The sequence below is a fragment of the Temnothorax nylanderi genome, unplaced genomic scaffold (genome assembly GCF_030848795.1).
Source record: "Temnothorax nylanderi isolate EJ_2023f unplaced genomic scaffold, tnyl_v1.0 TNYL_tig0328_pilon, whole genome shotgun sequence".
Taxonomy (NCBI): domain Eukaryota; kingdom Metazoa; phylum Arthropoda; class Insecta; order Hymenoptera; family Formicidae; genus Temnothorax; species Temnothorax nylanderi.
In genome coordinates, this window is record NW_027249390.1 from 12,098 (window position 1) to 84,186 (window position 72,089).

A 72,089-nucleotide genomic window follows, 5' to 3' on the forward strand; every position below is an offset into this window, starting at 1 on the left:
AACTAGGATTAGAGAAACTAAAAATCTGTTGGGGTATAAGAGCCATGAGGTACGAGAAAAGGAGCAGAGAGAAAAAAGACGGAAGTTTAGTAAAGGCATGTTGGGATGAAAAGGACATAATGGATAAAAAAAAAGATATATATAATTTGGAACGAGAAAGATTTTATAATAACAATGGATAGAGCTCTGAAGTGATAAAAGAGTTAAATAATGAAGGTAAAAATACTGAAGGCTTAGTAAGAATAAGGGAACAGGACATTCAAGGGCAAATAATAAACAGTAAAATAGTAGAGGCAAGGTATAATACAAGGTACAAAGAGATAGAGGCGAGGAACAAAACACCGAGTTATTTATTAAAAGCGAACTTGGATAAAGTAAAAACAGGAGATGAGATTAGAGCGATGGTAAAATTAAGGTGCGGCAATTTAGAGGACACATATAAATACTAGCTTGACGAAGAAGATACGAAGTGTAGATTCTGCAAGTCAGGTAGGGACAACTTAGAGCATTATATAAGCGAGTGCAACATCACAAGTACGTGGTTTGAGAATTTAGGTAGGAATAACGGAGAACGATTAGAGAAGATATGCGATGACAAATTTAGAATGGAAAAAGGAAGGGTGCTAAATAGATTATGGAAAAGGAGAGAGGAATGCTATAAAAAAGATAACGGTTGTAAATAATAATAATGTAAATAATAATGTATTGCGGCTTGTTTGTAAAGAAGAATGATGTTTGATGTGTGGATGGATGTGTGTGTTAAGTAGAATTGTAAACCAAGTCCTTTCTTGGCGTATAACTGAAATAAAGACATATATATATATATATATATATATAATTACGTTAAAGTACACGGAAAGTGAAAATATCGTAAATCATCTTCTCGAGTTTGATAAGACAGTACGTGAGTTGAAATCTATTGGTGCAAAACTCGAGGACTTAGACATAATTTGTCATTTGCTACTGACGTTGCCGAAATCGTTTGATTCGCTCGTTACGGCTTTAGAGACATTAAATCCTGAACATTTAACAATGGAATTTGTGAAAAGCCGGTTACTTGACGAGTATAGCAAGCGGAACAGTGAAGCTGGAAAACTTGGTGACAGCCCGGGAAAAAATGATTAGATATAATCATATATAATTATATCTGGTATATATATAATTATATATAATTATATATGTTTTTATATGGGGTCATATCTAATTATACATGGCCACATGTGCAATCAGTGGTCCCATATACAACCAGATATAGCACCATATCTACTTGTATATAAATGTATATAATTTTATGTGAAGCCAGATATAATGATATGTGAGTAGTGCACTCTACATATAATTAGATATAGTATTATATACAACTATATATGCAGTCATATATTGCCAGATATATTAATATGACTAATCTGGCGCTATATACAACCAGATATAGCACCATATCTAATCGTATATAAATGTATGTGAAGCCAGATATGTTGATATGTGAGTACTGCACCCGACATATAACTAGATATAGTATTATATACAACTATATATGCAGTCATATATAGCCGGATATATTAATATGACTAATCTTGTCCTATGTACAACCAGATATAGCACCATATCTAATCGTATATAAATGTATGTGAAGCCAGATAAAATGATATATGAGTAGTGCACCCTACATAACTAGATATAGCATTATATACAACTATATATGCAGTCCTATATAGCCAGATATATTAATGTGACTAATTTGGCGCTATATTCAACCAGATATAGCACCATATCTAATCGTATATAAATGTATGTGAAGCCAGATATAATGATATATAATGATATATGAGTAGTGCACCCTACATATAACTAGATATAGCATTATATACAACTATATATGAAGTCATATATAGCCAGATATATTAATGTGACTAATCTTGTCCTATGTACAACTAGATATAGCACTATATCTGTATAGATATAGATTCGCAAGTCATCATATATGCTGCAGATATTTAATCCTAAATTTAAAAATTTATTTGAATCGTTTTTATATATATTATAGATATTAAATTCAAAAATTCGTTACATAATATTATATAATTCAGTATTATAAAATAATATTGCAGGTCATGTGTGCGTATGGAACTTGCCCGGGAAAAAAAAATTATATATAATTATATATAAATATATATGATTATATATAATGCAATTATATATGAATTTTGTCTCTATATGATTATATATAATTATATATAATCATATATAATCATATATGACCATATATAGTCAATATATATTGGAAAAGAACTGTTAACTTCGATAATAAAGCATTGATAAATTAAGATGTATATTTTTTCAAAGGCTATAGAATCAAAAGTAAAATAATTTATTCCATATATTACAACTTGGCACTGCTTGACATGAGACAGTGCCGTGTCTCTTGATACCGTTTTTATACCACTGTCCGTCAAATTTTAAATACGAGAAACGAATCCTATCGAATATATATATTATATAAAAAGTTTCACATACATTTTGACATGATTATATATAAGTTCATATAATTTATATATAAAGTATATATATGAGAATTAAGCATTTATCCATGTAGATTATATATGATTATATATAACCATATATAAACTTAAATTCGGATTATCCGATAGATGGCATCCGATAGGATTTATTTCTCGTATTTAAAATTTGACAAACAATGGTATAAGAATGATATCAAGAGACACGGCAGTATCTCACGCCAAGCAGCGCCAAGTTATATGTAAATCATTTCACTTTTGATTCTAGCTTTTGAAAAAATATACACTAAATTTATCAATGCTTTATTCCTTAATCGAAGTTAACAAAATTCTTTTTTAATATATATAAAATATTTATTATGTTAGATATAATCACATCTGATTATATATAAAATCGACATTAGATATAATTAGATATAAAAAATGGCCCGATATAATTGTATATAATTACATATAACCACATACAATTATATATAACCATATATGGTTATATAATTATATGTGCTTATATATAATTATATACAATTATATACAATTATATCGGGCCATTTTTTATATCTAATTATATCTAATGTCGATTTTATATAATCATATGTGATTATATCTAATCATTTTTTCTCGGGAGTGTGGCAATAAACGCGGATAAATTCAAGTTCAAGTGCTTTAAGTGTGGAAAGCTTGGACATAAGCGATCGGAATGCCGTTTCAAGAACAAAAGTGGCGGAAAAAGTGACGGAAAAAGTAAGAAGAAAGCGGTAAACATAGCATCTCAGGACAAAGAGAATGAAGTTGCTTTCAGCGCCGTTACATCGATTAGTGCCACAAATGATGTGTCGATAACAAGTGAGTCGGTAACAGCACACTATGGTAATAGTAGGGCTGGCGACGCGTTACTCGGCGGGACAGATAAACAATTCGAGTGCGTAAAATTCTACTTGGATTCGGGCGCTACTGATCACATGGTGAACGACAGAAACATTTTCGACCGAATCAAAAAATAAACTGTGCCGGTAAACATCGCCGTCGCGAAAAAAAATGTAACTCTGAACGGTGAGTGCATCGGAAAGATTGAAGGTTACATCATACGACGGAAAAGTTATTGCCGTGCAAAATAAATAACTATTTGTAAAAGACTTAAAGTGTAATTTACTTTCAATTAGACGTCTTGAAGATGCCGGTTTCGAAATAACTTTCAAAAGAAGTATGGCGGTAATAGTGCAAAACAATATAAACATTGCAACAGCTGTACGTACGGGTAAGCTATACGAACTAGAAGTATTAATCAAAAAGTGTGCATTCGCGGGTGCAGCAGAAAATCAAAGTGACGCAGAGGTATGGCATCGTCGTATGGGCCATTTAAATAATCAGGACATGGAAAAACTCATACGTGAAGAAATGGTGGTCGGTCTACCGAAATTAAGTGCAAGTTCGGGAAAAGTTTGTAAACCGTGTATCTTTGATAAACAGACTCGGAAACCGTTTCCCAAAGTGAATGAGTGTCGTTCTAAACGACCGTTAGAGCTCATTCACAGCGACGTGTGTGGACCAATTAACCCGGTAGCGTGGAACGGTGGTAGATACTTTGTGTTCTTTATCAAGAGACACGGTAGTGTCTCGCTCCAAGTACACGCGAAGCGAGACGCACCGTGACTCTTTTACGCGACGCGACGAGTTGTAAGTACCTGAGATTTTGAAATCTCGATAATGACAGAACGGATCGAGTTCTCAGTAGGCTCAATCGATAGCTTGGGGTCGATTTATGTAATAAGTGTTTTTATTTTTCCTCTACGTGTCCTACGAACGGAGATATTACGATGCAAAGTCCAAAATGTAAATATTTTCGATTAAGATACGTTGTTATCGTCGTCGCCGTGTCACTTTCACTTTTTCGACACTATGCGGCCCTAATATCGCTTTTAATGATAAACAAATGATGAACTTTAATGATGAGCTTTAAATGATGAACTTTAATGCGCGCGTTATTATCGACCTAGCAGGTAAATCAGGTCGATCTCGATATATGTACTATTTTATTACTTCTTCTCCGCGTGTGCAGCGACATTTTTATCGACGTAGCAGGTATATTATCAACCCAATGGATTAACGAGATTCCCACTGTCCCTATCTACTATCTAGCGAAACCACTGCCAAGGGAACGGGCTTGGAAAAATTAGCGGGAAAAGAAGACCCTGTTGAGCTGACTCTAGTCTAGTAAATCCATTCGAGTCGATATATCGATATATGTACGTGTGCGTACTGCGCTCAGTGCAGTCAGTGCGTTCAGCGCGCTGTCAGTCAGTTATAACCTAGAAATAGTGACGATCGCGACCGTCGCCGCGTGATAGATAGTGAAATATATATTGACGGCAGGGAGCTGATATATCGAGGAGATCAAGGAGCCTGTTCACACGAGGCGTTTCTGCCGCGTGGTTGCCGCGCGATTGCGGCCGCCCGTTAACGTTTGCACGAGCCGCGCGTTGTCGCGAGGCAAGGTGCGACAACGCGCGCATACGCGCGTACGCGAAACGGCGTACGCGTGACGGCGAGTGTCCTATGGGTCTAAAATGCCGCAAAGCGTATCATAGACGCTCGTCGTCACGCGTACGCCGTTTCGCGTACGCACGTATGCGCGCGTTGTCGCACCTCGCCTCGCGATAACGCGCGGCCACGCGCGGCAGTGCAACCGCGCGTCAAAACCGCCTCGTGTGAACAGACTCTAAGAAGGAAGGTATATCCAAAATCGCACACGTACGTATATGCTGTCTTGTATAAGTTGCTAAAGTTAAAGAGAACGAAAAAGTGATCTGTATCTATGCACGTTTGACAGGCACTATTTTTCTGAAAAATCTATCGTATTTATATGCACGTGTAATACGTATACAGTGTCCCATTTTAATCGATCACCCCCAAAAACTTTTTTATTTGTGATTCTAGAAAGAAATGCTTCAGACGAAAGTTGTTTGGTTTGAAGGGAGAAACATGATTCTTACGTGAGTTATGTCGTAGATATCATCGTTTTCAAGAATTTTAAAGACGACTAATTTCTTAAATAGAACTTGATTTTTTCCTTGAGATAAAAGTTGTAGATCTCGAGACGTCTTCAAAACATTATAATAAAGCTCTATTTTGTTATTAGAATTTCCTGAAGTATTTTAAATTTTGTCGTATTTTAAAATAATATTTTTAATATAAAATATGAAATATCTCGTAAAGTATCCATGTTTCGATGACTTTTAGTTTCATACTTTTATACGTAGAATAATGAAAGAATTCGAATAATATTAATTTTTACATTTGCAATTTTGCAAAATTGAATGCGTCTACAAAATGCAATCAAGTTTTTTAAAATAATATAATTGTTTCTGTTTTTTTTTTACAACAATCAGTTTCTTTTATTATTCTACGTATAAAAGTATCAACGTAAAGTCATCAAAAAGTGAATTTAATACTTTACGAGACATTTTATATTTTATATTAAAAATATGACAAAAGGACCCCGCACAAAATCATAAGGATTTTGGACCTCACTGAAAATTTCTGAAACTTTGATATGTTACAGGTTATGACCTCCTGATCAAAAGTCCTCATGGGTGCAAGACTCAAAAATGGATAGATTTTGAGATATAGAGGTTAGAAGGTCATCAACTGCCTCTACGAGCGCCACTCGGCGCGCGTATTTTTATGACTGTATTCGTGTGTGTTTATGTGTGTGTGTGTGTGTGTGTGTGTGTGTGTGTGTGTGTGTGTGCGCGCGCGCGCGTGTGTGTGCGTGTGTGCGCGCGCGCGCGCGCGCGCGCGCGTGTGTGTGTGTGTGTGTGTGTGTGTGTGTGTGTGTGTGTGTGCGTGTGTGTGTGCGTGTGTGTGTGTGTGTGCGCGCGTGTGTGTGTGTGTGTTTTTGTTAGTATGTGGGGCATACTTTGCGTTTGCGTTACCGTCGGCATCAGCTTGATCCGATGTGCACCGCGGGGAGGTTGCCGAATCGGGTTTAGCACATCATTTGGCCCTGAAAAGGGCCGATTGGATTCCAGATTTTTTGTTGTTTTACGTACCTTACATTTACGTAAAGTCGTAAAAAAGATTACCTTATAGCTTATGTATTATATTAGTTGCTCTAAACAACTTCTATGTTTTCATCTGCTGGTAAAGGTCTGTTTCCAGCATCCAGTACATGATGTAAGATAGTTGTTGGGGGATACTTGACATTCTGTTCGTGTCGAGCATAACCTAAGTACCATAGTGCGCTAGCGACATGCGCACACGATCCAAGTGTCCTTGCACCACTCTTACAGGTGCAATAGTATCCCGTTATCGGTGGATCATCATTGTCGTTATTATTATTGTAAGATATCCATAACTGATACCTAGTCCGATTTTGGTGTCTTGAATGTATTCTTAGTCTTAGCAAGTTTGGCTCTAATCTGTTTTGGTCATACTCAAATACCTCATTAGCTTCTCTCTGACGTTTGTCCTGTATATATCCTGGCGCCAGATTCACTTGATATACACCAAAACAAAGATCACGCAGATATTGCAAATCAAAATGTGGAAAATCTTGAACTTGATTTTCATTAAGAAGAACCCACTGTCCCCGCCTATTAAACAAGTTGTCTACTTCAACTCTTGCTTTTAGGACATTAACTTCCTGCGCTCTTTGTAACATCGCTCTTGCTAAATCTTCATTTGCTCCTTCCATTATGATAGGTTCATGAAATCTATTTATTAATCCACCAGCTATACCATAAAAATCTTTAAGATTTAAAACATGAGCATATGGAACTACCTTATCAAAGAATTTGAATATGGATTTCAGATGTCCATTACGAGATTCGACTATCCATCTTGACTTTGTAAGTAACCGAGAACGGTTTGCATCTTCAGTTGAAAGTTGGCGTTCGTTACGCTGTAAAAATGCTGGGATTTCATAGCGAATTCCGATTCCTTCCAGAAAATCAGTGGCATCCCTGTACCCCCGATCGACAAGAACAATATCACCTTCTTCAAACCATGCTCTCATTCCCTCTACGTCATCGTTAAACTCTTTGAGAAGCATAGCTGCATCATTATTTCGTGCATCGGAAAAATACGGACCTTGTATGGCTAAGATGTAACCATCTGGGGCTACTAATAAAGCTGGTTTTAAAAGATGATGCCCTTTGTGCCTACAAAACGTTTGACGGAGAACGCGAAAGTTGGAACTTTTTTCTACTTTGGTATAGGTACCATCAATCACTACTATAGCCCTGCGAGTTTCTGGCTGTGGATTGTAAAGGCGATTTGAAAAGTCAGTAACGTGTCTTTGAATGTAAGTATTTCTGTCAATAGCACCGAATCCAATATTTTCAGGTACAAATCTTAAAGCGAGAGACTGCCGAACAGTGCTTATAGCAAGACTAACTGATTGTCGAGTAGGATACTGAAAGATTATTTTAAGTAATACATCTGTAATGCCCTGCCGTAGTTTACATAAAAAAGTTATGAGATGTTTTTTTTGTACATATCTAGAACCACCTTGTACTGGGATGGGATCGTAATATTCATAAAGCTCATTGAATTGAGCTTTCGTTAATGAAGTCAAATCCTTGAATTCATCATCTGAAAAATCAGTCTCATTGTTGTATTTCGCATTTATATGTTTATTTGCACAAGCCCTGAGTCCTTGCAGAAAATGTAATAGCTCTTCACCTCTGAGAATATAGGGTCTATTGAATGACTGTAACCCATCAATGAAAGCATTTAAAACTTGATCATTTTCATCTAAATGGTGGATGCATGTTTTCGTGAATTCAGGGACAAAAATATTAACTTTAACGAAAATATTTACTCGAGCCTGTAATGATAATCTATGAAGATTATTTCGAGCATTGCAGAGAAAACAAGAATGCCCCGAGGCACCTCTTACGACGTTTAAACGTATGCAATTAGGATCCTGCTCCAAAATTCTTATTTCATTTGCTATGGCAATGTTGCACTGGTTACAAATGCGAGTCCCATCATTACATTCTAGGGGTGGATTATTGGCCTCCTGACGCATAAAAGTGGCTATTTCACATTTATGAGCATTATTTTCACCATTTATTTTGTTCATCTGAGCCGGTGGTGCTTGCCTATTACATACATAACAACTTAGTCTGTTTCTAAAAGCCATTGACTGCTGTTCTCTTCAATGATACAATAAAATGAGACTGATATTTCAAAAACGCTGGACGATTCAGATATATATCCTATTCTAATATGAGACAATCGACCACTAATAACCAAACCAATTATGACCAAAGGTTACCTCAGTTGACCACTAATAAACAACAATGACCATTGACCTCAGTTGACCACTAATACCAAATATGACCAACGATTACCTTAGTTGACCAGTAATATGTAACAATGACGAACATGCATCTTAGTTAACCACAATAAATAAAAATGACTAACGTTGATCGTTGTTGATCAAGTGATTCACAGATTGGTTGGCGAACTTTCACATTGGGAGTACTGATTGTTTTCTTGATTTTTGCGGCAAACGTCAATGTGATATTCCAGTCTTGTTTATGCGATGACGCGTGACGGTAGGCGTCGACGATTTTACAAAGCTCACTTATGGCCAGTCTACAATGAGTCGTTAGTCGTTAGTCAGATGTCGGAAGAAATAGTTATAAGCGTATCATAAGGCAATCGGAGGCCTGTAATCGAAACCAATCAGTACTCCCAATGTGAAAGTTCGCCAACCAATCTGGGAATCACTTGATCAACAACGATCAACGTTAGTCATTTTTATTTATTGTGGTTAACTAAGATGCATGTTCGTCATTGTTACATATTACTGGTCAACTAAGGTAATCGTTGGTCATATTTGGTATTAGTGGTCAACTGAGGTCAATGGTCATTGTTGTTTATTAGTGGTCAACTGAGGTAACCTTTGGTCATAATTGGTTTGGTTATTAGTGGTCGATTGTCTCATATTAGAATAGGATATATATCTGAATCGTCCAGCGTTTTTGAAATATCAGTCTCATTTTATTGTATCATTGAAGAGAACAGCAGTCAATGGCTTTTAGAAACAGACTAAGTTGTTATGTATGTAATAGGCAAGCACCACCGGCTCAGATGGACAGAATAAATAGTGAAAATAATGCTCATAAATGTGAAATAGCCACTTTTATGCGTCAGGAGGCCAATAATCCACCCCAAGAATGTAATGATGGGACTCGCATTTGTAACCAGTGCAACATTGCCATAGCAAATGAAATAAGAATTTTGGAGCAGGATCCTAATTGCATACGTTTAAACGTCGTAAGAGGTGCCTCGGGGCATTCTTATTTTCTCTGCAATGCTCGAAATAATCTTCATAGATTATCATTACAGGCTCGAGTAAATATTTTCGTTAAAGTTAATATTTTTGTCCCTGAATTCACGAAAACATGCATCCACCATTTAGATGAAAATGATCAAGTTTTAAATGCTTTCATTGATGGGTTACAGTCATTCAATAGACCCTATATTCTCAGAGGTGAAGAGCTATTACATTTTCTGCAAGGACTCAGGGCTTGTGCAAATAAACATATAAATGCGAAATACAACAATGAGACTGATTTTTCAGATGATGAATTCAAGGATTTGACTTCATTAACGAAAGCTCAATTCAATGAGCTTTATGAATATTGCGATCCCATCCCAGTACAAGGTGGTTCTAGATATGTACAAAAAAACATCTCATAACTTTTTTATGTAAACTACGGCAGGGCATTACAGATGTATTACTTAAAATAATCTTTCAGTATCCTACTCGACAATCAGTTAGTCTTGCTATAAGCACTGTTCGGCAGTCTCTCGCTTTAAGATTTGTACCTGAAAATATCGGATTCGGTGCTATTGACAGAAATACTTACATTCAAAGACACGTTACTGACTTTTCAAATCGCCTTTACAATCCACAGCCAGAAACTCGCAGGGCTATAGTAGTGATTGATGGTACCTATACCAAAGTAGAAAAAAGTTCCAACTTTCGCGTTCTCCGTCAAACGTTTTGTAGGCACAAAGGGCATCATCTTTTAAAACCAGCTTTATTAGTAGCACCAGATGGTTACATCTTAGCCATACAAGGTCCGTATTTTTCCGATGCACGAAATAATGATGCAGCTATGCTTCTCAAAGAGTTTAACGATGACGTAGAGGGAATGAGAGCATGGTTTGAAGAAGGTGATATTGTTCTTGTCGATCGGGGGTACAGGGATGCCACTGATTTTCTGGAAGGAATCGGAATTCGCTATGAAATCCCAGCATTTTTACAGCGTAACGAACGCCAACTTTCAACTGAGGATGCAAACCGTTCTCGGTTACTTACAAAGTCAAGATGGATAGTCGAATCTCGTAATGGACATCTGAAATCCATATTCAAATTCTTTGATAAGGTAGTTCCATATGCTCATGTTTTAAATCTTAAAGATTTTTATGGTATAGCTGGTGGATTAATAAATAGATTTCATGAACCTATCATAATGGAAGGAGCAAATGAAGATTTAGCAAGAGCGATGTTACAAAGAGCGCAGGAAGTTAATGTCCTGAAAGCAAGAGTTGAAGTAGACAACTTGTTTAATAGGCGTGGACAGTGGGTTCTTCTTGATGAAAATCAAGTTCAAGATTTTCCACATTTTGATTTGCAATATCTGCGTGATCTTTGTTTTGGTGTATATCAAGTGAATCTGGCGCCAGGATATATACAGAACAAACGTCAGAGAGAAGCTAATGAGGTATTTGAGTATGACCAAAACAGATTAGAGCCAAACTTGCTAAGACTAAGAATACATTCAAGACACCAAAATCGGACTAAGTATCAGTTATGGATATCTTACAATAATGATAACGACAATGATGATCCACCGATAACGGGATACTATTGCACCTGTAAGAGTGGTGCAAGGACACTTGGATCGTGTGCGCATGTCGCTAGCGCACTATGGTACTTAGGTTATGCTCGACACGAACAGAATGTCAAGTATCCCCCAACAACTATCTTACATCATGTACTGGATGCTGGAAACAGACCTTTACCAGCAGATGAAAACATAGAAGTTGTTTAGAGCAACTAATATAATACATAAGCTATAAGGTAATCTTTTTTACGACTTTACGTAAATGTAAGGTACGTAAAACAACAAAAAATCTGGAATCCAATCGGCCCTTTTCAGGGCCAAATGATGTGCTAAACCCGATTCGGCAACCTCCCCGCGGTGCACATCGGATCAAGCTGATGCCGACGGTAACGCAAACGCAAAGTATGCCCCACATACTAACAAAAACACACACACACACACGCGCGCGCGCGCGCACACACACACACACACGCACACACACACGCACACACACACACACACACACACGCGCGCGCGCGCGCGCGCGCACACACACACACACACACACACACACACACACGCACACACACACACGCACACACACACACACACACACACACACACACACGCACACGAACACACACACACACACACACACACACACATAAACACACACGAATACAGTCATAAAAATACGCGCGCCGAGTGGCGCTCGTAGAGGCAGTTGATGACCTTCTAACCTCTATATCTCAAAATCTATCCATTTTTGAGTCTTGCACCCATGAGGACTTTTGATCAGGAGGTCATAACCTGTAACATATCAAAGTTTCAGAAATTTTTAGTGAGGTCCAAAATTCTTATGATTTTGTGCGGGGTCCTTTAAAATATCTCAGGAAATCCTTAACGAAAGAGAGCTTTATTATAGTGTTTTGAGATCTCGACGAGATCTACAACTTTTATCTCAAGAAAAAAAATCAAGTTCCATTTAAGAAATAAGTCTCCTTTAAAATTTCTTGAAAATGATGACATGTATGACACGACTTATATTGAAATCATATGTCCTCCTTCAAACCAAACAACTTTCGCCTAAGGCATTGTTTTCTAGAATCACAAATAAAAAAGTTTTTGGGGGTGATTGGTTAAAATGGGACACTCTATATGTATTATATGTGTGTATATATATATATAAATTCAATAAAAATTTAATTTGTTGTTATTGCTAATTTGTGAATAATTAAAAAATGAAAAATGGAAATTTGTTGCCGATACTTGCTTATCACTACAAAATGCATGATATCAGTACAAAATTACCTTTTTCAAAAAAAGGTAAAAAAATGCGCCAAGTACACGCGCAATGTATGTTGTAAATCCAAAAATTTTAAATGGTAGTAGCTTTATTTCTCCCTAACAAAATAATTCACAAAATTGCGTTACCTAACTCAACCCAAGTGATATGTATTTCAAAAAAAGATGTGAAATTTTTAAATTGCGCCAATTGCAAAGAGAATATATATATATTGCTTTGAAAAATAATTGTTGCGCAACTACTTTTAAAAAATAAAACTCAAGTGGTACGTATCTTTGTATTCCCATTCAAGTGATTCAAGGGTCTTCTCATTCCAACCCAAGCTTTAATTCTTTTTAACAAAATTATAATATTACAAAGAATTATTTTAATCACAAAGAATTAAAGAGATAACAGTACAAAATAAAAATATTTAATTAAAATAAAATAAATAAATTTTTCTTGTAAAAAAAAATTGGCGCTGCTAGACCTTGAAATTTAATAAAGTACTAAAATTTTGATTGAATTTAATAAAGCACAAAATTTTTGATTGAATAAAAAAGCAATAAACATAATTTAGGGAAGTATGCAGCGGGAGTTTGAATAAAAAAGCAGCGCTAAGTTTTTTTACAAAAAAATTTATTAATTTTATTTTAATTAAATATTTTTATTTTGTACTGTTATCTCTTTAATTCTTTGTGATTTAAGGGACTTAAGAAATGTTTTTGGAATGAGGCTGTCTAGACTGCAAATTATTTGGTAAATCGAAGTCCAACAAGTGCATTAAAGGGGGATCTGACTACAAAGACTCCTGCTGAACTTTGGTATGGTAAGAAACCTAATGTAAAGAACATTCGCATTTTTGACAGTGTTACTTATTGTCACATTTCAAAGGAAAAACGTAAAAAGTTGAATGCAAAAGCAACTAAAGCAGTTTTAATGGGATTTGCTCCTAATGGCTATCGTCTCTGGGATGCTGAGAAGCGACGGATCTTCATTGGACATGATGTAACATTCGACGAGAGTGTTTGTTTTCCAAAGACGTCAACTTTTATTGACACATATAAAGAGGATGCTGAAGTAAGAGGGGGCGATAACTCGAAGGAGGACACAACGGATTCATCGAAGGAAGAATCGGGTGAAACGGTGAGGAATAACACCTTTTCAAACGAAACCGAAGAAAGCAGTGAAACACCTAACAACGAGGAAATAACAGAGAAAGACAAACCCAGAAGAAGTGAACAAGAAAGGAAACCGCCATCTCGGATGGAGATTATTATTCACTGAAAGCAGATGCAGTCTGTGCATTAAATGCAGAACAATATGCTGAAGGAACGCCGATGAATTTGGCTGAAGCAAAGGCCTCACCCGATTGGCCAAAATGGAAAGAAGCAATTTTGGATGAATTGAAATCTTTGGAGAAGAACTCAACCTGGAAGTTGACCCAACTTCCCCAAGGACAAAAACCTGTGCAAAATAAATAGATCTTTCGTGTAAAATTTAATTCAGAAGGTAAGATAGAAAAATTCAAGGCGCGTCTGGTAGCGAAAGGTTTTTCCCAAACAAAAGGTTTTGACTATAATAAGACGTATGCGCCTGTTGCCAAAGTAACTACCTTTCGAGTATTACTAGCTCTCGCTAACCATGAGAAACTATACATTCATCAGATGGACGTCAAGACAGCGTTTCTGAACGGAAAGATTGAAGAAGATGTCTACATGACGCAGCCTGAAGGTTTCGAAATAAATAATAAAGTTTGCAAATTACTTAGAGCTTTATATGATCTGAAACAATCACCAAGAAAGTGGAATGAACGGTTTCATGAATTCATTACTAGACTCGGCATGAAAAGATGTCAAACTGACTATTGTTTATATATCAAAATTGAAGGATTATTGAGGTTATTTCTCCTAGTGTATGTTAATGACATAATCATAATCAGATCATAAACGATCTAAAACAAATTCAATTGATGAAGGACAAACTATCGCAGGAATTTGAAATGACCGATCTCGGAGATTTAAAGCATTTTCTCGGAATGTGGCTGGAGCAGGACATTGAAAAGAAGATAATAAAGATAAATCAGCGACAATATCTGGAAAGAGTGTTAACAAAATTTGAAATGTCAAACTGTAAACAGTGTAAACCATAACCCACTCCCATGGAGGTGAAATTGAAACTTGAACCAGGTGGAAGCAACGCATCAAGGAAGCCGTACAAACAACTAATAGGATGTTTGATGTATGTAACACTAACAACGAGACCAGATTTATGTGCAGCAGCGAACTATTTCAGCAGATTCCAGAGCAATTTTACGGATGAGGATTTTCTATATGCTAAGCGCATGCTACGTTATATTCGTGGGACCACTACTCTTGGGCTGAAGTACTCATCACAGGAAGATTCAATCGGTTTAATTGGATATGCAGATGCTGATTGGGCAGGCGATTCTACTGATCGAAAGTCTACAAGTGGCTACGTGTTCAAGCTGCATGGGTGCATCGTATCATGGCTCTCAAGAAAACAGTCAACTGTTAGTCTGTCATCGACTGAGGCGGAATATGTTGCACTGAATCACGCAGCTTGTGAGGCAATTTGGCTGCGGAAATTGCTTGCGGAGCTCGGATGCAAGCAAGAAAAGGCTACTGTCATCTTCGAGGACAATCAAGCGTGCATAAAAATCTCAGAAGAACCTAGAGAACACAAACGAATGAAGCATATCGACGTAAAATATAACTTTATTCGTGAAGTGATTGCCGATGGTCTTATTAAGGTTAAATATTTGTCTTCGTCTAATCAACTGGCGGACATTATGACAAAATCATTGCCAGTTGCATCATTTGAAAAACTAAGAAGTGCATTAGGAATAGCAGATTAAGAGGGGGTGTTAAGTAGTGTGCAATCTGATCACCCTGTATATATATATATATATTATATATATTCTTTAGTTCTTAGTTTTGTGTAAGCGGCGCTCGCTGTTGTTAGGTTGCCGGGCAACGCAAACTTGTTTTTTCTAACTAACGTTCGTTACGCGGCTAGAGACACACACGTTCCTTTATTCTCTTCGTGAGTGTATCGCTGTACTATTATTCCACAAAGTTATCATCATTTCGTTCCCCAACATAAACCTCGCCACTCTCCTCCAGCCTTTCTTTAAATACTCTGGTATCCCTTCTTCCTTTACCTCTATACCATCTATTATATTTTGACCCTTTTATCCTCTTCCATCCCGGAAAAAAAGAATTAGATCTGCCGCGAGATATGACCAGATCTGCTTCATCAGATCTGGCTAGATATAATTTGATCTGCAAATTGTCTCTATCTGGCCAGATCTGAACAGATATAATCAGATCTGACCAAATATAATTTGATCTGCCGAGATATAATTAAAAATTACGAAGAGATGTAAAATGTTATAAAACCATAAATATATCGATTTAATTTGAAATTGTGTGCCACTTTATTATTAGCGTGCGATACAACTGATGATATAAGTTGTACCGTACACTTGATTTATATACCATTCTTATATTATCGTTTGTCATATTTTAAATACGAGAAACGGAATCGAATGCCATCTATCGGATGATCCGACATTTGCACAGGGTATAACAAAAAGGTCGGGACATTGAATTATCTCTGAAAGATGACGTTTTTGAAAGAAATGTTTTATACAAAAGAGTTGTAGAGTACCAAGTTATCCATTATGTGGTGATAATGGTTTAATCATGAACGACCTTGGAAAAGTCACATCAAGGTCACATTGAGTTCTTTAAACGGGAATCCCTATTTTTTATGTCATACTCTTGTAGCTCTTGTCGAGACGTTTTCAAAACACTAAGATAAAACTTTCTTTCGTTAAGAATTTCTTGAGATATTTTAAATTTTATTATGCCATTTTTAATATAAAATATGAAATATCTCATTTTTATCACTTTTCGATAATTTTACCTTTATACTTTTATACGTTGAATAATGAAAGGAATCGAGTAATAATATTAATTTTTATTAATCTTTACATTTGCATTTTTGCAAAATTGAATTACGTTGAAAATGCAATCAAATTTTTAAAAATAATTTTTTTTTTGTTTTTTTTTACAACAATCGATTCCCGATCTTTTTGTTACATCCTGTATAACCAGTAAATAATTCTTAACAATTAAAGTAAAAAATGGGCTATTCTTCCGAAAACGTCCATGCTCCGATTTAGGTGAAACTTTGTAAATAGATTCCTTTTAGATAAAAAAGACATATACTAAAAGGATTTTTTGCGACTCCAAAGTTTAGCAACTTTTTAAACATTTTTAACTTGCTGCCTCCGCGCATACACTTTCTACGCGAAACGAGATGCCACATGGGTTTACAACTTTCCACGCGTGAAAAGTTCACGCATGTACTTTGTAAGGTACACTATGTGTCTAGTTTAAAAGTAGTGGAGCCCTCCGCAGGGGGGCGGAACCTACTGCCTCCACGCATACACTTTTCACGCAAGACGAGTTGTCATATGGGTTTACAATGTTTCTGATTTTCTGAAGTTTCGCCAATGATGTTTATGTTATGACTTTGACGGGTATGACTTTATGGTTGTTTACATTACTTAAAAGCTGTTTTGGTTTGTAATATACTGAGTTAGTTCGCTCGTAATATACTGAGTTAATTCGAAAAAATATTTAAAAAGTTGCTAAACTTTGGAGTCGCAAAAAATCCTTTTGGTATATGTTTTATCTAAAAGGAACCTATTTACAAAGTTTGACCTAAATCTGAGCATGGACGTTTTCGGAAGTTTTCGCCAAAAAATGTAAAGACTCTAATAATTCTTATTCGAGTTGGTAATTATTTATGCAAGTCTCCAAATAACTTCAATAAAATTTTTAATATAATCTTGCTATTAAATAATAATCAAACTGAGAATTTTTTCATTTTTGTTTATCCATCATCTGTAAGCTTACAATGTACGAAATAACTTATATTTCTGTAATTGTCTTTTGTATTTTAGATATAAAGCGAATTGATGAAAATGCTTTTATAACAAATAACTAACATTTTTTTGTTTATAAAAAATACTTGTTTTCTGCAAATTATATCTTTATCATAAATTATTTTTATATAATTATATCAAAGATTTTTAATTAAATATATTTAATTTGCTATGTATAAATAAATTTATATTTATATATTTAAATATTATATTAAACGAATATCGATCATCGAACATTTAATTTATTATAGTTAAACATGGCCAGATATCGTCAGACCTTGAGGCCTACCTTTTGGATCGTAGGATCGAATATGTTACAAAGGACGGCGAGTTTAAGAGCCGTAGGGTGATTGCTGGGGTTCCTCAGGGTTCCGTATTGGGCCCACTATTGTGGGACCTAGCGTTTGACAGCATCCTTCGTATTCTCGTTCTCGAGGGATGCACAATTATTTGCTACGCGGACGATACTATGATCATCGTCACGGCCAACGGTGTAGTCCGGGTCTTTGAGAAGGCCAATAAGTTTGTGCGGCGGGTTGTCGAGCGGATTCGCGCTTTGGGTTTGAAGATATCCGAACCCAAGACGGAGGTAGTACTTTTTGGTGCTCGTGCCGGTGGTGGACTTGGCCGCACTGTCAGAGTGGGTCGGTCGGACATTGCTCCGAAGGACCGTATGAAGTGTTTGGGTGTCATTATTGACAATCAATGGTCATTCAGGTATCATTTTCAGTACGTGGCTGACAAGGTGGGGAAGGTTTCGCGTGCGCTTGGTTGCTTGCTGCCCAACTTGCGGGGCCCAGTCGAAAACAAGCGTCGACTTTATTATAGTGTGTTACTCTCCGTTATGACTTACGGGGGTCCGGTTTGGAGCGACGAGTTCGCGGTCTCTCGAGAGAAGCGCCCTCTTTTACAAGCGCAGAAAACGGTTGCATTACGCGTAATTGCGGCATATAGAACCGTGTCTATGGATGCGGCTATATTGCTGGCTCGAGTCCCACCGCTTGATCTGCTAGCTGCGTCCTATAAAGTGACTTTCGAGAGGATACGCGCTTTGAAGCGGCAACCTGCGTGGACCTTGGAGAATGTCAACGACAACAGGAGCGACGAAAATATACGCCTGCGACGCCGTTGGAGGCGTCGGCTCAGGGATGTATGCGTCTTTGGCGAGAGTACGCGTTTGGCGATCTGGCCCCACTTGGACCTGTGGATCGACCGCGTGCATGGCGGCCTCACATTTCACATGATCCGGTTGCTTACGGGTCATGGATGTTTTGGGTCTTGTTCCGGATTAGGAAGGTAATTAGCCCGTCATGTCCGCACTGTGGAACTGAGGAAGACACTGCGGAGCACACCCTCCGGGACTGCATGGCGTGGCGCTTGGAGCGTGCGGAGCTGGTGGCGGTCATTGGCGAGAACCTTACCTTACCATTTGTGATTGGCCGGGCCGTGAGGTCCAACGAGGCGTGGTCTGCGTTCTCTCAGTTCGCTGGGAGAGTTATGCTCCAGAAGGAGGATGCTGAGAGGCGCCGGAAAGCCGAGGAAGCGGAGGTACGAGATCCTGCCTCCCAAGTCCTGCTGGAGGACGCTGCGTCGGAGGACGATGCCTAGGGAGTCTTTCTACGGTGTATTTGGATGCTCTTCGAGCATGGCGTAGTCAGGACTCCCATGTTTCGCATGGTGTGAGTCTCGGGGATGCCGTTTCGGGTGTCTTCGGATCGGACCGATGATCCGTCCTTGTGTGTTACAGGTCGGAATGATGACCTGTTTCGCGGTTCGCCTCGCGGACACATTCGCGACGCAGATCGATGAGAGGCCCGTGAGATGTAGCCCGCATTGCATCTCGCGGGCTCTCGAGATCGATCGATTGGCGCGTTACCGGACGCACCAATCGATTTGTCGCTTATGTGTTCTGCGGGCGATCCGCGTTTGTATGTCTCCACACGGGGAAGGGCGCGATAACGCGCGTAGACTGCCCACGCCACAGTAGTAGTACTTGGCGTCCCTGTGGCTTGGGCGTACGATCACGGTAGACTACGCAGGGGGAGTTTTTAGTGGGTGCGAGCCCCACATAAGCCCGGGTGGCCGGCCCCCGGGGTATGCGGCGTGTGTAAGTCCCCCTTCTCGGGGGAGGCTTCACGCACTGGGCATTTTCTCCTCCTTCCGTATAAAAAAACAGTTTCCCAATTTATAATATTCCATAAAAAAAATGTAATTCAATAATAAAAATAAGTAAAAATGCAATTAAAAAATAGAAAATATTCGAATTTTCTCTTTATCTATAGCTCAAAATTTCAGGATTGCTGTCTATAAATTTATCAAATTTTTTGATAGCCATCAGTAGAGCCTATCTTATTTTTAAAAAATTATTTTCGACAAAAAATGAAGAAAAAGTCCCTTAAAAAATCAAAGTTATTGAAATCCCATCTTCATCAATGGCTTAAAAATTTCAAAACTGTAATTCTAGAATTTAAGATTTTTTTGAAAAAAATCAAAACGGTCGCATTAAGAAAAAAAAATTTTTACTTAAATCCTAAAAAAAACAGTCGTATTGTCTATTAAAAATTTATTCGATATTTTCTTCGAAAAGTACAGTAAAAAAACGGGCACAGTAACAGCTAATAATTTGAGAAATTTCTTATAGAGAAAAATTTATGAGCTAAAAAAGAAACGGGCACAGTAACAACTGTGCCGCAAGCAACAACGTAGAACTACGTCAACTGTCACTATTTCACGTTAAAGTATTCAGCGAAGGAAAGTAGACGTAGGGCTACGTCAACTGTCACTATTATTCAGCCAAAGACAGTTGACGTAGCCCTACTAGTCTGGCACTGTAAGGACACATGAGAGGTGTAGCATAAGTGGGAGATGGCAACATCGCCGGTGAAATACCACTACTTTCATCGTTTCCTTACTTACTCGGTTAGGCGGAGCGCGTGCCCCGAGGGCTTCGTGCCCCGGCGGTCACGGTGTTCTAGAGCCAAGCATGTCAGAGTGGCGTCACTATTATTCAGCCAAAGACAGTTGACGTAGCCCTACGTCTACTTTCCTTCACTGAATACTTTAACATGAAATAGTGACAGTTGACGTAGTTCTACGTTGTTGCTTGCGGCACAGTTGTTACTGTGCCCGTTTCTTTTTTAGCTCATAAATTTTTCTATATAAGAAATTTCTCAAATTATTAGCATATAATGAATTAGCTTCCTTCTAGGAAACTTTATAGGCTAAATGAAATGATGTGAAAGCAACATGCAAGTTTTTAATTTGAAAATTTGTGTTTGTTTTTTTTAATTTTAAAATTTTTGAGAAGTAAAACATACTAAATGTTTTTACTATATTTTCATCTTTTTGTTAACGTGGGGGAAATCCTCATGGATCCTGGGAGATACTCTTGTCCTTCGATAAAGGTCCATGTAGTGGCAATGTGCAAAATTCTAATTTGCGCACTGTTTTATTATTTTTTATTAATTTTTTATTAATTCGATTATATTTTTCACTATTTCCTACGTCTATTTCATATATAATTTTTTTTAAATTTGATTGATTAATTCTTAAGTTATATATAAACAAAAAACCATGTATTAAAACATTCTGAACACATTGCCATATCAAGAAAATCGGTTACAAAAAATTTCAGTACCGGTTTCCAAAAAATCGGTAACGAAAAATTATACACATCATGGCAATCCTCGGGAAATTCTACTTTCTATATAATTCTTTAAGATTCGGTCCGTCTCTGAAAAATTAGAAAAATTTTTGCACCGGTTTCAAGAAAATCGGACCGTTAATGAATGAATACCTCGCTGTCGGACATTAGATACTTATTATTTCCCAAAAATTTACGTATTTCTAAAAAAATTAGACCAATTTCGGTACCAGTTTCCAAAAAATCGGAAACGAAAAATTATACACATCATGGTAATCCCCGGAAAATTTTACCCCTGCTTTCTATATAATTCTTTAAAATTTGATCTGTCCCCGAAAAATTCGAAACCGGTTTTCAAAAAATCGGTAACGAAAAATTATCCATAAAAAAAATTCAGCTTGATATCTCAAAATTTGCGAAAATTAGAGCAATCACGTACATTTTTTTAAACAGAAATCGGAAACCCCTTTATTATTAACAATTTTTCTAATTCTATTACATTTTTTAGTTCTTTCTACCTCTATTACATATATAATTCTTTAAGATTCGGTCAATTAATTCCCGAAAAATTGGAAAAATTACGCAACTGGTTTTAAAAAAATCTGTAACGAAAAATTAACCCCACCACCGTCATTCCCTAAAATTCTATCCCTGTTTCATATATAATTCTTTAAGGACGTTCTCCGGTCCTTATACTAGAGAAAATCGATTTTTTTTAGATTTTCTTGAAACTGTGAATATACGTTAATTTAGGTGTGCTTTATGCGTGGTATACATTTCAGTACCTCTTTCGGTATAAAAAATCAAGATACTGAGCCTCAAAGTTTCAATTTTTACCAAAAAAATTTTTTAATTTAATTTTTTTTTAATTTTGGCATTTTTTCCTTATAGAACTCGACGATAGGAGCAACTTTGGTCCTTTTGACCAACCTCGTATCTCTTACCGTTTGGCCTGGAAAACCTTTTCATTAGTAAAAGTTGAAACTTTGAGGCTCAGTATCTCTATTTTTTATACCGGAAGAGGTATTGAAATTTATACCACGCATAAAGCACACCTAAATTAACGTATATTCACAGTTTCAAGAAAATCTAAAGAAAATCGATTTTCTCTAGTATAAAGACCGGAGAACGTCCTTAAATGAGTAGTTCACGGTCAGACAGACAAACAGATATACAGACAGATGTCGGGTTCTTATAATAATTGCCATATCAAGAACATCGGTTATAAAAGTATTCTATTACATTCTTTAGTTCATTTTCTACCTCTATTTCATATATAATTCTTTAAGATTCGGTCAATTAATTCCCGAAAAATTGGAAAAATTACGCAATCGATTTAAAAAAAATCGGTAACAAAGAATTAACCCCACCACCGCCATTCCCGGAAAATTCTACCCCTGTTTCATATATAAATCTTTAAAATTCGGTCTATTAACGAATGAGTAGTTCGCGGTCAGACAGACAGACAGACATACAGACAGACGTTCTTATAATAATTGGCATATCAAGAAAATCGGTTATAAAAACCACCAAAATAAATTGCAGGAACATTTAGCTCACCAGCCTTATCGAGAGCTTTCAAAAACACTATAATAAAGTATATTTTCCTTTAATACTTTTCGAGAAATATTAGTGTTGCATATTTTCGTTGCAAAAAATCATGGAGATTTGTTAAGATAGAAATCGGTAACCCCTTTCGAATGACCTTATTTATTACTCTACGATTATTAGTTTCGAAGATATAAACGTTCAAAGTGTGACATGTTTTCGTTGCAGGCTGCATGTTTTCGTTGCAGGCTGTGCCTGGATTTACCTCCCCCCCCCCTTACTGTCGACAAAGACGTAGTTCTACGTCAAAACGAAAAAAAAAAAGATTACCTCATATTTTACAATATCTTTTTTCTTCTTAAAGTTACAGGCATTTGAAATTTTAAACTGCATTTTTTTGAAAAAACCTATAACTTAAGGGGGTATGCCACCTTTGAGCATGAAATTTAACCTCTTTTTCACGATTTTTTGTAACATATAAGGAATAGAGCAATCGAAAATCGGCTTTAAGGGGTCTTTTTATTATACATTGAAGATGTAAAAAAAAATTTTGTTGTACATAAAATTATTTGTATATAAAATATACACCCTGTCAAAAGAGACCGTGTGCGTCACGGGGGTCCAGCTGGTGTACACGATTTCGGCTGACTGGTATGACCTAGAACAGAAATCCAAAAAAATTCTTAATCTGTGATAGATTGGCTATGGAGGTACGTAGGATTTTTGAAAAATACTGATTTTTGCGAAATTGACACTAATTTGAACAAAAGTGTCCAAATTTACACTAAAAAATCGTGTATAAAATTGGTTCCCAAAAAAAAACTAACAATCCAATTTAAAAACGGCTACGTACCTCCATAAAGAAGTTCATTTAGAGTAGAAAAAAATTTGGTTCATGTCAATCCGATTAAAATTGTGGGAGTTATGATGTACACCAGTTTGAAAAATGGCATTTTTCAGAAATCGTGTTTAAAGTTTTGCAACGAGAAAACTTGTAATTATTAGCTTCTCTCACCTTTAATCGGCAATGCCTGCACCATACAGTTGTCCTTCTAGATTAACATCTTTGTCATTTGTGGCCTTTCTGTTTGAAATTTGTTGTCGGCGAGCTTCTTTTGCTTCCTCAGTCATGGCGCGCTCAGCTGCGCGGATCCGGCGTTCGTCGGCTTCAATGCAGAAATTATAGCAAGTACTTCCAATAGTCAGGTTTAAAACTTGCATAATTTCCATAATGCTCCGCAAACCGTAGTTGAAATTGCAAACTGCAATATTGGCGGCAATATCGACGATTACTTTGCTACTGTGGAACGCTTTCGGCGCTATTGACCACAGCACAGCATTAAAGCTTTCATTGCTGTTTTGTGTAAACCCGCCAAGACAGCGGGACAGTAACTCGTCACGACTGAGTTCTTCATAAATAGGCTTCACAGCTGTAAAAATTTCATCCTTCAAAGCTTCTTTGTGTTGGTATTCATGCAATTTGTTGTGCGCTTTCGCCTGCTGCCAAGAACACCAAGAAGTTTCTCCGACTGGGCAACGGTCGTGCTGCGGTGCGCTATCCGTGGAAATCTTGTGAAATAAAGTCGCCCATATTTCGCGCTTTATATCTGTTTTGGCTGTTAACCAAAGATTTAAATTTATGTTATGATGGCGCTGCCGCGCAAAGGTTTCCGCGCAAGAACTGTCGCGCGAAGGAAACTAGACCCTGCTAGTAACAATTGATGTCGCCACATGCCACCTGGAGGCGCTTGCTTCGTATCCACTAGCTCGGCAGTACCGATTCGACACACGGTGTCGTTGTACATCGACGATCACGACAGAGAGAGTTTAGCCGTCCCGAACGACGGACGTATTATTTTGTACGCGCAATAAAGGAAAATTGTATTAAAGAATAATAAGCGAAGTTTATTTATCCGAAGACGAGAAAATACGTGCCGTGCACCCGGTTCAACGAGAGCTGCACAACATATGGTCCTTCGAGCCGGATACTCAGAAGTCCGGTCTCGTGCAAAGGCATTCAAGGTTCGCAAGGGCGTGTCAGCAAAGGTAGCAAAGATCGGGAATACACGCCTCATCCGTTGTCGATGGTGTGACGAATTTGTGCAAGAAAGGCAGTTTGCACACAAAGCAAAGGCGCATTACGCATTACGCAAAGCATAAGATAAAGGCAACGATTCAGATACGTGACCTTCAGGTGAGTCTCCGTTGCCCATTCCATCCATTTACAGTCCATTCCCGTTGTATCGAGTTTCAAAGATGGCGGAACAAGAATTCGCGCAACGTGCCGCAAAGACGAAGCGATCTCAAGCAAAGTCCGCGTGTACGCGCGGGAAAACGTTCGTTGACGAAATAGGCGACAAATGCGTGTCGATAATCAAATTGCAGCAGAGACAAGCAAAGTTTCGCGAGTGTTGGCAATCATTCGAAGACGCACAATCGGACATTGAGATGTTTGAAAACGCGAATGAACAGGAAATCGTACATAACGAAGAGCGTAAATTGTTCGAAGAAAAATATTTCGAAGTCGACGCGAAGTTCGAGGAGCTCATAATTGAGCGCACAGCACAGATGGGCGCTGCCGGTCCCAATCCGTTCGCGAGGTTTCGATTGCCGGGCAATCGCGATAACCCTCCGCAAGTCGACGTTAATATGAAGTTACCGCGAATCGACCTTCCCACGTTTTCGGGTTCGTACGAGGATTGGCATCCCTTTCATGATGTGTTTCATTCGATGATACACGAGAACACTGCATTACCTACCGTACAAAAGATGCATTATCTGCGAGCATCTCTCAAAGGCGAAGCTGCAGACGTTATTAGTTCATTAGAATTAGCGGCCGAAAATTACGAAGAAGCATGGGCGATGCTAAACGAGCGATATGATAACCAGCGGGTTATAATGCAGAAGCACATTAAAGCGATATTCGGGCAACCCGTGCTGCATAAGGAAAATCATGCGGAACTGAGGCATCTTTTGGATAATGTATTAAAGCATTTGCGAGCGTTAAAGGTATTAAGACGTCCTATCGACCAATGGGACGATCTTATCATTTATGTCATTACAAGTAAATTGCCTCCGGTCACAAACAAAGAATGGGAAACTAGCCTCAAAGACTCAAATATTCCGACTCTCAAGCAATTAACGGATTTTTTGGCTCATAGGTGTCGCGCGTTAGAAGCGATTGATAGAAATCCTCAATGCTCCGCATCGTCTAATGGCATTAGTAAAACGAATACAAAGAAGGCTACTTTGTCAAACGTAGCAACCGATAAATCAGGGTGTGCCCTTTGCAAAGACGATCATCCTATCTTTCTTTGTGGCAAATTTCTCGGGTTTTCAGTCGACAAGCGTTTTCAAGAAATCAAAGCCCTCAAGCTGTGTTTAAATTGTCTCAAATCCACAGATCATCGAGCGAAGAATTGCAACGCCGGCTCGTGTAAGAAGTGTACTAAGAGGCACAATACTTTGTTACATATGGAATCAACCCCTCAAGCAAAGGAAATTGAAGCGAAGTCCACGGATGTGGTGAATTCCGTGCAATCAACATCATTGACGAGCGTAAATCATGCTACACGGTTGTCAGGACAGCATGTCTTACTGTCCACAGCAATCATTCATGTTCAGGATAGTAAAGGAAACATTCTACCCTGTCGAGCTATTCTCGATGCTGGCTCGCAATCGAATTTCGTAACATCAGAACTAGTCGAAAGGCTCGGGCTCAAGCGATTTCCTACCTCTGTGCCAATAAGCGGAGTGGGAGAATCGAGCACTGAAACGCATAGCTACGTCAACGTGATGGTGCAATCGCGCCTCAATGGTTTCAAAGCAGAGCTCAGATGTCTTGTGCTACGCAAGATCGTACAGGACATTCCAAATACATCAATGAGAAGATTGGACATTCGCGTTCCACCAGGAATCAAGTTAGCGGATCCCAATTTTATGGAGACATCAAAGATAGACATACTCATAGGAGCAGGAATCTTTTGGGATCTCCTCTGCGTAGGTCAGATAAAGACTACACCAGATCAGCCACGTTGGCAGAAAACACTATTTGGCTGGGTCGCAGGAGGTGGCATCATCACCAAAAGGATGCAGCCCGAAGCAACGATTTGTAATCTCATCACCAATGAAGCACTGGATGCTGCCATAGCAAGATTTTGGGAAATCGAGCATGGCGCGCGGAGGATCAAGATGTCAGTGGAGGATCGCAAATGTGTGGAACATTTTGAGTCAACTGTCAAGAGAAATTCGATGGGCAGATTCATAGTTAAACTTCCGATCAAGCACGAAGAATTGGCACGCCTCGGCCAATCTAAGGACATTGCCATGAGACAATTTAAAAGGCTCGAACGCCGCTTAAATCGTAATCCGTCGCTCAAAAGGGATTACGTGGACTTCATCCATGAATACGAAGCATTGGGGCATCTGAGGGAGGTTCAAAGTCACGATACAGAGACCATCCCGCATTGCTATTTGCCGCATCATTGCGTGATCAAAGAAGAGAGTGATACGACCAAATTAAGAGTAGTGTTCAACGCCTCGTGCAAAACGACAACGGGCGTTTCGCTCAATGACTGCCTGATGGTCGGGCCCTCACTGCAGCAGGATCTCTTTTCGATTATTACCAGATTTCGTACGTTTGAGTTTGTTTTAGTTGCAGATATAACAAAGATGTATCGCCAGGTGCTGGTCAACGAATCACAGGTACCCTTGCAACGCATCCTGTGGCGTGATACTCCCGATGTTCCGATAAGGGAGCTAGAATTATTGACAGTCACGTACGGCACTGGTTCGGCAGCTTTCCTTGTCATTAAGTCAATGAGAACACTGGCAGAGACTGAGGCAAAAAACTTCCCGATTGGATCTAAAATCGTATTACGTGACTTTGATGTTGACGATGTTATTACGGGGGAAAACACGAAGAAAGCAGCTCTGCAAGTTCGTGATGAAACAACGAAGCTTCTAGAAAAGGGTGGCTTCGTATTACGCAAATGGGCTTCTAATAGTCCCGACCTGCTTACTAATCTTCCTGACTCTTCCACGATGAATTCAACGCGAACATTGGACAAAGAAGGTATGTGCAAAACACTGGGCATTCAATGGAACCCAACGGATGATGCATTGCTATATCGAATACAAGTTGAAGCAAATAATAATCAGCGCGTGACAAAGAGAACAATTTTGTCATGTGTCGCACAGATATTTGATCCTTTAGGTCTCCTTGGACCGGTCATAATACAAGCAAAGATGTTGATTCAACGACTGTGGGCATTGCAGCTCGGCTGGGATGAGTCTCTGCCCACAGAACTACACACGCAATGGATTAATTACAGGTCACAGCTTAGCCAGTTAAATGATATCCGGATTCCTCGCAAGGCCGTGGAAGTTAAATCAAGTGTACGTATTGAGATACACGGGTTTTGCGACGCAAGTCAGAATGCATATGGAGCATGCTTATTCCTGCGCACTACGAGTCAAAGCGGAGTGCATTCCACGAGGCTATTATGCGCAAAGTCACGGGTTGCACCCCTGAAGGCTGTGACTTTGCCTCGATTAGAGCTAAGCGCTGCGCAACTGTTGGCGCAATTAACCGACAAGGTCGTTCCCATTTTGGAATTAAAGATCGACGCAATATATCTTCAGACAGATTCTGAGATAGTTTTGCATTGGATTAACTCCCAAAGTCGCAGATTCAACACATTAGTTGCCAATAAAGTGGGCGAAATACAGGAACTCACGTCTGTTCAAAGCTGGTCTCATGTGGGTACTGATTGTAACCCTGCGGATATTCTATCGCGTGAAGCCACCCCTGCAGTTCTCAAAGATGCAGATCTATGGTGGAATGGTCCATCGTGGTTACGCAACGACGAATCTTCATGGCCTAAAATCAAGCGTTCTTCAGTTAACTTGGAAGAATTACCTGAACAGCGAAAGACGATCGTAGCCATTTCTACTTCACCAGAAGAATTCGACATAATCGATAGATTTTCGTCATATGCTCGATTGATTAAAACGATTGCGACATGTTTTCACTTTATGCAGAACGCGAGATCCAAACCAAAGGATCGAAGGTTCGATCCAATTTCGGCTCAAGAATTGGAAGCCTCCTAAAGGATCATCATCAAAAGAGTACAGCGAATAACGTTTCACCAGGAAATCGAGGCTATTGAAAATCAAAGAGCAATTAGAAGGGACAGTCGTTTACTTGCTTTGCATCCCTTCTTGGATCGCGAAGGCTTATTAAGAGTTGGTGGGCGCTTAAAAAATGCCAATATCTCCTATGAAAACAAGCATCAGTTGATATTACCGGCACGTCATCGACTCACTCGTCTCATTATTGAGCAAGAACATAAGAGACTACTTCATGCAGGACCTCAGGCCACCTTAGCAGCTATAAGAGATCGTTATTGGCCTGTGAGTGTTAGAGGGATTGTTCGCGACGTTGTACATAAATGTATCATCTGTGTTAAGGCGAGGCCCCGTATATCGCAGCAAATTATGGGCGATCTTCCGACAACACGTGTGACTCCCGCTCGGCCATTTCATAATACAGGCGTTGATTATTGTGGGCCCATATTCCTTCGTGAAGGAAAGCGAAGAAATGCAAAAAAATCTAAGGCTTGGATTGCAGTGTTTGTCTGTTTCGTCACGAAAGCGGTCCACATTGAAGTTGTATCGGATCTAACTACAGAAGGATTCTTAAGTGCATTAAAGCGTTTCATTGGTCGACGAGGGAGGCCGGCTAACATCTATTCAGACAATGGAACTAACTTCGTGGGAGTCAACCGCGAGTTAGAAGAGTTACGGACTTTCTTCAATCGAGAAGAGTTTTGACATAGCATCACTAACAAGATGGCAGAAGACGCTATTACTTGGCACTTCATCCCTCCTCGAGCACCTCATTTCGGTGGGTTATGGGAGTCTGCCGTTCGCTCCACAAAACATCATTTAACTAGAGTCTCCGCCGACGGATCGTTGACATTTGAGGAGGCAGTTACATTATTATTGCAAATCGAGGCGATATTAAACTCAAGACCCTTAACACCTTTATCTTCTGATCCTTTAGACCACTCTTACCTAACCCCTGGGCACTTTTTAATTGGAGACTCACTTATTTCGTATCCAGAACCTACATTGCAGGACTTGCCATCAAATCGTTTATCTCGCTGGCAGCGTATCGAGCAGATGCGTCAGCAGTTTTGGAGACAATGGTCAGCGGACTATCTTAATACATTACAACAACGATCCAAATGGAAGCAAACTATTGGGCCCCAACTTCAGATAGGTCAAATGGTAGTCGTACGAGAGAATGACCTACCACCTCTATCTTGGCTTACTGGTCGAATTGTTGCAATCCATCCGGGACATGATGGAATAATCAGAGCGGCGACTTTGAAAACCGCTAAAGGAACCTTTAAGCGGCCTGCTTCCAGGATATGCATATTACCTATTGAAACTTAGTTCTTTGTGTACTCATATTTTATGTTTCAGGTTGATAAGCCTAGCCCATCAAGGCGCGCGGTATGTTTTGGCTGTTAACCAAAGATTTAAATTTATGTTATGATGGCGCTGCCGCGCAAAGATTTCCGCGCAAGAACTGTCGCGCGAAGGAAACTAGACCCTGCTAGTAACAATTGATGTCGCCACATGCCACCTGGAGGCGCTTGCTTCGTATCTACTAGCTCGGCAGTACCGATTCGACACACGGTGTCGTTGTACATCGACGATCACGACAGAGAGAGTTTAGCCGTCCCGAACGACGGACGTATTATTTTGTACGCGCAATAAAGGAAAATTGTATTAAAGAATATTAAGCGAAGTTTATTTATCCGAAGACGAGAAAATACGTGCCGTGCACCCGGCTCAATGAGAGCTGCAAAACAATATCTTCGATGGAATTAGTATTTCTGCGAATAGCTAAACCGTAGTATATTGTTAATTCGTCAATCAGTTTGGCTGTTAATTTTCCTCGGCCTCCAAGACCACGTACATTTTTTTTTAAATTGCGCAATCTCGTGTCCATACGTTTTTGAACATGGTCTATGCATTCTTTTTTACAAACATTCAAATCTTTGTAAGGTTTCGAATCAACAATGCCTTTATATGTTTTGCTGTCCCCGTCTCTGATGTAATGAGAGTATTTTAAATCGTGCAATTTTTCTGAACGCTGAAACATTTCTACGACTGCATCCACTTCCATCTTTCCTGATGAACCTTCGTGATTTCTTTCGCATACTGCTTCGTGATTTTCAGCCCATTCTTCATATTCCCTTGTTTCTTCTTTTCCTTTCCAAAAACTGCAGGCCTTACAAAATTTCGATTTCACTTCAACGTCGACAACTTTTCCCGTGGACCACCCTATTAGTGAGACGACGCCGAACAAAGACGAAAATCCCCTCTTTTTCCACGTCCCGTCACCAGAAACCGTTATTCCGCTTGTCTGTCCTCTTTCCAATGACATCTCCTTTTCTTTTGCAGCTGCTCGTTTCATTGAAATATCACGTACAGCATTAGTGGCAACACGAATGTTTTCAATTATTTTGTCGTAAAAAGAATGATACACTGGCGTGGGCAAACACATAAATGAACAAAATTTTTTAATTCCGTTGATTCCTATTCCGAGTAATCTCATTGAAAATACCATTCTGCGATTTATCTCGTATGCGTGATTGTTTATGGACTAGTGTTGACATATTGTGGCTCGCACTTTTCACAAATCACAGCAATTTTGAAACCTAGACCGCGACAACTGCTTTCTTGAAACTTGATATTCGAGCCACATGTTTTGCACACAACTAATTGCGAAATTGTTGTAAAAACGGTAATAAAATTAATTAAACGATATCCGAAAGCATTGTCTACGTGTATCTCGTAATCGTTCGCACTCGTTTTCAGTTTTTTTCGCCGATGCGCTCACAGATTCAGTTTCACCTTCTGCAGAATACCGATTTCTCGGCTGCCTTCCCGATATCGAACTTTGAGATGCACGTGTACTTTTGCTACTTCCTTTCTTATCTATAAATATTCTTTTTCTCATCATTATTACAAAAATTTTACAACGTTTTAATTCGATGCAACACGCCGAAACCGGTGGACCGAAACTGCTCGCACGTGTTTGCAGTAAATACTAATTCTTGCATGAAATAAAATATTATATGAAAGGTATATACTGTTGAAAGTGACATCTACCATACTGTTCTGAACTATCAGGAAGCCTCAAATACTCGACAAATAAAGTAGAAAGGAAGAACACTCGGACAGCGCTCCGAGGCTCTCTCTGCGCGCTATGGAGTTACGCACAAACATGGCTATTTTCAACATGAAAAGAGTTCCAGACTGACTTAATATGAATGGAATTATATTCTATTTAAGCAAAAAAAATTTGAATTTTTTCGACCCACAAAGGTGGCATACCCCCTTAAGTATGGGTAGAGATAAAAATCTAAAAAAAATCATGGAAGCTACTTTCATTTAGTATAAAAACACAAAAAAGTTTCCGTCAAATAAAAAATGGTCGAGGAAAATCCTCGGTGATTTGGCATGGAATGCCCCAGATATATGGTTATATCTAAACAGATACAGTCAGATCTAGACTGTTTCGATGAAATTCAATCACAGATATGATTCGATCTGAGCAGATATGGTCCGATTTAAGCAGATATGTTCCGATCTGAGCCGTCAAAAACCAGACACCTCATATATAGTTATATATAGTTATATATAAACATATATGACCAGATCTACGCAGACATGAGAAGTCATATCTGAGCATATCTGACCAGATAAAGATCTGCTGAGATATAATTTGATCTGGTCAGATCTAATCCTTTTTCCCGAGATCTCTTTGTTCTTTGCTTTTCTTTTTTCCTCTTCTCCATCTCGTCGAACCAAGCCTTTGCCTTTTCTCCCTCCCTTTCCACTTTCTCTAATATACTCCTCTATCGCCGAAAATTGTTCTCCTTCCTTCCTCCCAACTCGAGCTCACCCTGCCCTTCACCGCTCTTTCCCGCAATTCCTCCCAGCACATCCTTGCCACCTCGCTTCCTCCTCCTTCTTCTATTCTTTTTTCAAATCCCCACGCCCGTCTTCCAGCCCTACCTCCTAACTTTTCCCTCTGCAACTCTTCCCTCATAAATAACCCGGCGTCCTCCCGTCTACTCTAAGCTCATTTCAAATATCTTTTTTCTAATCTCTCTATCTACTCCCTCTTTTCCCAGCTCCAACACTTCCGCCACATACCTCAACATCGTCCACACTAGCTTATCGAACAGCCACAGTCTTCTTTCCCAATTCTTGCCAAACCTCCTTTTTCCCATCCCTCATACTTGCCCCATTATTGACGCCACCTTCCTAACCCTTTCTTTTATGTGCGCCTCTTGTCCACCGTCCTTTGAAGCATATATCCTAGGTACCGGAACTCCTTTACCTCCTCCACTCTCTTTTCTTTCCACCTCCAATATCTTTTCCTAATTCTTCCTCCTCCCTTTCTAAATCTCATAATCTTAGTTTTCTCTGCATTTAATTCCAGTCTTTTCCTGTCCAAATAATTCTCAAATCTTCCCATCATTTCATCCTTCCTCTCTGCCATTAATACTATGTCACCCGCGTACTCTAGAGCATACCCATCTTCCACCTAGCTTAACCTTTTCCACTTGACCTTTCCCATCTCTTTTTCCAAGTCCGCTATCTAAATGATAAACAGCAGCGGGCTCAACGGACACCCTTGCCTTACCCCTCTTGCGCCGTCCAAAAACATTCTCCTAGATCCTTTCCTATTCTGACCTTACTTCTTGTCTTCCCTCAATACCTCTTGGATCCTCTCTATTAACCCTTTCCTGATTCCTCGCTCCCTCATTGCCTCAATCAAAACCCTCCTATCTATCGAGTCGAATGCCGCTTTAAGGTCCACAAACATCGCCACCAGCTTTTCTTCCTTCCTTCCTAATTGTCTGTTGACCAGATAATTAAGTTGATAGTTAATTCTTTGACGTGACTGGCAATTTTAACTGTAAAGAAATTATTGCGAAAAATAATATTTTTTGCAATAATTTCTTTACAGATAATTAAGCACATAGATGTTATCTACTGTCCTCCATTATATTTCTAAATCCTGTCTAGTTTGGTGGGATAATGCTCTTTCTTTCCACTTCCTCCCTTAACCTCTCTGCCAGCACTGCCACATACACCTTATACAGGGTAGATAATGTGACATTTCTGTAATCCTCCACTCTCTCCCTTTTCCTCTTCTTCATTATAGGTATGATCATCCCCTCTTCCAGTTCTCCGGTCAACCTTCTCCCTTCCAAACCTTGTTACAAAAATCTCTAATCCACTCCTCCAACTCTTCTCCGTGTTTCCACACTTCACTCGGAATTTCATCAATCCCTGCTGCCTTCTCTTTCTTCAATTTTCTTATAATTTTTTCTACTTCCTCCTTACTTATTTCCTTCTCCCTTTTCTCTCCTTTCCTCTTTTCCTCTTTTCCTTTTTTTCCTCCTTTAGTAAACCTATCTTTCACTCCTGCCAGCAGACTCGTGAAGTGCTCTTTCCACTCCCCCATTCCTATTCCTTCGTTCACTTTCCTGCGTCTCTTCCTCTCCTTATTTACAATTTCCTATACTTTATTCTCCCTTCTGGCTTTTGCCGCCCTTTTTTCCACCTGTTCTCCTCCTTTTTCCTCCCACATACTCCTACTTCCTTCTTCTATACTTCTCCCCATTCCTTCCTCTACGTCTCCAATTCCTTTTTTTTAGTTCCCTTCTTACTTTTTTCTTCTTCTCTAAACACGCCTCATCCCACCATCCCACTTTCCTCTTTTCCCCCTTTCCTAATTCACCCTCTATTTCACTCATTGCCTCCTTCAGCCTTTCCTCCATCTCCTCCCCTCATTCCTCCTCTACCTCTTTCTCCCTTAATTCTACCTTATCCAATTTTTGCCTGAACCTACGCATCCTCTCCTCATTCTAAACCCCTCTCCAACTCCTTCCTCTTCTCCTACATCCCCTCCCTCTCTTGTACACCTCTTTTAATCATACCTCCACTGGCTGATAGTCGGAATCCACTATCTCCTATTCTGATCTCTTTACCTTATCTTTTACCTCCTCATCTCCTATTATATAGTCTATGACTGTGTACCCCTTCCCTCTCTTCACCCCCTTTTCTCCCCATAGGTAAACTCCACCTCCTCTCCCTTTATGTTTCCGTTAAAGATGCACCATCCTCTTTTTTCAAGGAAGTCCACCATAAGCTTATTCTCCCTATTAATATTTCTGTCCTTTGACCTCCTCTTTCCTAATTCTCCCACCCCATCCTCACCTAGCTCTTTCTTCCCTTACTTGCCCCCCTTCTTGCATTAAAATCTCTCTCTATCAATAGGGGTACTCAAATAAGTTAGAGTTTAACGGTTTGACAGGTTATGTCGGGTTAAAGTCGGGTAAAAAGTTAATTTTTAAACTTTTAACCCAAAGATTAATGTGATAGGTTAATGAGTCACTTATGTATTTTGCATAACCTTAAAGAGTAGCGCGCCCAAAGTTTAAAAATTAACTTTTACTCGACTTTAACCCGACATAACCTGTCAAACCGTTAAACTCTAACTTATTTGAGTACCCCTAATGTTCTAACTCCAACCTCCCTATCCTCTATCCATTGCTCCAAACCCCTCAAAGCTTTCTCTATGCCCTCCTCTGCATAGACTCCCATTATTTTCCATCTCTCTTCCTTCTGTCTTACTCTATCTACCATTATCTCCTTTTCAATCCCCGTCTATCCTTTCTCTTTTTTTACCAGCTTCTTCCTTATTCCCATTATCATTCCCCCATAGCTTTTCCCTTTTTGTTCTTTCTCCTTGCTGCTTGTATTCCCCATTCATACCCATCCTCTCCTTTACTCTTTTCTATCCTCTACCGTCTAAGTTTCCATTAGTGTCATCACATCTTATTTTTTCAATCCTGTCCAAAAATCCTTATCCTTATATTTTCCAATCCTGCCACATTCCAGAAGGTAACGTTCCACTCCTTTCCCTCCCTTTTATCTCCCCTTTTCCTCCCTCCTTTCCCCTCTCCTCTCTTTCTCTACTTCTACTGCGCTTCCCCTTTCGTTTCCCCTTTTCTCCCCCCTAAACTTCTCTTCTCTTATTCCCTCTATTATCCTTAAGTATTTCCTATTCCTCATCTCATTTCCAGCATTGCTCATCTATTCATAACCTCCCAAATACTAGCTTCATCCTTTTTCTCGTTCTCTCTTCCCAGCTCGCAATCTTCTCCAGCCTCCATTTCATTTTCTTCTCTTTCAATGTCCAGTCCTCCAAAATCCTCTTCTTCCTGCCTTTCAAATTTCTCTTTCTTTCCAGAATTTACCTCTTTGCTCCTCATCTCTCGTCTTTACCAAAACCATCTCTCTACCCTTTTCCCCATCCCTCTCTTTTAACCTCCTCTATATTTACCTCACCGGCCTCACCCTTATGACCCTTAATACTTTTCCTACCGCCTATTTCCTTTTTTTACCTCTAAACCTTTTATTATTACAGTCTTCCTTCTCTCTTCACGCTCCTCCATTGTTCTTTCCAGCTTCCTTATCTTGTCCCTATCTCTTCCCCCTCTCCGTCTTTCCCTACTTTACTCTCCCTCCCCCTGCTCTTTTCCAACTCCTTCACTTTCTTTTCTAATCTTTTAATGCAATTTATTATCTCTTCCCTCTCTTCCTTCCACTTTCTCTGCTCCTCTTTAAACTCTCTTCTCATCTCCTTCATTTCCTCTCTCATCATCCTCCGCTGCTCTCTGAATCCCTCCTTTACTTCCTCCATCATCTGTCTATAATCCTCCTTCTACTCTTTCATTCCTTTCATTTCCCTCATGACCTTTTCCCTCTACCTCTTAATAACCTCTTTTAACTCACTCTCCTCCTTCTTTACCCCACCCGAGTATTTGGGAGTCTTTTTACTACCCCTAAACAACTCCCCCCTCCTCTTCTGCTTCCTAGAATCATCCCTTTTCCTTTTTAACATCTCCACATTCTCGAGGCTCCCACATCTTTCTCTCACCCTCTATCTCTCCCACTATACCCTATCTTCCCAATCATCTTGTTCCCTCTGCCTATCACTCTCCGCCTCTTTCTTTCTATCACCTCTGTAGTCCCTACCTGCCTTACCGCTCGACACCGAGCGCTCTCTATACTTCTCGTACTCTCTGGCCGTCCCGCTCTCAACTACTTCGACCAAACTCCCTTTCTCTCCCTCTCTCTCTTTATTTCCTTATCTCTTTCCATTCCCCCACACACTCACCTCCTCCACTCTCTCTTTAATTTACTTACTAGGTGCGCAACTAAGTTTCCGGGTTTTTTTGATCAATAAAAAATGGAAAATTTCAAGAAAAATACAAAAAATGGTTTATTCAAAGTATCGTCCCTCGCTAGCTATACATTTTCGCCATCTCTCTGGCAATACATGAATACCGCGACAATAAAACGACGCGTCTTTGGACCGAAACCATTCATCCAACCAATTTTGCACTTCTTCGAAATTGGTCAAGTGTAGCCCAGCCAAGCCATGCGCCATCGATCGGAACAAGTGATAATCGTAAGGCGCCAGGTCTGGCGAATACGGCGGGTGCGGTAGCAGATCCCATTTCAGCGTTTTGATGGTGTCCTGGACGATGGAACTGCGATGGCACGGAGCGTTGTCGTGCTGCAATATCACTCGTTCGTGTCTCGTGTCCCATTCTGGCCGTTTTTCGAGCAATGTATGGTTTAAATTGATCAGTTGTTGTCGGGAGCGATGCCCATTGACAGTTTCGCCCGGTTTCAGCAGCTCATAGTACACGATTCCTTTCTGGTCCCACCAAAGCGCTCCTTGTCCTCAGTGTCGAAATCGCCACTTCTGAAGCGTTTAAACCAATCTTCACAGGTAGTTTTCGATGGTGCATGTTCGCCGTAGGCCTCCTCAAGCAAACGACGTGCTTCAGTTGCATTTTTTTTTCAAGTTAAAGCAGAAAAGCAAAGCTTCCCGCAAATGCTGTTTATTTGGCACAAAACTCGACATCTCCGTTGTTAGAAAAAATATTTTTGCGTTGCGATATGTGTTTATATAACGACTGGTTATTGTTAACAGATGTTCAAGCTATAACTTCAGACAACTTCAGACATGTAAGTCGAGTACATGTGTTATTGGTGCCATCTATGTGTGAAACCCGGAAACTTAGTTGCGCACCTAGTACACCTTCACCAGCCTTCTCCTACACGCTCGCATACTACCGAAAGCTCGCTCCTAATCGCCACGTGTCACTCTGTCGCATCAGAAGCGGAAGTCCGACATAACTTTATAATATAATGATCCTTTTTTAGAAAGAAAAATTTAAACAATAGAATTGTAATATACATATGTCTGGCGCATTAATAATACCCAGAAAGCACAAAGATGTCTAAAAAATGACTAAAAGATGACAAATTTTCGGCATAAATATCTTTTCGTTAGAGCTTAAAGTTGATTAAAAGATGACTTATGTCCCACTAAATGTCGTCTTATAGCCAAAACTTATAAGATGACTAAAAGACATCCGATATTAGATATCTTTTAGTCGTCTTTTAAAATCATATTGTAGACATGTTTTCATTCTTTATATTTTACGTAAATTTGGTTTATAAATGAAAGGTTTATGTTAATAAAACTTAAAGTTATAATTTTAAAAAAATATTTTATTGCAACACAAAAACATTTTATTTCAATGATCACTTTTATACAGATTGTACAATAACACATTACATGAATCAACCCATATTGTTATAAGTTGTTATAACATATATTTTACGTAATAAGCTCTAATCAATAAACACCTCCACGTGATATAATAGAGCTCTAAAAAAGTAAGTATATTTGTCCGTCATTTTCCGTCCAACCGCATGTGAAAGGTTATGTTTTCGTAAACGTCAATACGCTTTTCGGTCTCGCGATTAATCTAAAAATTTAACTTAAATATTGATTCTGTTAAACTCAAAATTAGCGTTAATTGATTCTTAATTGATTAGACGTGTGTGTTCTTAAACACGCGATCGACAGTAGAATTTATTTTATAAGTGTCGTATTTTTCGTAAATCAACACATTGTGTCTACATTTTATTGCACGTATTTGGAGCAGCAATTTCAAGGGCCGAAGGTATGTTATTTAAATAATACTTATCGCAAAAATTGTCTTTATATTGCAGTTTTGTCATATTTTTACATATTTGTGTTTTTAGATTAAGTTTTGGTTTCTGTTTGTAAAATGTCAACTGAAGACAATAAAAAAAAAACGGGCACAGTAACAACTGTGCCGCAAGCAACAACGTAGAACTACGACAACTGTCACTATTTCACGTTAAAGTATTCAGCGAAAGAAAGTAGACGTAGGGCTACGTCAACTGTCACTATTATTCAGCCAAAGACAGTTGACGAAATACCTACCAATACCAATACCTACTAATACCTACCCAATACCTACTATTTATTTGAACAATTAAAAATAAAAATAATAATTATTGTAAAAAAACTTTAATATTTAACAATAATTGGGTGAAAAGAAGTAAACCTAATTAAAAATTTTTGTATTTAAAAAAATTGATTAAATGAGCACATGTCTGTTGTTTGTCAAAATGATGGCCAATCGTTAACAGATTCGTTAAGCGTAAGCATGTAGCTAATAGTATAAAAATTGAATATTTAATTAAATATGTAAATAAACCCAAGTAGCAAAAAAATATTTCTTAAACGTTTTTAAAAACATTTTTAGTAATGAAAAAAAAAATTTTAAAAACGTTTAAATTAATGGGATAGATCATTTTTTTTTATTAAAAAAATTTTTATTTTAATATTGTAAAAAACGTTTTTTAACATTAAAAAATGTATTTTTAATATTAAATAAACGTTTGTTAACGTTAAAAAATGTTTTTTTAACATTAAATAAATGTTCTATTAACATTAAACATTTTTTAAATATTTAAGAACGCTTATTTTAACAACTTTTTCAACAAAGAAATGTTTAAAGAACGTTCTTCTTCTTTATCTAAAAACCGCTTTCATAACTGTTTTTTTATATATTGGGTGTGCGTACAACCGCGCGTCCATCTGAAAAAACTGCTCTCTTAAGCCGGTCACCCATCCGAGTAGAGTACCGCGCCCACGTTGCTTGACTTTGATGATCGAATGGACAAGTGACGATCCTCCGACTCTGACGCTTCCTTCTTACCTGTACTTGTCTACAACATATCTTTAAAGTGTTAAAAAATCTTATGGGTCCTATGACGCGGAAATTTTTTACGGAACGGCACGTAATTTATAAAGCAAAACGACAACAGAAAAATTCGATTGAAACATCTCTTACAATTAAATAATTAATATAAAATAATATTTGAAGTAAATATTAAATATAAATATTAAATAAATATTAAATAAATATTTTTTTCATATTATTATTACAAATAAATAATTAATGTAAAATAAATATTAAAATAATGTCAAATAAACGTTAAATAAATGTTTTTTAAAATCATTATTGCAAATAAATTATTATAGTAATGTATGTTTGAGATTGCGATAATCATGCCGAAAAGCGCGTTCGGTTGCATGCTGGTGCTCGCACGCCTTCCGCAAAAATCGGATATCTCGCATTAAAGAGATTGCATCATTGCCAAATTATAGCATGGATTTTTCCTTTATTCGCTTTCCGGAACATTCGCCAACATTTAGTCAATAACAAAGTCACGCCAACAGTTCGCACAAACAAAGCCAAGTAACCGCTCTTACACAAAGGAAAGATCCATGCTGTAAACATAGCGATCGAAAACATGTAACGATCACTTCGCATCGTCAAATGAAAACCGTGACGTAAGCACGATGACGTAGGCCGCCAATGGCCAATCACCCTCTCGAAATTATTTGGTGATCAGCCTGGAGGGAGCCTCGTCTAGGAGGTGATAAAAGACCGCCGCCGCGCCGCGAATCGCTCTCGTTCGCTGATCACCCGCTTAGATACACCGCCTAGTATCTAATACGACCGCACACCGCTTTATACCGCTTTTCGCTTTGCAATCCGCATTTGCTTTCGCATCCGCAATTCGCTTTAGCACTCGCTACATCTTGCCGCTTTGCCGTGCTAGCTTCAGTGCGCGCCACCGGTCACGGCACCTTGCCTGAAACAGACTTGTAAATTCTTGTACATATTGAACATTATTAAACGTTATTTTCGTACTTGCTACCTGTTTTCTTGTGGTCGTCTCATTACCTCGCGCTACACCGCGCTACCGCGTGCTCTCGAACAATGTAAAAGAAATATTAAATAAACGTCAAATAAACGTTAAATAAATATTTTCTCTAAATCACTATTTCAAATAAATAACACAGGACCACAAAATTATTTTTTTGAAAAGCAACTGGGATCAGAGTAGGTGTTTCTTATAGATTTTGGGTCACTGAATCCGAATTCGTAAACCGTTTTGCTCCATCACGTCTAGATTTTTAGATAATCGAGAAAAATAGCGGAAAATCTGTGAAAATTGAAATAAACATTTAAAGAAAGAGCAAAAGTATAACATCAAAGAAAGAGAAAAAGTATAACATTAAAATGCGGTCGCAGAACTGATTTAATTATATTTTGGTAAGTTAAATAAAGTGCAAAAAAGGAGGATGTTAAAAAAGTAACGAATTTTGCCCAAAAAGGTGTAAGTAAAAGAAATAATGTTTTTTGTAGATCTTGATCTCCTGAATACGATAAAGCTAATAAAAAGTTCGTGGTGCTTGGGGAACGTCTTGAAAATTGAGCATAAACGTGGTGCATTTACAGAAATTCGGATGAGATATATGCTATATCATAAAATGTACTGGTGAAAGATTTGTTGGGGAGAGGGAAAAGGAGGAGAAAGAGTGTTTTGTGTGCGTGTGTGTGTGCATGTGTGCGTGCGCGAGTGCGGGTGCGTGTGCGGGTACGGGTGTGTGCGGGTGTGCGCGTGTGCGTGCGCGTGTGTGCGGGTGTGTGCACACTCGCATACACGCGCACGCGCGCACACACCCGTACCCGCACCCGCACCCGCACCCGCACCCGCACCCGCACCCGCACCCGCACCCGCACCCGCACCCGCACCCGCACCCGCACCCGCACCCGCACCCGCACCCGCACCCGCACCCGCACCCGCACCCGCACCCGCACCCGCACCCGCACCCGCACCCGCACCCGCACCCGCACCCGCACCCGCACCCGCGCACACACACGCGCACACATACACCCGCACCCGCGCACACACGCGCACACCCGCACTCGCACCCGCGCACATACACACACACACACGTACACGCACCCGCACCCGCGCACGCACACACGCACACACACACACGCAGGCACCCGCGCACATACACACACACACGCACCCGCGCACACACGCGCACACCCGCACCCGCGCGCGCGCGCGCACGCACGCGCACACACACACACACACACACACACACAACACTCTTTCTTCCCCCTTTTCTCTCCCCAACAAATCTTTCACCAGTACATTTTATGATATAGCATATATTATCCGAATTTCTGTAAATACACCACGTTTATGCTCAATTTTCAAGGTGTTCCCCAAGCACCACGAACTTTTTATTAGCTTTATCGTATTCAGGAGATCAAGATCTACAAAAAACACTATTTCTTTTACTTACACCTTTTTGGGCGAAATTCGTCCCTTTTTTAACATCCTCCTTTTTTGCACTTTATTTAACTTACCAAAATATATTTAAATCAGTTCTGCGACCGCATTTTGATGTTATACTTTTTCTCTTTCTTTGATGTTATACTTTTGCTCTTTCTTTAAATGTTTATTTCAATTTTCACAGATTTTCCGCTATTTTTCTCGATTATCTAAAAATCTAGACGTGATGGAGCAAAACGGTTTACGAATTCGGATTCAGTGACCCAAAATCTATAAGAAACACCTACTCTGATCCCAGTTGCTTTTCAAAAAAAATTTTTTGTGGTCCTGTGTAATCAATGTAAAATAAATATTTAATAAACATTTAATAAATATTATTTTTACAATGAATTGTACAATGTATAATTAATGAAAAATAAATATTTAAAAAACATTTAAAAAACATTGTCTGCTGCTTGGGAATAATCAATTATCTAATTTTAAAAATTAGTTAGAAACTCGTTTTGACGAAATTCATCCTAAAAATAACAATTAAAACGATATTTTTAAGTGTCCGGATACTGGTGCATTAATAGTATCAGTAGTCCCAATAGCCGGACGCATGTGCGAACTCAACTTGTCAAAAAATGAGAGGTTAGTGTCATGCAGTGTCGCCTGTTGTAATCAATAGATTTGTGCGGTAAGTGTAATAATTACATGTTTTTAAAGGCATTTAATTGCATGTGAGACCTTTTAAAACTACTCTGTAAATTTGAATCAGTGAAAAGTCACTGAAATAACATACTTTACACTGATATCAGTGAATAATCATTGAACGCATCAGTGACTATTCACTGATATCAGTCTAAACTGTCTAAAATATGCCACTTCAGTTACTTTTCACTAATTCAGATTTAGAGAGTACTCATCGACAATTTATCTTCATTTACAAATGTGAAAATTTGAAATAAGTTAATTATTAATTCATAATAGCTATTTTTACCAAAATCAAAGTCAAAATTTATTTTTCATTACCTCATTGAGCTTAACTGGATTTTTTATGTCAGTGAAAGAGACTTTCCGGTGACGAAGGAACAATTAAACTTTAACTAATCATTAAATTACAAAATTGTTTATTTTTAAATAATTATAGATATTATTTTGCTTAATTATTCGGTTTTTTATCTGCCTGTTCACTGTAGTTAAGAATTTTATTTAACTTGTAAGTTAAATGCCCTATATCATGCAATTGACAAGAATAAAATATCATTAAATATATAAACATCAATTTAGAACTGTTTTTTGTCATTAAATATCTATTTATAACAATATTTTTCATCAACATGCTAATTTTCTAATTGGTCGGACACTGGGACAAGTTATGTCCGGATACTAGGCCATAACCTATTTCAGCTGTCCGGCCACTGGTACATTGACATGCTCCATTACTTATGTAAATATTTAATTAATAATTGATATATGTGAGTTGAAATAATTTTTTCCTGTTTAAGAGAATCTTAAGTTTTCGAATAAATACAAATTATTTATATTAAAGATCTTTCTAATATTATAAATTGTATTATTTGTGACGAATTATGCTTAAACGTCCGGCCACTGGGACATTTACCTTATATATGGGGTGTAATCTGGTCTTCGACGGCTCAAATCGGACCATATCTACTCAGATCGAACCATGTCTGTGATTGAATTTCATCGAAACAGTCTAAGTGTATCTGTTTAGATATAACCATATCTATACTCGAATGCGATTCAAAATACATTACATCTGACCATATCTGTTTAGATATAAGTCAAACTATGGTTGTGTTTGATTGAAAACTGTTCAAGTCTGACGATATCTGGCCATGTTTAACTATAATAAATTAAATGTTCGATGATCGATATTCGTCTAATGTGATATTTAAATATATAAATATGAATTTATTTATACATAGAAAATTAAAGATATTTAATTAAATATTTTTGATATAATTATATAAAAATAAATTATGATAAAAATGATATAATTTGCAGAAGACAAGTATTTTTTTATAAACAAAAAATGTTAGTTATTTGTTATAAAAGCATTATCATCAATTCGCCTTATATCTAAAATACAAAAGACAATCACAGAAATATAAGTTATTTCGTACATTGTAAGTTTATAGATGATGGATAAATAAAAGTGAAAAAATTCTCAATTTGATTATTATTTAATAGCTAGATTACATAAAAAATTTTTGTTAATTTATTTGGAGACTTGCATAAATAATTACCAACTCGAATAAGAATTATTAGAGATTTATTTACATTTTTTACTTTAATTAATAAGAATTATTTACTGGTTATACATGCAAATGTCGGATCATCCGATAGATGGCATTTGATGAGATCCGTTTCTCGTATTTAAAATATGACAAACGATGGTATAAAAACCCCATCTATATATATAAGTCACGTCCGTCTGTCTGTCTGTCTGTATGTACGCGAACTACTCATTCGTTAGTGGACCAAATTTTTACCAAAAGTATATGAAATAGGGGTAGAATTTTCCGGGGATGAAAATGTCGTGGTTAATTTTTCGTTACCGATCTTTTTGGAAACCGGTTCCGAAATTTTTTCAAATTTTATATAATTTTTCTAATTTTTTGGGAAATAATTGACCGAATCTCATTCGTTAGTGGATCGAATTTTTACCAAAAATATATGAAGTAGGGGTAGAATTTCCCGGGGAGTGCCATAAAGTGTATAGTTTTTTGTTACCGATTTTTTGGAAACCGGTTTTTCGAGGATGGGTTTAATTGCCATCATTTAATTCCCATACAAATTTATATAAAATAGATATTAGATATCAAATAGGCATGATGTCTTTCACATACATGTTTTTCTCTCTTCTACGAACATTATATTTTTTATCATACTTTCTTTTTAAAATTCTCCAAAAATATCTACGACTTTTTTTTCTATTTTAAAACTTCTTTATATACCACATTAGTGGTTCTCCCCTCAGGCTCAATTTAATTTTTGAGATTGCTCGCTCGCATCTTTGTACAGCGACCGTTCAAGAAAAACAACTCGAAAAAGAGATTGAATTTTGAATGTGAGAAGCCGATTAGCTTGAAACTTGGTGACATTTATGAGTATATGTTCGGCTCAGAAGTTCGAGCCGATATTTTTCTTTTTTCTCTTAACTTTCTCTCTCTCTTTCTCTTTCTCTCTCTCTCTCTCTCTCTCTCTCTCTCTCTCTCTCTCTCTCTCTCTCTCTCTCTCTCTCTCTCTCTCTCTCTCTCTCTCTCTTTCTCTCTCTCTCTCTTTTTCTCTCTTTTTTAATATCATTTTCTATCTTTTATTCTGTCATTTCTCTTTCTCTTTCTCTCTCTTATTCTCTTTCTATAAAATTCAAATTTACTTACATTATGCTCCTGTGAAGTGCATGCATTTTCGCTATTTCCTTCGACCTCTGTAGGCATTTTAAACGATATTGTATACACTATTTACTATTATATTCGAAGAAATATGCAGGACAGCTCCAAAAACAATTGAAGATGTAGTACGCGTATAATATGAATATTGGTGATAAAAAGTTACCATGGTGATGGAATAAATGTATTTAAATATTTATTAAATGCACTGAGAGAAATGTTTTGTTGAAACTACCAAATTTTGTTACAGTAACAAAAATGTTTTGTTGAAACAACCAAAATTAACCAAAATTTTGTTACAGTAACAAAATTTTGGTTGTTTCAACAAAACTTTCTTCAACATTTCTCTCAGTGTGTAATAAATGTGTTTAAATATTTGTAATAGATATTTTTACATTAATAAATAAATTTTTATTACATTTTTTTATGTATAAAAAAATATTTTTTAGATATATGTTATATAAAAAATACATTATATAAAAAGGCTGCTGTGCGCTGATACAGAGCAGCTGTGCGCCTGTATGAAAAAGGGTGCTGTGCGCCTTTAAAAAACGGCTGCTGTGCGCCGACAAAGGGCTGCTGTGCGCCTGTAAAAAAACGGCTACTATCCGTCGATACAGAGTTGCTGTGCGCCTGTAAAAAAACGGCTATTATTCGCCGATACAGAGCTGCTGTGCGCCTGTAAAAAAGGCTGCTGTGCGCCTATATAAAAAATTAATAAAACAGAATAAGCAAGAGAAAGAAAAGATCTATTAAGAAAATCGATCTATTAATGTAAATAAGTAGTTCGCGGTCAGACAGACTAACAAACGGTACTTAGATATATAGATTATATCTATAGATAATTATTTATTCTGATGTATTTATTCTGATTGCTCTTTGAGCAATATTATTGTTTTAAAATAAAATAATTTCTTTTTTAAATATCTAATCTATATATAAAGAATAATTATTATATATTTGAAAACTATTATATTTGAAAAATAATTGTATTGTTATTTATTTACGTATTGTTATATAATATTTCGTATAAATACTTATGTATACGGTACGACGTAAATAATTATGCCTCAAAAGAAAAAATATCGAAATTTGACTAAAGTGAGTCGCGAAAGTAAGCGCTTACGACAAATGCGCAAAATTGAAAGTTCGGAGGAAAGGTCTCAACGACTTGAAGCTAATGCTCAAAGAAATTCTCAGCATAGGGGGAATAAAAATAACGACGCAAGGACTCAACGACTCGAAGCTGATGCTCAGAGACATGCTCAGCAGAGGGTCAATGAAAATGATGACGCAAGGAATCAACGACTCGAAGCTGATGCTCAGAGACATGCTCAGCAGAGGGTCAATGAAAATGATGACGCAAGGACTCAACGACTCAAAGCTGATGTCCAGAGACATGCTCAGGGAAGGCACCAAGCTAGACAATTAAATCATCATATTGCGCTAATTTCCAAGGGACATGAAATAAATGTGCCAGTTTATACACTTGGTCAAATGAATGTAGAATGTCAATTTTGCAAATCGTTAAACTTTGCATGTGAAAAATCTAAAGATGGAAAATTTACATATTGTTGCCAAAAGGGCAAGCTTAAATTAAAACCAATAAATTGTCCTGATTTTATTACAGAATTATACATGGGAAATAATTATGCATCAAAAAATTTCCTTAGTAATATTCGTTCATATAACAGCGCTTTAGCTATGGCTTCCATGGGTGCCCCGGGAAATAGAAATCCATTGGATGTTGTGAACAATGCTCCTTATTGTTTGAAAATTCATGGGCAATATCATCATTTGACCTCGATGGCAATGCGCCCAGCGGATGGGCAAGCTCCGCGATTTGCACAACTTTACTTTTTAGATACAGAAGAAGCTGTAAATTATAGAATGAATAACAAAGCTAATCAAGAATGTGATCCAGAAATAATGAAAGATTTGTCATGTTTTATGGTTCAATGTAATGAATTTGCAAAAACTTTCAAGATGATGCGTCAAGTTGAAAAAGATCTGAATCCAATAGGCAATAAAACAATAAATTTAATGTTGTCATTTAGAAAAGATCCTCAACATGATCAAAGAAGATACAATGCTCCACAAGCTAATGAAATAGCTGTGGTCTTTCAGAATGTAGATGGTGAACCTCCATTTGAAAGAGACATTAGGATTTATAATAAAAATTCGAACGATGTACAACAAATATCAATTTTGGACAAAAGATGTGACCCAATGTGTTATCCATTGTTATATCCATATGGTAACGATGGATGGCATTCAGAACTTAAATCAGATAATCCTAAATATCCAGGATTTAAGATAAGTCAAATGGATTATTATGCTCATCTGCTGGCACCAAGAGTCGAATTTAGCCAATTTAAAAGGGCAGGAAAATTGAGATGTCAATTTATACTTGATGCATATAGCATCGCATTTTCCGGGGAGTGTTATAGAGTGTATAGTTTTTCGCTACCGATCTTTTTGGGAACCGGTATCCGAAATTTTTCCAATTTTTCGGGAAATAATTGACCGAATCTTAAAGAATTGTATATAAAACAGGGGTAGAATTTTCCGGGGAGTGCCATAAAGTGTATAATTTTTCGTTACCGATTTTTTGGAAAACCGGTATCAGAAATTTTTTCAATTTTTCGGGAAATAATTGATCGAATCTTAAAGAATTGTATATAAAACAGGGGTAGAATTTCCCGGGGAGTGCTATAAACTGTATAGTTTTTTGTTACCAATCTTTTTGGGAATCGGTATCCGAACTGATAAAGGAATTTTTTTCGATTATGGATATTGAAACACAAATAAAGTCGTTTGAAGAAAAACGACTCCCGGGCGAAGCCCGGGTAACCAGCTAGTACAGCACATAAAGCTAAAAGATGACGAAAATATGTCTAAAAAATGACGAAAATATATCTTTTTATAGTTATCTTTTCGGCTAAACGAAAATTAGACATCTTTTCGACGACACTAAAAGTCGACTGTTTAAGGTGGTTCATGCATTTAAGTCATATGTACTTAGCCCGGAAAATGTGATATGAAATGAAAGGTTAACGTTCCTCGAGTGTGTCTGTAAAATTTCAGATTTTTTAACCGATTGGTTCCGGAGATATATGTCCGTAAACTTTGCCAATTTAACGCGGTGGGGGGACCCCTTATCCGAAAAACGAGACTAAAGCGCTTATGCTGCAAAAATTGCAATACTTCAAAAATAGATGAACGAACCAAAAACTGACGAAACGATGCAATAAACATTTTGCAAGATACTGACGAAAGCCCGAGTTCATTGACCGAACCATATAATAATAAAACGTAATTTTCGATTGACTAAATCGACAACACGGAACTGATGGCTGGGCTCGAGCGGCACTAGCGGCAGCTTGGCAACGTCGCACGTGTCAGCTGATGAGTATAGCGCACGGAGAAATAGATTCTATCAATTTTTCGTTTCGTCTCGAAACGTCCCTTACGTCGAGGCTGCTCGCTCCAGCTCATATTTCACACTTGTATCGCTTGTACGTACAGGTTATGTAGATCGCGACGACGAAGACTGCTGACTCAGCTGACCGCAACGTTGCCGCGCTGCTGTTGTACATATATTCACAGGGCTCACAACTCTAGTAAAAGATGTGACTTTCGTCTCAATATTTTATTACGTAGAGGTCGTATAGCATTAAAGATGTCATAAATAATAAATCTAATTATATGCTAATTTTTACGGACAAAAATCACACTTATTTATCACTAATAAGAATAGTTGCCTATTTGACTTGCAAGTACTGCATGAACCACCTTAACTGAACGAAAAGTCGTTTAAAAGATGTCTTACATGACTTTTTTTCTAATGCGCATGCGCAAGTTATGGAATAGCCACCTAACCTAAAAGTAGGATCAACTTAGGCTTTGGAGCGTTGAAAAATTATGGTAGCGTTCAGCAGAGAAAGCAGTTCAGTGAGCGTTTAGTGATTATTGTTCCTGATTAGTATATCAGAAATAAAAGTACCCAGCCAATGGCTGGGGTAGATTGGGTCAAACTGAAGAGAAAAGTCATGTACCATTTTGCAAAATTCGCAATAGTTAACGAGTTATTAACTGAAACGTCTGAGCGAATGAGCGCACAAGGAGCGATAGAGGCGGGTCTCGGCTGGCACGGTGCCCGGCGCGCGGTAAGCGGTGAGGGGCGCGCGGCGCGTGACGAGCGGTGAGGGGCGCGCGGCGCGTGGCGAGCGTCGAGCGACAGATGACATACACTGCGGCGAAAAAGTATTAGAACCAGCACACGTATTGCACAGGCATTGCCGTAGCGTCTTACGCCCTTACATAATATTAATTATTTTAACTTGAATTATTTGTAATAGAAATATTTATTTAATTTTAGTAAATTTAATTATTTTGTACGTCAAAGTTTACGATTATTTAAAGCTTTACTTTAACTTTTGTTTATGTTAAAATAACTTTAAGACGTGTTAATTTTGTAAAAAATAATTGTGTTAAAAAAACTCAAAATAATATTTAATTTTTACATGACATACATAAAATGTTAAGTTATCACGTTGACATAAATGTAACACATGAAAATGTTAAGAAAATAATAACATAGCTGTTGTATGTGTATTTTACATTAAGGTAATAATTAAATTTTGGTAACACAAGAAAATTTTAACGTATGGACCGATACGTACATACGATTTTTTGCTGCGTACGTGCCGCGTAACGCAAGATTCTCGTACGTAATTTCTGTACGTAAGGCGTAAGATACTACGGCAATGTACGTGCGCTGGCTCTTAGCCTCTCGCCTTTTCGATGGCAGGAAAATGATACGCTATCATTTCCACACCACCTTGCGGTAGATAGCTTGGTGCGTTTTTTTTATAGTGGTTTTCCCGATAGGCCTAATCCACTCTCATTATTTAATGCAAAAATTGTTCGAAGTGCCGTCCTCTCTCTCGTATGCAGAGTTCGGCCCTTCGTACAATATTGCGCGTCGCACGGTGCGCCATGTCCGGCGTAATAGTATGGAAGGCCGCAACAATAGCTTCACGTACCCCGTTTTCTCCACCATTACGCCGGTGCTCGATTAGACTTTTTATATGACCCCATACAAAAAAGTCTAATACATTTAAATCTGGCAACCGTGCCGGCCAGGCGATTGGACCACCACGACCCATCCACCTATCCGGAAAACTCGCGTTTAATATTTCGCGCACTTGACGACTAAAATGAGCAGGAGCTCCGTCGTGCTGAAAAATTAGCTGCGCCCGTACGCGAAGAGGCACATCCGCGAGAAGAACTGGCAATTCATTCTTGATAAAATTGGCATAAATATTGCCAGTTAAACGCGGTGGGAGGAAATATGGACCGATCCGGAAATAATGAATGAAAATGTTTCTTCACTTAAACAGCAAGAGAAAATTGCTTTCTTTCTACTTTTATACTTACCACTTGATTCCCGATTACTCCCGCCCATACGTTTATGGACCAGCGATATTGAAATCCGCCTTCACGGACGACGTGCGGGTTTTCATCCGACCAATATACGAAATTTCGGGAATTAAATACGCCGTTTGGTGTAAACGTCGCTTCGTCGGTCCACAGAATATAATCCGGGAAAGATAAATTCCGTCGGCATTGCGCGAGGAACCCTACGTATGTTTTTTTCGACAGTTTTAATTATTGTACACTCAAGTTACCGCGAATATAAAAAGTTGATAATGACAATACTTTCACAAAAATATATATCCGTGGTTCTAGATCTCGCGGTAAAAGCTGTTGCACCCGCTAGTAATGGTACGGATGCAATTGATTCTCTCGTAAAGTGTGATGCACCTCGTATCGAGAGAGATAAAATTCGCATGCTGCACGACGCACGCTGGTTTTAGGATTTTCATAAAATGCGTCGAGTATTCTCTCTTCGTCTTGAACACGACGACGCACTGGTATATCTCTTGTATTATGCACAAGACACCCTGTCTCGGATATATGCGGAACGATTTCCCGGACGTGTGCATCCAACACATCGTACTATTTTTCGTGTTGTGCAAAAATTGCGTGAGACAGGGTGTCTTGTGCATAATACAAGAGATATTCCAGTGCGTCGTCGTGTTCAAGACGAAGAGAGAATACTCGACGCATTTTATAAAAATCCTAAAACCAGCGTGCGTCGTGCAGCATGCGAATTTTATCTCTCTCGATACGAGGTGCATCACACTTTACGAGAGAATCAATTGCACCCGTACCATTACTAGCGGGTGCAACAGCTTTTACCGCGAGATCTAGAACCACGGATATATATTTTTGTAAAGGTATTGTCATTATCAACTTTTTATATTCGCGGTAACTTGAGTGTACAATAATTAAAACTGTCGAAAAAAACATACGTAGGGTTCCTCGCGCAATGCCGACGGAATTTATCTTTCCCGGATTACATTCTGTGGACCGACGAAGCGACGTTTACACCAAACGGCGTATTTAATTCCCGAAATTTCGTATATTGGTCGAATGAAAACCCGCACGTCGTCCGTGAAGGCGGATTTCAATATCGCTGGTCCATAAACGTATGGGCGGGAGTAATCGGGAATCAAGTGGTAAGTATAAAAGTAGAAAGAAAGCAATTTTCTCTTGCTGTTTAAGTGAAGAAACATTTTCATTCATTATTTCCGGATCGGTCCATATTTCCTCCCACCGCGTTTAACTGGCAATATTTATGCCAATTTTATCGAGAATGAATTGCCAGTTCTTCTCGCGGATGTGCCTCTTCGCGTACGGGCGCAGCTAATTTTTCAGCACGACGGAGCTCCTGCTCATTTTAGTCGTCAAGTGCGCGAAATATTAAACGCGCGTTTTCCGGATAGGTGGATGGGTCGTGGTGGCCCAATCGCCTGGCCGGCACGGTCGCCAGATTTAAATGTATTAGACTTTTTTGTATGGGGTCATATAAAAAGTCTAATCGAGCACCGGCGTAATGGTGGAGAAAACGGGGTACGTGAAGCTATTGTTGCGGCCTTCCATACTATTACGCCGGACATGGCGCACCGTTCGACGCGCAATATTGTACGAAGCGCCGAACTCTGCATACAAGAAAGAGGACGGCACTTCGAACAATTTTTGCATTAAATAATGAGAGTGGATTAGGCCTATCGGGAAAACCACTATAAAAAAAAACGCACCAAGCTATCTACCGCAAGGTGGTGTGGAAATGATAGCGTATCATTTTCCTGCCATCGAAAAGGCGAGAGGCTAAGAGCCAGCGTACATTGCCGTAGTATCTTACGCCTTACGTACAGAAATTACGAACGAGAATCTTGCGTTACGCGGCACGTACGCAGCAAAAAATCGTATGTACGTATCGGTCCATACGTTAAAATTTTCTTGTGTTACCAAAATTTAATTATTACTTCAATGTAAAATACACATACAACAGCTATGTTATTATTTTCTTAACATTTTCATGTGTTACATTTATGTCAACGTGATAACTTAACATTTTATGTATGTCATGTAAAAATTAAATATTATTTTGAGTTTTTTTAACACAATTATTTTTTACAAAATTAACACGTCTTAAAGTTATTTTAACATAAACAAAAGTTAAAGTAAAGCTTTAAATAATCGTAAACTTTGACGTACAAAATAATTAAATTTACTAAAATTAAATAAATATTTCTATTACAAATAATTCAAGTTAAAATAATTAATATTATGTAAGGGCGTAAGACGCTACGGCAATGCCTGTGCAATACGTGTGCTGGTTCTAATACTTTTTCGCCGCAGTGTATGTCATCTGTCGCTCGACGCTCGCCACGCGCCGCGCGCCCCTCACCGCTCGTCACGCGCCGCGCGCCCCTCACCGCTTACCGCGCGCCGGGCACCGTGCCAGCCGAGACCCGCCTCTATCGCTCCTTGTGCGCTCATTCGCTCAGACGTTTCAGTTAATAACTCGTTAACTATTGCGAATTTTGCAAAATGGTACATGACTTTTCTCTTCAGTTTAACCCAATCTACCCCAGCCATTCGGCTGGGTACTCTTATTTCTGACCCCCTGTATATTATACGTTCTTCTGGATCTATTAAAGGTTTAAAAGAATACTCCAAATCACAGAGCGTTCACTGATTTGCTTTCTTTGCTGAACATAGCCTAAAATTTTTTAACGGAGCGGAGGTCGCAAATTGACGCTAAGCAAATCCCTTTGCGATCTCGCTTTTAATCGTGACGCTATATCATGTGTTGGTGTTTATTTTAAGACTAGAGCTTATTGCGTAAAATATATGTTATAACATGTGTTGATTCATGTGATGTGTTATTGTACGTGCAATCTATATAAAAGTGACTATATTGAGTATGTTTCCATCAAGGGTTAAAATCGGGTCAGAGTCGGGTCATTCATTCATTTTATGGCGCAACAGTCCGAGTCGGATCTAGGCCTCCCCCAAAGTCATGTGTTTGTGGTGCGCACGCAGGTTGTACACAAGCACATGGGACCTACAGTTTAACGCCGAATCCGAACGGCAAGGTAGAGGGGGTTTCGAGGTAAGGGATATTCCTGACGGGCTGCCATTCCGTCGAGGAGGAGAGACAAGCGATACAATTTTATTTATTTTGGTTCTACCAGGACTGGATTCGAACCTGAGATCTTTGGTTTAGCAGACTAGTGCGCTGTCTGCTACGCCACGCTCGCTCCTAGATCAGGGTGAGCACTCTTACGGTGGAAACACCAAACTCGAATCTGAACCCTACCCAACAAAATTTTAAGGTAAGGTCCAAATGAGGTTCGGTGGAAACATCGACATATAGTATAGACTACGCGATCCCTACATAAAAGCCTTCAAAAAGTGTCCGGTAGAGTTGACTTTTACCTCGTTCCCTCTAGAGATGTGCGAATTATTCGAATTCGAATCGAATCGAATCGAATCTGACGATATTCGATTCGATTCGAATTCGAATCGACGTAGTTCGAATTCGAAAGATTCGATAACGTCGAATCACTACAATTCGAATTCGAATCAAAAAACCGCGTAAGAAGGTTTAAAACCCGTTTAATTCTATCATGCATCGAGCGCCTTTGCGGTCAAAAGATTCTTCTCAAGAATTTTAGGCGGCCACATAGCGCGTTACGCGCTCTATCGGTGGGCTTGTAAAATACCACGCGTAAACAAGCCGAGGCAGTCTGTGTTCCCGGTTACGGTGGCAGCGGATTATTTGTAGTTTTCACACAGCAGGTGAGTTCCAATGCGTATTCCTTAATTTTATGCAGTTATCTTTGATGTAATTTGTGATCAGTAGTAATTTTTAGAATGGGTTTGATATTTATTGCCTGTGGAAAAAGCGAACTAATAAGGCATTACAAGATTAGGTTAGATTAGGTTCACTTATGATTCTTTATTTGAAAGGATTATTACTACATTCCAGATTGCAGTCATGGAGAGTGACTCAGGTCCTGACAATGATATCGACAATCCGTCTGCATCTTCGGTCTCGCCTGCTGACACTCCGTTGTGTAACGAGGCAATTTCGTTCACAAAAAAAGATAACGGTTCCTGTAAAAAGGAAAAAAGTGACAGATTATTTTACAAGAAATGTCTCTAAGGATTGTGCGAACCGTGACGATGAGATAAGACAATTATCAAATAATAGCGTAGAGAGTGTTTTAAATTCAGCTGTGCCTTCAACCTCAAAAGACAGGAATGCTAATGAGGGAAATAGGGAAACAGACAGCTTCAGCACAGAAAATATAGATGCAGCTGACTTGGAAAAAATTACAAACTCATTTTCCTTAATTTGGAATTTCTTTACTAAAATAAATGGGGGTGATAAAGCAAAATGCCTAATTTGTGGCACAGTTCGTTCTACACCAACTAGTACAACAACAACTCTGCAGTTGCACCTGCAAAAACATGACACTGTTTACAAAGAATACATGAGACTAAAAAAGATTAAGGAGAAACTAACTGAAGGAAAGAAGAAAGTCACACAGGATTCAAGGCAGCAAGAATCACTGAAGAAATGTGTCAATGCTCTCATGCCTCTTAACCCCTCCAGCAAGAAAGCCAAGGACATCACAAGAGCAGTAGCAATTTTCATATGCAAGGGTCTACATCCTTATAACATTGTTAATGAATCAGGTTTCCGACATCTGCTACATTTTCTTGAACCACGTTATAATGTCTCATGTAGGACAACATTTTCACAGTCAATTATTCCAAAACTATACAAAGAACTGAAAGAAAAAATGCTGGAAGAAATTGGAACTGTGAGAGATGCTCTAGAATCTGTGTCCATCACAACTGACCTTTGGACATCAAGTTCTGGTGATGCTTTTATAGCATTCACTCTGCAGCTTATTAATGAGGATGTTCAAATGCGACATATAACAGTGGATTGTCAGCCTTTCCCTGGCAAACATGATGCTGCAGCTGTCTGCGAGAAGGTTGCTGATGCAATAACTGAATTGAACCTAGGCGATGATGAAATTGAAAAGTACATAGTGTCCGATAATGGAACTAACATGGTAAAAGCACTGAGTGAGCCTTCTGAGAAGACCATGAGTGATGCCAGCTTGCCAGACATTCTAAAAAATAAGAGGTCATGGCAGCATGTGCTTTGTTATAATCATACTCTTCAGCTTGCTATTAGTGACACACGGAAGAAAATCGATTTAAACGCTGTTATTGAAAAGGTATCCAGCATGGTAGCACGATACAACAGGAGTAAAACTTCAAGAGAATCACTCCAGTTTTTCCAGGAAGAACACAAGCTGCTATTGCATGACCTAATCCAGATGGTTAGTACAAGGTGGGATAGTGAGTTCCTCATGCTTGAAAGGTTTGTCGAGCAGAAAGCAGCTATCACTAGTGAGCAGTGTAAAGCAGGTGTCAACAGCCTAACAGCCCAGGAATGGAAGCTGGCAGAAGGATACGTTGAAGTGCTGCGACCAGTAGCCAACTTTACAGCTGAAATGGGAAGCTGCAAGAAACCAACACTCTCCATGGTACTACCTGTGTTGTTTGAAATAAAGTCAACATTGGAAGACTTCATCAAGAAATCCAAGAAGGGCACTGGGATCATGTTTGCTAAAACTTTGCTGGCAAATATAAAATTAAGATTTCCAGACATACAGTACTTTGAGTCAAAGTTGTACCAAATTGCCATGCTGCTTGACCCCAGGTTCAAGGATGTTCTTGTCAGTGACAACCTACAAGCCGCTGCACTGCTGGAAGACATGGCTCTAGAAAAGTGGATCTGCATCTAGCCAGAAAAAAACAAAGTGGGGTCACTTTCAAAAGAAAACTGTGATGGTCAAAAATATGGAAATGCCTGATAAAATGGACAGCATAAAAAGAGAGGTATGTATTTCTATACTGTTTTATTAGTACTCAAATGGTTCTTTTCAGTGAAATAAAACAAACAAATATTTTTTTTTAAGGTAGAAGCTTACCTGCAGATACCAACGATTGGGGCGGATGAAGACCCGCTGGCTTGGTGGAGAGTGAACAAAGCAGCCTTTCCACTTCTCGTTCCTCTCGCCCGCCACTACTTGGCCCTTGCTGCAGCTGAGACGTCTAGTGAGAGAGTTTTTTCTGTTGGAGGCAATGTAGTTATGCAGAAAAGAACAAACCTACTCTCGCAGCATGTGAGAGAAACTGTTTTCTGTCATGATAACATCCCTGAAAGTTACTTTAAAAAATAGCCTGTAATGAAAGACTGTCCCTGTGTTAGTCTGTACTCACTAGTCTATTCCTACTAATTACTTGTTTTGGAGAACTTTATAATGCTCAAATATATTTTTGATTGTGATAAATGTCAAATGTTACTTTTGTTATACTTTAATTGATTCTATTCATTAGAATTTAAACCTCAGTTGAGTGCCATTTGTGCAATATACATATATTTTTTCTTTTATTTTGATGTTTCTATGAACAATCTTAGTTTGTTAGCAAAGAGTACAAAACACAGTACAAAACTGTGAGATTATCATAATGTTTCAATTCAACGTTTGTAGTGTTAGTTTTATCATATTTTACATTCTCTGTTCTGCTCTAAACAGTCTTAGTTCTTAGTCTGTTACCAAAGTGTTTACGTCTCTTGAGTTGGAGCCTTGAAAATTATCAACCAATATTAGGTAATGTGTAGATTTGACGAATAATTCAAGCTACTGCCATTGTGATTTTTCATGCTATTTTTCTCTTTAACTGAATATATATTATATATTAAATATATTATGAATGTAAACTTAAAACCTATGACTCAATTCTGTGGCTGTGAAAATGTCTTACTAAGTTACAGTGACTTAATATTTAATATTGTAGTACACACTGTCCCCTAAAAGGCTTTGGCCTTTCTGTATTTGTTACTTTTAATAAAGTATAATTTTTACTTTTAATATATGCATAAATGGATAAATGCTTTTCATTTCACTAATACATTTCTCATTTGACGCTAAGGGATCACATATCACAATTAGTCCTCTACAATTCTGCTGTTGTAACGGAATTTTACATAGGCTCGCATGAAGACTCCATTTTGCATTTTGTATTAAGTATTTGAATATAATGAATATGTACTGTCAGTTATAGTTATACCTAATTACCTACCAATACTATGTCGTGATTTGTGGATTATCTTGCTGGACTCTTGGTGCAGACGGAGTAAGTTGCACATTGCACAGTTGGTCGTTACGAGACTTCAGACTTCGTTAATTTTGATTCACTTATTCGATGTTTCGAATGCTTATGTCACATTCCTGGCTTGCAGGATTCCTATGCGTTGATTCGATTCGAATTCGAAATATGGGTGATTCGATTCGATTCAATTCGGCGATATTTTTGTCAATTCGATTCGATTCGATTCGAATTTTTTTTGCAAATTCGATTCAATTTGATTCGAATTAGAAAACCTTGATTCGCACATCTCTAGTTCCCTCTTTGTCTATATACTGTTGGATAGAAAGAGACAGCTTGACCTCTTCCAGTCGCTATCTCTTTTCTTCCACCGGTGTGAGTCACCGGTCATATTTTTCTATACCTGAGCGCAGTCTATACTATATGTCGATGGGTGGAAACGACAAGAGTCGAGTTAAGGTTACTGTAGTGTTGCCAACGGGATAACCTTTATGTTGATTTTCGTCGCCGCTCTAGAAATAAAAAATAATTTCTGCATATTAATTTCTACATATTACTTGGTACTGTAAAATTAACATTATCGTTCTCAGATCCATGATATTTTATGATGTTCTTAGTCGCATAATCTTAATATCAGGCTACTGTTGTATACAGATGATATTTTGCACAGTTGGTTACGTTCAACCTTGCCGCAACTCTGGTGTAACTCTGATCCGGCGGAAACAGATAAACCAATCTGACTCTAACCCGACTCTGACTTGACTCTGACCCAATTCTAACCCTCGGTAGAATACTCATTGAAATAAAATGTTCTTTCGTTGCAATAAAATATTTTTTTAAATTATAACTTTAACTTATATTAACATAAACCTTTCATTTATAAACCTTTATGTAAAATATAAAGAACGAAAAAATGTCCACAATATGATTTTAAAAGACGACTAAAAGATGTCTAATATCGGATGTCTTTTAGTCATCTTATAAGTTTTGGCTATAAGACGACATTTAGTGGGACATAAGTCATCTTTTAGTCATCTTTTAGTCGACTTTAAGCTTTAACAAAAAGACAGCTATGCCGAAAATTTGTCATCTTTTAGTCATTTTTTAGACATCTTTGTGCTGTCTGGGACGGTATATAAATCGAGTGTACGGTACAACTTATATCAGTTGTATCGGAGTCCACGCTTATAATAAAGTGGCACACAATTTTGAATTGGTTATTTATGGTTTTATAGCATTTTACATCCTTTCATAATTTTTAATTAAATCTAAACAGATCTGAATACATTCGGTAAATAATTATATTTCGGCAGATCAAATTATATCTGGTCAGATCTGGTTATATCTGGTCAGATCTGGCCAGATAGAGACAATTTGCAGATCAAATTATATCTGGCCAGATCTGATGAACCAGATCTGGTTATATCTCGGCAGATCTAATTCTTTTTTCCCGGGAATGCAGATTCAAAAACACAATTCAATCTTATTAGAACGAATAGGATTTTCTAATGGTTTTAATCAAGTTTTTTCAGTAGGGTTCTAATGATTTCAAATTCATTTTAGTATATTAAGACCCTTCTATAATATTTCTGTAATAATAATTAGTTATCTAGCTATAATATTTTGGTTTGTTACAAAAAATTATTTTACTTACGGCGGTATGTCTGGCCTTTCAGAATCAACTTCTTCTGCTTTGAACATCGCGCCCAATCCAGCCTATAAAATCCAACCATATACATAAAAACACAAGTATAAATACATGTAGGATAGGTAGTCCAACAATGAACCATGTAAATTTCAGAGGCTTATATCTCTCTCAATTATTGAGTTGGAGATCTGTATTTTTGCGTACAGTTCATGAATTTAGTTGGCTACATAGGGGAGACCGGGGCTAAGCCAACAACGGGGCAAACTTGACACTAGGCTTTTTGCCAATTTAAATCTATCGTAGAAACTTGCCTTTCCTACTGTAAATGCGTCTTTATGTGCCAGTATTATCAACGGAATTTGGTAACATTCTGAGTTATAGTGTAATTTTTAACGCGACATAAGCGTTTTTGATAGTGAAAAGTAATTTTTCTGATCTCTCGAAAATGTCTACTCTTTCATCGAGCTTTACTCTTGCGAATCTACCGGTAAGTGATTTTGATGGGAAATTTGATGCTCTATATGAATCCGATAATCGTTTTTGCATATTTTCAAAATTTTCATGTTTTTGAAGTGACAAAAGTGAAAAACGACGTCCGGGGCAAAGTCAACACCACGCCGTTTCGTCGGCTCCCAGTAACAAACGATGCTTGTCATGCAGCCGTATGGCTCATGACAAATGTATGCGCACGTCCGATCGCGAGTTTACCTGCATTAATTGTTTTTCAGACATGAGTTTAGATGAAGATAATTGAAAGTTCAACAATTTTTGTTCTCATTATTTTAAATGATTGTTCTAGCTACTTTATTCCGAATTTTTGTACTTTTTAAATACACAATAAACAATGTATTTTCATTTTCAGACAGTAAAAAATAAGTTCCAGATCAAATTGTGTCGATCAGACAAAGTGTTAAGTTTGCCCCGGCGGGGTGTCGAGTTTGCCCCGGCATTTTTCAATTCGAAAATTTGTCTTCGCGTCACTTTTCCTTTCCTGGCGGCAAAACAAAGCGACGTACAGCAAAACTTCCTGAATCAATTTTGTACCTGAAGAAACACTCTTTAAATATGTACCATTGAATTTGCCTAAAAATTTTAATTAAATATAAAAAATTGCCTTTGAAAAAATAGTGTCGGCTTAGCCCCGGTCTCCCCTACTGTATAAGATAACTCATAAATTATTTTTAAAGTTTTGCCACAATTTCGATTTTTTTAAAACAATGTCAAATAGTTTATTGTGTACAGGGGTGTACAGGGGTGTACACAATAAACCTAGCCATTTTTAACAATGAGTCACATGTTTTATACTGTGAATTGTTAGTGTTATTTTAGTTTTACTATGTTTTAAAGTGTTTATTTAGGGAAGAAATAATTATAAAAGACATGATAAGTAAGGTTAGGATATATAGTATAACTTTAAATTAAAGCTAACTTAATTATATATAAAAGGGGGATACGACCTATTCACGAGCAAAAAATGGTTGTTGAGATGAATTTCAAAGATATGTATAACATTTATTTAAATAATTGACGTTTCGAGCCGTACTTGGTCTTCATCAGAGAGAAGATGTCAATGTATAAAAATAATTCAAATATATACGAAACCTACATTGGGGTCACATTTAATGCAAGCAATCAAAAACAGAACACGTCATACCGCAATTACAAAATCAACAATTAAAATTGATAGAATGCTTTCTCCTTCCCCGGATGAAAAAAAATCATCGGAGGATGACAGAGTATTATGAAGAAAGCGTGCTATCAATTTTAATTGTTGACTTTGTAATTGCGGTATGACGTGTTCTGTTTTTGATTGCTTGCGTTAAATGTAACCCCAATGTAGGTTATTTCATATATATTTGAATTATTTTCATACATTATTGACATCTTTTCTCTGATAAAGACCAAGTACGGCTCGAAACGTCAATTATTTAAATAAATGTTATACATGTTTTTGAAATTCATCTCAACAACCATTTTTTGCTCGTAAATAGGTCGTATCCCTCTTTTATTAGCCTTTGTTTCGAACGAGCACAAAAAAGTTTTCTTATTGTTAATTATATATGTTTTGTTTTTATTATTTGAAGCTTACAATCAAAATTATTATTTTTAATCAGACTTGTTTTCACTTAGATTATTATTTATTGTAGCAACTAGTTAGTTTAATAAGACTTATAACACAGATAACTATAGAAAAAAACAAAATGGTTTATTGTAGACCATATAACATTCTTTACGATAATTTTCAAAAAATACGGTAAAATAATGCAATAGAAGAAAGTTGCTTACAGAATTATAAAGTCAAATATACATACAAAATTATAGAATAATGAAAAAATAATAGATATAACAACAAAAACATAAAAAATACGTAAAACTTACAAAAAAAACTTAGTTTGTCACTCAAAAATCACAAAATGTGGCCGTCCTTCGCGCAATTTGCCAGCCGATTGGGGAGCCGAAGAAGGGTTCAAATGCGAGTTGTTGCATGACAAGCACAATCTGGCAACATTACATTTATAAAATATCGCAATGGTTCATAGTGTACTGCTGGATCATTGTTAGACTACCTACTCTATGTAATTGTAAAAAATAAAGATTGAAAGTTTGACATACATGTATATGAGATTTTTGGATATAAATTAATTTTTACTGTAAATAAAATTTTCTAATTTCTAATACAGGTTACCCTCGCTATCCGAAAGTAGATCGTTCTTATGAAACTTTTTGTAAGCCGAAAAGGTGTAAAGCAAAGAAACAATTACCATTAATTTATATGGGAAACATTTTTTTTGTAAAAACGAAAATCCTTTTCGGATATCTTTTAGTTAGCGAAAACAGGTACTAATGTAGGTCTTTCGTAAAAGTAAAGTAGCATAAAGCAAACTTTCGAAAAACGGAGGATACCTGTAATCTAAAAATAGATTGTTATATTTTAAACGTAGCAACATATCGGCTTATACAAAATAATCCATTTTAGTATATCAATTAATAAATTTTTCTTACTTTAGGAAAAAAGATGTTAGAAATGTGAACAAATGTCACAGAAAGAAAAGAAAGAACTAACGCATATAATTTGCAATAAATTTTTATGCAGTCTACTCAATTGTGAGGAGAAGACAGGTTTTTCACGTATCAAGAGACTTATTAATATGAACGATATATATACTTTATTCGGCGCACGAGAGATCTCGTTATTACAAGGGCTGCCATAGAACTAAAACAAAAAAAACTCGACTTCACCGAAACGGCTAATCACCTGCGTGTCGGTAGACTCGCCCTTCGCTTTTACCGACTAGAGGCAACACGCGTCAAACTTCTCCAACACTTCCACCGTTTAAGCATGTTGCGCACTCGTTCACACTCATACTTGCACACAACATCCTGAAACGCTCCCTCGGCAAAGCCTTAGTAAAGATATCAGCCTTCTGCTGCGCAGTAGGAACATATTCTATCACAATCTCTTTCGCATCGACTTTTTCGCGAATGTAGTGATATCGGATATCAATGTGCTTTGTGTGCTTATGGAACTCTGGATTTTTCACCAGCTTGATTGCACTTTGGTTGTCTACGAAAATCACGGTTGCTTTCGCACGTCATTATCCGATATCGCTTAACAATTTTCGTAGCCAAATTGCTTCTCTCGATGCCGCTGAAGCCGCAACATATTCCGACTCTGTCGTACTCAATGTTACAAGCTTTTGCCTCTGACTTGACCAAGTGACTGATCCGTTCGTGAGCTCGAAAAGATACCCCGTCGTAGACCTTCTGGTTTCTATATCACCCGCGTAATCGGCGTCCGAATATCCGATTAACTCCGGCTCGCTTCCACCGCCGCGAAACTCGATCCCGAACTTGCTCGTACCGGATAAATACGCGAATATTCGCTTGACCGCTCGCCAATGGTCATCGTTGAGACTATTTAAATATTTGCTTACGAAATTCACCGCGTACGCTATGTCCGGGCGTGAGACGACCGCCTCACGATACGGTACCTTCTCGGATTTTATCTCGCCCTCGACAACAGGGCTCAGCACTACATGCGAATCCGTCGGAACTCCGATCGGTTTAGCATCGCTCATTCCGAATTTTTCGATCATTCGCCGCACATACGCGCTCTGATGCAAGAAAATAGATTTTCTCTCTCTGTCACGCTCAATCTGCATACCTACAAACATACTCAAATCTCCGATAGTGATCACAAACGCACTGCTCAGATGCTTAATCACACGCTCGATTATTTCGTGGGACTTGGCTGCAATCAACCCGTCGTCCACAAATAACGCCAAGTAAACTTTCGAACCTTCGACACTTCCGACAAAAATGCATCTATCGGTTTCTTTGAACTCGAATTTTCGCAAGAATGCACTGAACTTCTTGTTCTAGCACCTCGGCGCCTGCTTGAGTCCATACAGGGACTTTTCCAAGCGGCACACAACACTTTTTCTCGCACTTCCTCGCAAATCTTCGACGCTGAGACCGTCCGGTATCTCCATGAAGAATTCTTCTTCCAACTTCCCGTGTAAAAACGCCGTTTGAACGTCGAACTGAGCCAACTCGAGATCCTCTGCTGCAACGATCGCGAGGAGCACTCTCAGCGAATCGTATCTCACGACTGGCGCGAAAGTTTCCATAAAGTCTACTCCTTGCCGCTGCATAAAACCCCGAGCACACAGTCGTGCCTTGAACCGATACACGTTGCCCTCTGGATTTTTCATTAGCCTAAAGACCCATTTTGAATCGATCAACTTCATACCAGGTTTTCGCTCGACCAGTGACCACGTCTTGTTCTTTCGATGCGCCCTCAGCTCGTCTCCGATTGCTTCAATCCACTGCGGTGCTTCACTGCTCCGCATCGCTTCCTCGTACGACAACGGCACTTTGTATTCCGCCACGTTTGACTCGTAGCGAGAAGGTCGCCTCAAGCTCGAGCGTTCTCGTAGATTTCGCCCTTGGACGACCGGTTGGACGACCGGTTGCACTCTCTCGACTGGCTCTTCTTCCACCGCCGCTGCTCCGTTGACAGCCGGTAAAAATACGTCCTTGTCTTCCGCGCAGTCCTCGTCGCTCTCTTCTTCCTCGGCACCTTGTTGATCTCGCTCTTGTACGACTCTCGGCAGAATTATATCGTCGTTCTCCTCGTTATCGACTGGAAATGCTATTTTCCCGATCTTTTCCTTGAACACTACGTCACGTGATTCCATGACTTTCTTTATCACCGGGTCCCACACACGGTAATTCGACGAGTCACCATCGTACCCGACAAGCAGCATCCTTTTCGCTCGTACGTCGAGCTTTGCTGTCATCTGCTTCGGTACATGCACGTACGCTTTAGATCCAAAAATACGCAGATGCTTCAGATTCGGTTTCTTGCCGACCCAAAGCTCGTACTGCGTTGACTCACCCCGTGTTCCCGATGATCCCGATCGATTGATTAAGTACACCGCAGTTATCGATGCCTCTGCCCACAGGGTCAGTGGGAGGGCCTTCGCATGTATCATTGTCCTCGCCGCTTCGATGATCGTCCTATTATCTTGTTCAGCTTTTCCGTTCTGCTCCGGCGTATATGGTGCCGTACTCTCTCGCTGAATTTCTCTTGACTCGAGATAACTATCCATGGCCTTGTTCCGAAACTCTCTGCCATTGTCGGACCTCAGGACTCTCATCGGCCTGCCGAACTTGTTTTCCACTAGCTTGTCGAACACCTTAAATTTTTCGTACACGTCACTCTTGTGCCGCAGAAAATATATGTAGCGAAAACTCGTTGTATCGTCTTTAAACGTCAAAAGAAATCGCGCACCTCTCGGAGTTTCCACGGACATCGGCCCGCACACGTCCGTGTGAATCACTTTGCCCGGAACCGTCGCCGCTCTGTCGCGCTCTTTTCGAAACTCGAGTCTATGTGATTTTCCCATCTGACACGAATCACAGAATAAATCACCCTTTTCAGACAGCTTCACTCCGTCCACGAGGCCTTTCTTGACTAGTTCACGCAACTTACGATCATTAACATGTCCGAGCCTCTCGTGCCACACTCGAATATCTGTCGCCGCCACATTCGCCTCCTCGCCGGCATTCGCACGTTTCACTCTGAACAGCATTCTGTAGATTTCGTTTTCTTGTTTTACGCCAGATGCGAGCACTCTGTCGCCGTCACTTATTCGTACGTAATTTTCCCGGAAAATCACCTCGTAACCCCGCGACGTGCACACTCCAACCGAAAAAAATTCTTTTTCATCTCAGGAACATAAATAACGTTCTCTATTCGCGATTCGAACCACGCTCCGTCAACGAACTTCTCAAACACGACAGTTCCCGGGACAATAACTTTACACTCTTTATTGTCTCCCAGCGATATCGTTCCGCCATCTGGCACTCGTCGATAGTCCGTCAACCACACGCGTCTATGCGTGATATGCGCAGATGCCCCGCTGTCGGTAATCCAGACGTCTTCTTTACCAGCGTTCAGCACCTCGTTGACGACACTGACCTAAGGCTCCGAGCCCTTCGTCCCACCGACTTTACCGGCCGTCGCTTTCGACTTCTCCGCAACGAACGCACAGTTGCGAGAATCTCAAGAGTCGCTATCGTCATCGTCTCTTTTCCCGCGCCTTTTGTTTTTGCACTCACGCGCGATATGACCCTTCTCTTTGCACTTAAAACACTGAATACCTTCGCGATCTCTCAGCTTGCGCGTCTTCTTCTTCTCCTTCGAGCTCGACTCATCACCTTTCTTCGCACTGTTTTTTTGAAGTGAAACTTCTTTAGGCACGGTAGCGAGTTCGATTCGCGACACGAAATTACGAATTTCGCGACACGAAAAGTGTAACGAAAATTCGACCAATAGGCGTACGGCATCGGCGAGACGGCTTCTTTTGGCACGGTAGTAAGTTCGATTTTGCGACACGAAAAAGCGACACGAATAGTGTAACGAAAATTCGACCAATAGGCGTACGACATAGGCAAGACGGCTTTTTCTTTTGGCACGGTAGTAAGTTCGATTTTGCGACACGGAAAAGCGACACGAATTTTGCGACACGAAAAGTGTAACGAAAATTCGACCAATAGGCGTACGGCATTGACGAGACGGCTCATTCTTTTGGCACAGTAGTAAGTTCGATTTTGCGACACGGAAAAGCGACACGAAAATTCGACCAATAGGCAGGGATGTCAGATCTAGAACTCAGCCTGACTCGTTGGACGAGAGTGGGGGACACATACACATAGAAGAGAAGGCACGTACGTGTGCGCTCGAACCTCGGCGGGGCTCGGCGAGCCTCGGCCAGCTTCGGAATAATAGACAAGGACAGCTACATATGTTCTTTCTCTTTCTCGCGCGTGGAAGCCACGTGACCGTGCACCATCACGGCCAGCTACGGCTAGGCTAGCTTGGCGAAAAGCGAGAAATCTCTCGTGAACGCGAGGGAAGATTTCTTCGGTGGCGCGGCACGACGAAATGTCTTTGTCTACTATTCGAGGCTAAGCATATACAATAATATGTACATGTAAAATTTTATAACTATATAATTAAAATTATATAATTAAAATTATATAATTATCACAATAGATTTCCGCGTCACCCGGGAGGTACTATTGTGAATTGACGCGTTTTTTTTTTAGTGGTTTCCCCCGTAGGCCTATTCCACTAAAAAATAATATGCTATGAAATGGTCGTAGCTTGTCGCCAGGGGGAAAGAATAAAATCATGCAATATACACAAAATATTATTCGCACTTAAGTTCGTCAGAAAAATAAAATTGTATGATAAATATATAATAATCGCACACTTACAGCTCGTCAAAAATAAAAGTAAAATTGTATAAAATAAATATGATAAACTATATATAAAAAAAATGAAATAAATAATAAATAAATATAATATATAATAAATAAATTATATATAATATATATACATATATATGTATATATATATACATATAATAAATAAAATTATATAATAGGGGAGACCGGGGCTAAAAGGTCAACGGGGTTGAAGCGTCAAATCAAATTTCTCGGAACCTGTATATTGTGTGAACTCGCTATTAACATTGTAAACGCTGCTTATGGTACCCATGTGACCCCAACGGAGTTTCGGCAGGTTACTTGCCGTATTATGATTTTTACGAGAGCAAACGTGTTTTCGGAAGGTGAATGTTACATTTTCTGCGCGTGGAAATTTTGTAATATCTGCAATAATATTTGCTCTCCAAATCTCGAGGTACGTGATTATAAAGAGTAATGCATGCTGAACACAAATCCAGTGTAGTTTTTTCATTATCGTTGATGTCTAATATTTCGTGGGCGATCAAACCTGAAACTTGTGTTTGGGGCTAATCGGTCAGTAAGCAGTCCAGATGCATTTCCAAGGCATTTCCAGGCTCATTGCATATGGAATATGGATGAGACGGGAATTACAACCGTTCAGACACCGAATAGAGTCATCGGACGTCGAGGAGTGAAACAAGTCGGGCGAGTGACTTCTGCGGAAAGAGGAACCCTCGTAACTATTTTTTAATAATGTTTCGTATAAAAATTTTAAATAAATTTTTATATTTTTTTCTTAAAAAACAATTATTAAAATGTATCCTATCATTTTTTAGGATTAGATGTACGTATATGTATTGAAAATGCAGTGTGACGTTTAAACCCCGGCATTTTTGAGATTTCAATTTTTCCACTGTTGTCGTTTTTGCTTTCTACCTGTTAAACAAAGCGACGTAGACAAAAATTTCCTATATAAATTTTGTAGCTAAAGGTTCACTCTTTACAGTGGTATACCATATTTAACTAAAATTATTTATTTTGTTGTTAAAAATCGGCACCGAAAAAAAAACTGACCTTTTAGCCCCGGTCTCCCCTATATATATTATATACATAATATTCATACTATTTTTTACATAGCTGTAATAACTGATATACGATAAATGATACTGTGAAAAAGATTAACTTTTTCTTACATTATTCTTGCATATTAAACGAAGAGGGACCAGCAACATCATCATCTGCAGCATACAGCTGAAGATTACTTTTCTGCCTTTTAGGAACATTAGCGTATAATTTGTCTGACGACATGAGAGATAAATGCTCTGCATCGATCTGCATGTTCAGAGCTGTTTCCCCTCTTGTTTTTAATGCTGACTTTAATACACAAATAGCATTTACAGCGGCAGAGGATAATTTGTTTCGTTTTTTTGTTTTGACATCCGTTAGAAATGAAAATATTCTCTCCGAATCCGCATTTGAGTTTGGAAGTGATCTAACAGAATTCACGAGAGATTTTAAATTTGGGTATCTTTCGTTACCTCCTAAATATTTCTTTTGCAAAATTTGTGTCCACATTTTATCAAAATTTAATTTTAATAAATCTTCTTTCTCTGTTTTTGTGAAATTTAAGTTTAATGTAAACCATTCTGTCTTTAGACCATTTTCGTCAAAACCGCCGATCGTTTTGGCGATAAAATAAAGATCTTTAAGTGATGTTTCTCTGTCCTTATTTGACAAAGCTATCTGTGGAAGAAATATTTTTAATTTTGATAAAAATGTATCATTCACCGGTAATCTTTTACTAATTTCCTCGGCCGCGGTAATATAAAATTGCAGACAGTTCTGTCGAACCATTGCAACCTCGTTCGCGTATCCATCTTTCATCAATTGGCAAAGGTATTCTTCGCATTCCAATCCTAAATTGATATCAGTCAAACATCTATGATTTTCAATTTTGCCAAATGTTATATTTGGCAAATCTTTCAAAATTTCTAGTTTTAAAAAATTTTTACAAATTTGAGTTAGAAAATCTATTGATTTCGGCTGTAATAAGTGAATTCTTGTGTCTACTGCCTGAAAGAATGCATTAAATGCATTAAAATAATGTAAAATATACTTTAGAAACAGCATATAAGCTTTTGTTTCTACATTTTGCATAATGTGCAATAGATTTTCTCCAGATTTTGTTTTGTCGCTTACGACCATTTCATTTAGGAAAAGTTTTACAGTATCCCAATATTCTACAAGTCTTTCGACGCATGCGTGATGGGACAGCCACCGCGTGTCAGCTAACTTTAAAATTCTGAGGTTTTTATCTTGAAAACATTCTGAAAATTCCCGGAAAATAGCTGTTCTCTTGGAACTACTGTTAACGTAGTAAGCAATTTTTTGCTTCCTCATGGAGGAAGCTTTGTTTTCGTAAATTCGTATATGAACCTTTGATTGCGTATAAAGTTGGATCTAGTCAACCAAATTTAAAAAAATTATATATGAAATAGGGGTAGAAGAAACCAAAGAAAAGATTGGTTTTTTAGTTTTTTCTGCCAATATGTTCATATTGTTGTAAAACGTCGAAATATCGCCTAAAAAAAAATGTCGGTATGTGTGTATGTCTGTGCCAAATTTACCGAAATTTATATAACTGCAGAACTAATCAACCAAATCTTAACCAGATATATATGAAATAGGGGTAGAAAAGACTGAAAAATATAATAGAATTATTAAAAATTGTTAATAATAAAGGGGTTACCAATTTTTGTTTAAAAAAACAACCAAGTTTACTGAAATTTCTATAACTCAAGAACTAATCAACCAAATTTTAAAAAATTATATATGAAATAGGGGTAGAAAAGACTGAAGAATATAATATAATTATTAAAAATTGTTAATAATAAAGGGATTACCGATTTTTGTTAAAAAAAGAAACAACAGCTTCGTTCACAAAGCTTCCTCTATGAGGAAGCCAAAAAAAAAAATACTAATAATTACTTCTACTTGCACACTTAAAAACTATGAGGAAGCAATGTGCAAGTTTCTACTTGCACACTTTTTTAATTATTTTACAAAATGCTCGCAAGAAGGAGGAATTTTATTACATGCAGCGTGTGCAGCTAATGCGGCAGAATGACATGGGCATGATAACGTTAAAACATTTTTACACATCTCTTCAAGTTTTTTTTTAAATGATAAATGTTTTCCCGTCATCACAGATGCATTGTCACATGATAAAGCAATAATATTTAAAAAAGGTATCTCGAGCTTCCACATTTCATGTTTAAATGCAGTGAATAACTTCTCGGCACTGCAATCCGCTGCATCAACATTAATTAGTTTTACTAACTGGGATTGTATTTCTAATGTTTCGGGATGAACAAAACGTACATGAAACGTCATCCATTTGTTGTTGGTAATATCTGACGTTTCATCTATAAAAACAGAAAATTTCGTGTTGCGAATATATTCCACGACACGATTCGTTTCGACTGGGCACAAAACATTCGAAATAATGTTTGTACATTTTGTTCGACCCAGGTTCATACTCTTTACGATAGGACAACCTTCGTTGATGTTTTTAAAAAAATTGAGAATTATTTTTGCCGTTTCGAATGGAATATTTTTATCAGCTATTACTGCCGCAAATCGAATCTCCGCTATTTTTTTTCGTTCCTCAAACGACAAAGATGATTCGTTAAATTGCATGTTTACTTGTTCTTCATTCGGTCCATTCGCTCGTATATTAGATTTTTCAAATTTATTTATATGCATTTTGGATTTCGCGTGACGCTCGATTTGTGACAAACCACCAACAATAGTTTTATTACAAATGCTACAAAAAAATGAATTTGCGTCATGCGCTTCGCATAGCCATGGTTTATATTGCTCGAGATCTAACCATTGTGGCCTAAAATTTTGTTTATAATATAGTTTTTTTTTAGCAATTACATTATTATCATCTGAGTCATTATTATTATTACATGATATATATTTTTTAATATGTTTTTTATGCCGCGCAGTTTCCGCATGTCTTGTTACACGTGATAACCAGCTGCATGAAAAATTTTTCTTGCACACTGTACAGTGAAAGAAATGCTCATTAAATGGCACTTTGCGAATCCAAGATTTGAATCGGTCATCACTAAGCCAAGCTTCTGAAAAGCTTAACTTCAGATTTTTCTTTAATTTA

The 72,089-nt window shown here is 38.2% G+C and overlaps 1 protein-coding gene and 1 pseudogene across 1 annotated transcript; one reads left to right on the forward strand and one right to left on the reverse strand.

Annotated features, from left to right (window-relative positions):
• Nucleotides 1–23,833: 23,833 nt before the first annotated feature.
• Nucleotides 23,834–30,864, reverse strand: LOC139781305 (uncharacterized; annotated as a pseudogene).
• A 24,932-nt stretch (nt 30,865–55,796) lies between these two features.
• On the forward strand, nt 55,797–57,128 carry LOC139781299 (zinc finger BED domain-containing protein 4-like). Its single transcript, XM_071720150.1, has one exon. The coding sequence runs from the start codon at nt 55,797–55,799 to the stop codon at nt 57,126–57,128; it is 1,332 nt and encodes a 443-aa protein (XP_071576251.1).
• Nucleotides 57,129–72,089: the final 14,961 nt, after the last annotated feature.

Bases quoted from the DNA above. Each gene is read 5' to 3' on its own strand.
- LOC139781299 (XM_071720150.1), top strand. From the start codon at position 55,797: ATGAGACTAAAAAAGATTAAGGAGAAACTAACTGAAGGAAAGAAGAAA.